At 32.2% G+C, this 69,602-nt stretch overlaps 2 long non-coding RNA genes and 1 pseudogene across 4 annotated transcripts; 1 reads left to right on the top strand and 2 right to left on the bottom strand.

Annotated features, from left to right (window-relative positions):
* Positions 1 to 16,083: 16,083 nt before the first annotated feature.
* On the bottom strand, positions 16,084 to 17,002 carry LOC107955988 (6-phosphogluconate dehydrogenase, decarboxylating 2-like; annotated as a pseudogene).
* Positions 17,003 to 20,816: 3,814 nt separating this feature from the next.
* On the bottom strand, positions 20,817 to 33,022 carry LOC107953909 (uncharacterized). Of its 3 annotated transcripts, none has more exons than XR_001699375.2 (5): positions 32,336 to 33,022; positions 32,173 to 32,227; positions 31,716 to 32,078; positions 31,509 to 31,620; positions 20,817 to 21,000 (listed from the first exon to the last, which is right to left on the bottom strand). It is a non-coding gene; the product is annotated as an uncharacterized lncRNA (long non-coding RNA). The 3 variants fall into 3 exon arrangements; XR_001699376.2 differs by having other exon boundaries at positions 31,520 to 31,620; XR_001699377.2 differs by lacking the exon at positions 31,509 to 31,620.
* Positions 33,023 to 66,755: 33,733 nt separating this feature from the next.
* Positions 66,756 to 67,452, top strand: LOC121219359 (uncharacterized). Its single transcript, XR_005916093.1, has 2 exons — positions 66,756 to 66,889; positions 67,173 to 67,452. It is a non-coding gene; the product is annotated as an uncharacterized lncRNA (long non-coding RNA).
* The last annotated feature ends 2,150 nt before the right edge of the window (positions 67,453 to 69,602 follow it).

The raw sequence follows: 69,602 nt of genomic DNA, 5'->3' as shown, positions 1-69,602 counted from the left end.
TTTTATTAATGTGTTTAAGTGTATTTAATCTCACGTTTTCTAGAATATTGTTAACAATAAGAATGGCAAATGATTAAGATTCCGATAACACCAAGTTACCTTCGACGCAATACAAATAGGGCTAACATATATATATATAACAGGACCCAGTTGTAAATTTACTTATTTTTTGTCCTTTGAGTGAATATCATACCTGTTGACACCATTTTTTGGATGAAAAACGGGGTCGACTTGGGTTTTGAAAAAGAAACGGGAGTCGCCACCAGTCCTTTTTTTGAGGTGTAATTGGGTCACCTTGAAAAATATTGTTTTTAATAAATAATTTAATTTTATTAAAACAACGGTTTTGGTCCACGAAATTTAGAAAACGGGTTCAGGAGTCGGTTACGCTCGAAGAAGGATTAGCACCCTCGATACGCCCAAAATTAGTACCTAATTGATTACTTAATGTCTTAATGTCGAAAATTGAGAACTTTGAAAAACTTTAAAAATACGATCCTTATATTAAAATGAAAATTTTTGGGAAAAGTAGCATATTTCACGTTAATCGAGAAAGAGAATCATATTCAGTAAGTTAAGACATAATGTCTCAAATTTCCGATACGTAAATAAAAAATACTTATTTAAAAGATATTTTAGCCATCTCGGACTTAAAAATGGGATCACGACCAGTAAGTTAGGACGCAATTTTTTAATCCCGAGATCATTTAAAATTTGAGTTTAAAAAGATTCATGCATTTAGATTGATCGTGAAAATCGAAACCCATTAAGTTAGGATACGATCCTTTCGAATCTAAAGACGAAATATTATTTATTCAAAACAAATTATGTTATGTCGAGTAAAATAAAACACTAAAATCGTAGTAAAATGTGAAACCAAATTGCATTGTTGTTATTCATGGCAAAATCATAATGAATACAAAAGTATAAAAATGATATGAGCAATAGCAACAATAATAAATAAAAGTTAATCCTACAATCATATAAAATAACAATGTATATAAACAAATAAATTAAAACTTTCATTCAAAATAATAATGAAGATGAAATAAATAGTGAACACAAATAAAAATGTAAAGGGATATATATATGTATAGAAATGTAAATTAAAATATGTGTGTATACGTAAATTACAAAATATATGAAATATATATCAAGTATATTTTAAAATATAAAGAAAAAATAAATATGTATGAAGTGTATGTAAGTATATAAATGTGTATATATAATAAAGGTGTATGAAAATATATTTTATATACATGTATTTATAAAAAATGCATATAGATATATATAGATGGTTTTAAGCTATAAAGTATGAAAAATATGTACATGTATGAATTATAAAATATATAAAATATGTACATATATATATGTAAAAATATGTATATATATATTTATAAAGGTTAGAAATATGTACGTGTATTATAAATATATATGCATGTATAAATAAATTATAAAATAGGTATGTTTATATGTATATATATTACAAAAAAATGTGTATAAGTATATATCTATAAAAACAATAATAATAATAATAATAATAATAATAATAATGCAATAACAATAATAATATAAAATTTGTAAAGAAAATAAACAAAATAACAAAAGGATTAGATTAAACATCAAACAAGATTCAGGGGTTCAAAACGCAAATAAACGAAAGGGGAGGGACTGTTCTGAACACGCATGTAGCATAGAGGGACCATCAAAGGAAATTACCCTTCCTTTAAAACGGCGTAGTTGGAGTAAGGACTAAGTTGAAAATACGAAAAATTTCTGGGTAAATTTAAAAGATCAAAAGAACCCAATTTAAAAAGCATTAAAAGAGCGGAAGGGCTAAATATGGAATTAGCCCTTCCGTCAAAAACACGCGGATCCCTAGATCGAACGGGTCGGTCGCGGGTCGGATCTCGGTTTAGACGCAAAACGGCGTCGTTTGAGGCCGAATGAAACAGGCCAAAACGGCGCCGTTTCATTTAGGTATTTAAACCAATTTTTGTTAAAAAAATCATTCAGCCCCACTCCTTTTTTTTAAAAAAAAACTGAAAACTTCTCAGTTCTCTCTCCCTCTTCCCCTTTCTTGATCTCGGGTCCGGCCGAGGGCCACCGTGTCAGCCGTCGGATCGCCGGCGCCAGCGACGCCGTACACGGTGGCCGGCGAGTGGAGAAAGGCGTGCCCTTAGAGATCCCGACCTCCTAAACCTGAATCCGGCCTCAAAATGACCAAAAACGAAGGGGAAAAGGCTGTTAGGCTTCTCTACAGTCGGTTTCCTCACCGGAGAAGGAGTCTCTGACGAGGAGGAAACCAGCGACCCGCGGTGAGTCTCTCCTTTTTCTTTATTTTTTTATTTCGTTTAAGAAATCAAAATAAAAGAAAATAAATAAATACAACGAAAAAAGAAAAAGTAAAGATTGCAATCGTAAATCCAGGAAATCAACTTGAAGCTTGGTATTTTTTATTATTCTGTTGAAATTTGTTTTCTTAGTTACAAATCGAAAAAAAGAAAAAGAAGCCCCCTTTTAGAAATCTGTTTCGGCTCTTTATAGCCATATTACAACAAAATTTTTTAGTATTTCTACTGCCATTGTACTTGTTGTTGCGTGCTCTTTTCGTTTTGCAGGTGTAGCAGGTTAAATTTATGTCCTTCAAAAATCAGACAAAATAAATATACATAATTAATTATTTTTTTAAGAATATACACAATTGTTCATATATATATATAAAGTATACACCATTAATTAGCTTGCAAACTTCACTTTCTTGAAGTTACAATAGTTTTAATAAGATAACTAATTAATTAAAATATATTTTAGGAGAATTCATAAATTTTAAAGTTTCTTGAGCATCAACATTAAGACCCAAGTTTAAATCTTATCTTAGGTAAATGTGTGAATTATCTTTCATATTTATTATAATTAGTTAACTAATTTTAAAAATTTATGATGTCATTTTTAACTTAAATCAAATGAAATACAATAACATATTATATATATATATATTCTTTTTATCATTACAAATTAAAAAAAAAAGAATGAGATTACGAGGATATGGACTTTAGTTTTGGTGCCAACCTACAATATGTTTCATAGTGTTATTCAACCAAACTATTTTTTTTCCTTTTTTATTAGAAAATGTTGCAATTAGACAATAAAAGTAGGGTTAATCTAAATTTTAATTTTTTTCTCCTTCCAAAATGAAGGCAAACTTTTAAGTTAAAGACAAGCTTACATTTAAAATTTAATCTTTTATTAAATTTACTGGTGTCACATTTTGAAATTAAAAAAAAAAACTCACTTGATAGTCATGTAACAAAAAAAAAATCTTAGTAGTTTCACATTTGAACCTAAATTTTAAAATTTTAAAAATAAAAAATTAAATTCTTTAAAATAAAAATAAAAATACTAAATTCCAAATTTTAACTCAAATTCTAATTGTATTTAGACCTGCAAAAATGTGAAACAAAACATCAAAGGTGAAGTCTAGTGAAGGTCTTATTCATGTTGGGATGAGGACATTCGAATTTGATATTTTAATATTTAAAGTGATGAAAAGATTAAAAATAAATAGAAATAAATCTTCAACATTTATATTTAGTTACTGTTTATACAGATATAAATTAAATATTCGTGGTAATTAAAATTAATTGACATCTATATTCATTAATCCTTTGTTTTAGAAATGTAGAAACAAAATCTGCCATTCAATAAATTTACTTATAAATCTATATTTACTTTATATATTATTTTGGAAATATTTTTCCTTTTTATCACAATATTGTTTTGAATAATCATAAATTCCAACTTGATTTTTTGCATTGTAACTAAACAACATATTAATCACTAGTCACTAAACTCGCTTTGGTATAAATATTGGAAAATGAAAAACAATCTCCTCCAATTTTATTTTAATTCTTTTAAAACATTTATAGTTTTAAAAAATTAAAATAACTCACTACCCTCGATGACTCGAACATAAAATTTTCAATATTATTATTAAATCAAAACCTCGTTACAACTAAAATAAACATTGTAATATATGCTAAAAACAAAAATCTTAATAGTGAAATCCAAATGTCACCTCTATAAAAGACCTTTCCTAGATGCTTCCCCTACAAAAATTTCATGTTTCTAACGAAGTAAGAGTTTTTAATTGAGATGTGTTAAGAAATGGCTTAAAATTGGTAGTGGATTGTTGTTGTTGGTAGTGGGTTGTTGGTGGTAGTGGATTAGTGGATGGTTGTTGGTGTCCATTTTCAACCACAAATCTTTGCCAAAGTTTTGGACAATTATGTCCTTGAACTCTCTTATAAATAGAGAGGTTCATTAGCCATATTCATTATCCCAAACCTAGAGAGAGCAAAGCTTGTTCTTTGAAAGCTAGGATTTTAGCTTTCGGGTTTTCTATAGGGGTTGAGAGTTGTGAGGTTCTCGGGTTGTGTCTTGAGTGTAAAACACTTGTAATCTTCATCTTGTTATAGTGAAATTTCTTTTCGCCTCTGCCCGTGGACGTAGGCATTAAAGCCGAACCACGTAAATCCTTGTGTTCACTTTATTTTTCGTTCCGGTCAATTTACTTGTAGTCATATCGGAGTTCTCGAATCGATCCTTTCCGCAACAAATTGGTATCAGAGCGTAGTTGAAGGAGTGATAATATTTTCTGAATTGCCCTGTGACTGCAGCTTTGTCTGATCTTTCACATCAGGAAGAAAATATTATCATTCATTCAAAGGTTCCAAATTATGGCTACAAGTGTTTCATCGACTAAGTATGATGTCGAGAAATTTACCGGGAAAAATAGTTTCAGTTTATGGCGCATCAAGATGCGGGCAGTGCTGGTTCAACAAGGATTGCTAAAAGCATTGTCTGGTAAAGATAAATTACCAAGCACGCTTTCGGAAGAGCAAAAGGATGACATGCTAGAAAGAGCACATAGTGCTATTCTGCTATGTCTAGGAGATGAAGTGCTACGAGAAGTAGCGGATGAGAAAACCGCGTCCGGTTTGTGGCTCCGGTTAGAGAGCAAGTACATGACGAAGTCATTGACGAACCGGCTCTACCTCAAGCAAAGACTCTATGCCCTGAAGATGGAGGAAGGTACACCTGTTTCCCAGCACCTGGATAAATTCAATTCCATTATCATGGATTTGAATAATATCGATAACAAAATCGATGATGAGGACCAAGCAATAATTGTTTTGTGTTCTTTGCCTCCCTCGTATGAGAATTTTGTTGATACAATGATGTACGGTCGTGATGACCTGACTCTAGAGGAGGTGAAAAATGCCTTAAGTTCCAGTGAGTTGAGGAAGAAAATCACTGGTAAGGTGGTCGAAAACAATGAAGGCGAAGGCTTGGTTGCTCGAGGAAGATCCAAGGCAAAGGGTGGAAGTTCAAGTAAAAGCCATCCTAGATCGCAGTCCAAGAAGAGAATACAGTGCTACTACTGTAAGAAGTACGGGCACATGAAGGTAGATTGTCCGAAAAGGAAGGAGAAATCAGAATCACAGGAGCAACAAAATGATCGTGCGAATGTAGCTGATGCAGATTCTTCAAGTGATGCCGAGATCGTTCTTGCAGTATCCGACTCTTACGCTGGTGGGAGATGGATTCTTGATACGGGAGCTACATTTCATATAAGTACTTCGAAAGATGCATTCTCAACATACGAGAAGCATTCTGGATCAGTACTAATGGGAAATGACCACGCATGTCAAGTCATGGGGATTGGCACAGTTCGTATAAAGATGTTTGACGGTATTGTTAGAACTCTAACTGATGTTCGGCACATTCCAGAAATGAAGAAAAATTTGATCTCTTTGAGTACGTTGGACAAGAAAGGCTTTCGGTACTCTGCTGAAGGTGGAGTTCTCAAGGTATTCTCGGGTGCTTTGACTGTGATACGTGGTAATTTGGAGCGGGGCCTTTACTTCCTCGATGGTTCCTCGGTTACAGGTGTTGCGGGAGTGTCATCATCAGATGATCTAGATTCTGACACCACGAAGTTATGGCATATGCGGCTCGGGCATATGAGCGAGAGAGGCTTATCGGTGCTAAGCAAACGAGGATTATTGTCTGGGCAGTGTACAGGAAAGTTGAATTTCTGTGAGCACTGCGTATTCGGTAAGCAGACTCGGGTAAAGTTCAGCACTGGGATTCACAAGACAAAAGGCACAGTGGATTACTTCCATTCTGACCTTTGGGGGCCTTCTCCGACAATTTCTAAAGGTGGTTACAGATATCTGCTTACCTTTATCGATGATTACTCGAGAAAGGTTTGGGTGTATTTTCTGAAGAGCAAGTATGAGGTTCTCATCAACTTCAAGAAATTTAAAGCTTTGATCGAAAATCAAACAGGAAAGAAGATCAAGCGATTCCGGACGGATAATGGCTTGGAGTTTTGCTCAGGTGAATTCAATGAGTTCTGCAAAAATGAAGGAATAGTGAGACACCGCACTGTTCGTCGAACACCACAACAAAATGGAGTTGCAGAACGCATGAATAGAACTCTCTTGGAGCGAGCTCGTTGCATGCGATCAAATGCTGGGCTCGGTGAAGAATTTTGGGCTGAAGCTGTTAATACTGCTTGTTATTTGGTTAACAGATCTCCGTCAACAGCTATTGAGCTGAAGACTCCTGAGGAAGTATGGTCTGGTTCTCCTGCTGATTACTCTGGTTTAAGAGTGTTTGGCTGCCCTGCGTATGCTCATGTAAATGAGGGAAAACTCAAACCGAGGGCGAAGAAATGCATATTTCTTGGATACGGCCAAGGGGTGAAAGGATACAGGTTGTGGTGTCCTGATCCGGTTTCGTCCAAGTTCATCATCAGCAGAGATGTGACTTTTGATGAGTCATCCATGCTTCGATCCACCACAAATTCCCGGGAAAAGGAGGAGTCAGATAGAATGGGAGATCACGGTGTTGAGAAGCAGGTGGAGTGTCAGGTGGACGCTCCAATTCCTACGGAAGGTACTTCAGTCCAGGATGATCAAGTTGAGGTGCAAGATTCCGATGAAGATGAGTCACCTCAAGAAAAACCATATAGCATTGCCACTGGAAGAACGAAGAGACAAATCAAACCAAATCCGCGTTACGCTAATCTGGTGTCTTTCGCGCTCAGTGTGGCGGAGTCCATTGGTATAGAACCTTCCAGTTATAATGAGGCTGTCACGTGTGATGAGTCGGCACAGTGGGCAATTGCTATGAGTGAGGAGATAGAATCTCTTCACAAGAACCATACTTGGGAGTTGGTTAAGCCGCCAAGTAACCAGAAGATAGTTGGTTGCAAATGGGTCTTCAAGAAAAAGGAAGGCATCCTAGGGGTTGAAGCAACTAGATTCAAGGCACGATTGGTTGCTAAAGGCTTCACTCAGAAAGAGGGGATTGACTACAATGAAGTTTTCTCCCCAGTCGTAAAGCATTCTTCCATTCGTGTATTACTTGCCATGGTGGCCAAGTCTGATCTAGAACTTGAGCAGCTTGACGTAAAAACGGCGTTCTTGCATGGTGAGCTCGAGGAAACAATCTACATGCGTCAACCAGAGGGTTTTACAGTTCCTGGTAAAGAAGACCATGTCTGTCTATTAAAGAAGTCTTTATATGGATTGAAACAATCCCCAAGGCAGTGGTACAAGCGGTTTGATAGCTTCATGATTCAGCATGGTTACACAAGATGTGACTATGATGCTTGTGTCTATCATCGGAAGCTCTCAGATGGTTCGCACATTTATTTGTTGCTGTATGTTGATGACATGTTAATTGCTTCCAAAAACATGTCGGAAATCAACAAGTTAAAGTCGCAGTTGAGTGGTGAGTTCGAGATGAAGGATCTGGGTGCTGCCAAGAAAATTTTGGGCATGGATATTCACAGAGATCGCAAGGCGGGCAAGCTTCGTGTGTCGCAGAAGAACTACATTGAAAAGGTTCTTCAACGCTTCGGCATGGATAAAGCGAAAACTGTGAGTACTCCGTTGGCACCACATTTCAAACTCTCTGCAGAGTTGTCACCACAATCTGATGAAGAAAAGCAGCAAATGTCTCACATTCCATACTCGAGTGCAGTTGGAAGCGTGATGTATGCAATGGTTTGCACTCGTCCAGACATTTCACATGCAGTTAGTGTGGTCAGCAGATACATGAGTTGTCCTGGCAAGGAACACTGGCAGGCCGTGAAATGGATTCTCAGGTACTTGAGAGGTTCTGCAGATTTATGCTTGGTATATGATCAGAGTGACTGCACTAGCAGTGTCACGGGCTATGTGGACTCTGATTATGCTGGAGATCTGGACAAAAGAAGATCTCTGACGGGTTATGTTTTCACTTATTCTGGAGGAGCCATTAGTTGGAAAGCTGTGTTACAATCTACCGTAGCCTTATCTACGACTGAGGCGGAATATATGGCGTTAGCAGAAGCAGTGAAAGAAGCATTGTGGATGAAAGGTCTAGTAAGCAGTTTGGGTTTACAACAGGATTTCACTGTTGTATTTTGCGATAGCCAGAGTGCCATACATCTGACTAAAAATCAGATGTTTCATGAACGGACCAAACACATTGATGTCAGATATCATTTTGTTCGGGAACATGTTACGCAAGGTGACATTGTTATCAGCAAGGTTGCTACCGAGAAGAATCCTGCAGATATGTTAACTAAGGTGATCCCTGCATATAAGTTCAAGCATTGCTTGAACTTGATAGGTATTCGGGATTGATTAGCGCCAGAGAGGCGTTTGGAAGAGGTGATCCAGTTCGAGGAATTCACTATGATGTTCAGCTTGGTAAATTTCAAGCCAAGGTGGAGATTTGTTAAGAAATGGCTTAAAATTGGTAGTGGATTGTTGTTGTTGGTAGTGGGTTGTTGGTGGTAGTGGATTAGTGGATGGTTGTTGGTGTCCATTTTCAACCACAAATCTTTGCCAAAGTTTTGGACAATTATGTCCTTGAACTCTCTTATAAATAGAGAGGTTCATTAGCCATATTCATTATCCCAAACCTAGAGAGAGCAAAGCTTGTTCTTTGAAAGCTAGGATTTTAGCTTTCGGGTTTTCTATAGGGGTTGAGAGTTGTGAGGTTCTCGGGTTGTGTCTTGAGTGTAAAACACTTGTAATCTTCATCTTGTTATAGTGAAATTTCTTTTCGCCTCTGCCCGTGGACGTAGGCATTAAAGCCGAACCACGTAAATCCTTGTGTTCACTTTATTTTTCGTTCCGGTCAATTTACTTGTAGTCATATCGGAGTTCTCGAATCGATCCTTTCCGCAACAAGATGTTTATAAACAATTGAGCTATCCTGATAAAAAAATTTTTTGTTATGTTTTGTAAAAAAATAATCATAGATTTTATTTAATCATTTTTTATACTTAATAAAAAGAAAAAGGAAAAGAAAGCACTTAGAAATACCCTTGAAACAAAAGGGTACACTTAGGCATCACCTAATGACAATCATCAATAACAAAAGTTATTTGCATAAAACATGCTCCTATATATTTGTAATTTTAGGAATTTAGTATTTATATTTTTTATATTTCAAAATTTAGGTCTAATTGTTAATATCCCCTTAAAATTTTTCTATCAAACTTGTTCGTGTGACATTTTAGAATAAAAAACAATATTCACTTGATAACCATGTAGCAAAAAAACAAAATTGTAATGAACTTGAATTTAACAAACAAACTTTAATGATTTTTAAATTTGAAAAAAAAAAAAAACTAAATTCGAAATGCATAAAGAGTACATTTTAACCTATTTATTAATTATCTATATAATGCCTAAATTGCAATTCCATAGAACAAATAAGAATCATAAAAAAATGCTTTAGCAATGGGCATCTCAAGAAAACTCCAAGAATCTTCCTTTAGCTAAAAGCATCACTAGTGATATATATATATATATTTGCTTTTTGCCCCGCTTCAACTATAAATTCATCATCTTCCACCAACCTTTCATTTCATTACATCCTTCTAAACAAAATTAAGGGCGAAAAAGAGAGTAGAGAAATGGGTGCAACAAATACAACACCAAGCATCAAATTAACCACTAGCTCTCCATTACCATACCTCTTTGGTAGCTTAGCGTTGGTGTTAATTTTGATAGCAATGGCATTGGTTCTTTTGGCGTGCTCCTATAGGAAACAATCATCGAGTTCACCCACCGATGAAGCTCGGGTTAACAAGGAAAGGGAGATGGATCGGGTTCTCGATTCGGAACCGAAAATCGTAGTGATCATGGCCGGAGATGATAAGCCTACTTTCTTGGCTAAACCGGTCTCTTCTTCAACTTGTTGCTGTGATCAAGTTTGAGAAAAAGGCAAAAAAGACCTCTCTTTTTTTCTTTTTTAAAACTCAATTTTGTTTTTTTTAGGGTCCTTAAATGGACTTGCGGGAACACGTTAAATTCATGAGTAATTAACATTTTAATCAATAATTTATATGTGCATGCCAAGCATCTTTTTGTGCTTATCATGAAATGGAAAACTGAAGAATAATCACTTTTAATCAATGGCTTATGTGCTTGGAATCTATGTACGTTTTCTTTTTTTTCTTGTTGGTGATGTTTTTGGGTGATAAAATTGGGGTTAAAATTACTCGTGGACACGTTGAATTTTGTAAAATTTTGTTTTTCTATGCGTAAATGAGAGGAAGTTTGAATGGATTTTCCAAATAAGTAATAAACTCCCAATTGGTAAGTTTTCAATGTAAAGTTTTGCTTTAATTACAAAATTTTAACCCACGAAATGCTCCTTTTTTAGGTTAGTGGATGCGGCGTCAAGAAAATGCACTACTGAAAAATTGATGTTTCATTTGAAAGTAGTTTTTTTTTTAAATAAACGCATTTAGATGGATCCCGTAATAACTATTTTAAATTTACGGTTACAGTTAAAAATTAAAAAAGGGAGCTTGAAGTTATTGGATGAAATTATGTAAAAAACTCGAAATTTGTATTGGTAGCCTTGAACCTATTTAACTAGTTACTGAAAGAGAGACATAATGTGTCTTTTCTTCCACGATCATAACTGGTTTCTCTCTCTTTTTAGTGTTGAAATCTATTGACTTGGTTGAAAGGTAAACACACCTTTCTCATATATGTCATGATCAATACGAGTTTGGTGTTACTTTTTTGCCCTTGTAATTTTAACCATAGATTTAGAATGAACCTCATGATCATTCAACTATAATGACTCTTTCTATAGATGCAACTAACATCTACTGATTGAAATGAGTGATTTTTTTTATTTTGGTCATTGATTTTTTTTTTGTCCACATTAATTCTAGAATTTAGTAGATTTTATCAATTTGGTCACCAAATTTAGATTATATCAAAATATGATGGCGTAACACTATGTGATAATGTCAAGTCATCACTTGAATTAAAAAAAAAGTTTAATAATTGTTTTTGTATATTTTAGATTTTATATAAACTTTAAAATGTTTACACAATCTTAGAACTTGATGTCATTATATTTTCGGTGATGAAATTAAGAAAGGTGATCAAAATTTAAGATTAATATAAACCAAATAAAAAATTTAGGGAGGAAATTAAACAAGAAAGGATTAAAAGTTATGTTTTTATTAAAGAGTAATGATTTTAGCACTGTTAATAATGGGGGACAATTGTTGATATGATTGGATTGATTATTGAATGGTTGGTAGTTGGGTGTGGATATTCTTTGTTATCTCATCAAATTTTCAAAATTTTAATTCCAGCACGATCCAGGTTCAATAGGGCTTCCATATTTGTTTCACTTAAATTATTCAATTTAAAACTAATTAACTACGACCAAAAAGACTCCCAATCAAACCCATCTAGAAATGGGCTCATTTTACATTCTATGTTTGAATTTTAAATATTTTCACTTTCAGTTTTAAAATGATTATTACTATATAAAATGTAATAAAAATAATAATATTAATAATAATTTATGATAATTGATATTAAAAAATATTAAAATAATTAAACTTGTTAAAAAAAAAGAGAAATTTTGATAATTTAATAAATTTTATATTCTGTCAACCAAAAATTAAAATCATACATTCTAACCAAATGAGTCAAATAGAGTCGATAATTTGTTAGGAATTTTTTTTAAATATGCATGTGATAAAAAAATAAATATAATAAATAAAGCTATCAAAAATTTTGAGCCCTTTGTCAGATTTGGCTTGGGCCAATCCACGTGGCTCAAATGGTTAGAATTGAGCAGGTCAATAATAATAAGCCGGGTTAGGTGCGCGAGCTCCGAATCTACATTCGGATCTTACCAAAATCAGAAAAAGAATAGGATAAATTACGCCCAAAGTTACTAAACTATTAGTAAGTTTACATTTTGGTCACTGAATTTCAAAAAGTTACAAAATGGTTACTAAATTGTTTGAAAGTTTTTATTTAAGTCACTAAGTTGTCAAGGGGGTTTTTTTTTTAAGTTCGGTTAGCGAGTTTTAAGTTAAGATTCAACAATCAGTACGATGGATTAATAACTATTGATGAGTAGAAGAATATACTTTAGATCTAATTCGATCTAACGACCAGTGTAGGAGATCAGAGAAAAACTTTGTTTCGATTTTGGTTCATAAATTCATGATGTTTAAAATAATTTCATGAAAAAAATATTGAATTGTAGAAGAAAAGAGGAAAGAAAGCTTTTGATTGGTACAAATAGCGCGAACAGATAAGAGTAAAAGACCATAAAACAATAATTTTTAAATTCAGATTCAAATTCACCTAAATTTTTGTCTTTAATTTTTTGTACCCAAAACACTAGCCTAAGTGGGGGAGAACTAGAGAAGGGAACTTCAACAGCAGGGATGGTAATGAATAAAGATAAATAGTTGGAAGAAGTGGAAGTAGATTTTTTGAATCGAATTTCACTAATAAGGGATTTTACATAAATTTACATCTTATCCGAATAAAATTACTCACATAAAACAGATAAAAACATTCATGATTATATATAAAAAAAAAATTAAAGGGAGCGTCAGATGGGCAAACAATTTCACTATCAAACCTAATTTAACATCAAACCTTCAAGAGCGAAACATTCACTGGCGTAGGTAAAATAAAATAAAATAAAATAAAATTTAGAGTAAAAATTAAGTTATCAAAAAGTGTTTTTATGATTACATTAAGTTAAAATTTTCCAACAAATCTTGAACAATCAAAACCATTATCTGTTCCTTTATATTGGCCGGTTGATTAATTCAACATGTAAAACGTGAAGATGCTTAAAAGTCACTAAATTAGTAATTATTATATTGTACTACAAGAAATCTGCAAAGCATAATCCATAGAGTGCCTTTGTTGTCGGGAAACATATTATACATAGCCAAATTCATGGCATTGAGACAGTGCGATTTTATTGTTATCTTTTTTGAACATTTTGCTCTTACTTTTGCCTTAAAACTTACAATAAAGTGGAAGATGCTGGAAATTATGTTACATTCCCTCCTGTCTATATCTAAATTATTTAAGATATAACCTTGATTCATTGAATAGATACATTTAAATTAGTATAAAATTCAAGTTATGTATATAAAATTTACATGTATCAAACATGATTGTGTCATTTAATTTGTGTAAGTGGATTTGACCTGTGAAAGAGACAAAAAAGATATACATGACAAAAATTAATTCAATGTGAACCATTTGAATATTAATCACTTTTCCTGTGCTAGCCATGGAAATAAATTTCACATGATTCACAAGTGCCAGTTCAATTTACTTAAAATACAAATTGGTGGAACCTTGACAAATCATTGGCATTAGACATTAAAAATGCTTTGAATTTGAAAGAAAATTAAACATTGGCAACAAATGTTATAAATATTACTTCAACTCTCAAAGTGAAGATCATTTTTCTTAAATTTTCTACTTTTTACCATATAGAAATAAGCTTTGTTTTGTAATGGACCCTTTCAAACAGTTTCTTAGTACTGAAGAATGTAGCAGCGCAGAATCTGGGTGGACCCAATACTTGGTTTCTCACAAGGAAGACCGTTATAAAGAGTATCGGAATATCGAAGATAATGGCGAAGGAGCCAGTGATGATTCAATGGTATCTGATGCCTCGTCCGGTCCTAGCAAGCATCGGTATAAACACGAGGATGGTAAATGTAAAGGGAGTCATGGCAATGCTCATCACAAGTATGGTTCATGCAAGGAAGTGAAGAACGAGGCGAAAACAAGCGGTAAATCGAAGCGGAGACAACGTGGTTGTCAATTGAAACATCTCAAGTGAGGTTTAGACAGCCTGCAAACATCTTTCAGACAAGAAAACGAGTATGATCATAGTATGCTTCTCTCTTTTTTCAGTAACAATAATCTGATTGTTTTTGCAATGTTTCTTACGATTCCAATCATAAATGATCAGGATATAACGAGTTTCACTGACTAGTCGAATCATTGCATTTTGCTTTTCAAATATTCATGTGTTTGTACTATAGGTGATCATGGGATGGGCGGCCCGGCCTGACGGCCCGCCTGAAATATGAGAGGGTTCGTGTAAAAATATAGGCCCGAAATATAAGTTTGGGCAAAAAATGAGACCCGTTTAGAAAACGGGCTGGGCCTCAGGCAAAACTTTTTTGGCCCGGGCCCGGGCCTTGCCCGACCCGAATGTATAATAAATATATATTTTTAAAATACATTTCCCATTAGACATTTAGTATTTATCTAATAAATATATATAATAAATATATTTTTTTATTTTAAAGTATTTTTAAAATACTTTTTTATTTTTTATTTTTAAAATACATTTTCGAATATAATAAATTGGTTGCAAAAAGGATGATGAGGATGATGTTTCTTCGGTTTCTTTTTAGGATACTTCCTTTATAATTGTTGAAAATTTAATTTAGCTTACAATTTATATTTTGTTGCAAAATTAAATATGTTGATTGGTTAATGTATAGATATTCTGGTTGGTTGATTATATTTTGCAGGTTTTTTATACAATTTTGGTGTTTACTAAAAAAAAACGGACTGGGTCGAGCTTGGGCTTAGGAATTTTTTCCCGGGCCGGGCTTAGATAAAATTTTAGGCCCATATTTTGGGCCGGGCCCAGGCCTTGGACGTGGGCCGAGATTTTTTTTGGGCCCGGCCCAAACCTATCTCGGGCCGACCCATGATCACCTCTAGTTTGTACGAACAAAAAAGAGTAATATTTCTCAAAGCATCTGCAACCCGATTGCCTTACTGGAATACGTTGATAAGGGAGGGCTTTAATAGGTTAATTAAGTACATCCAAATAGAACTCTCAAGTATATGTATTCTTCTAGTGATTGTCTTACCGAAATACATTGATAAGGGAAGGGGACGGAAAAATCCTTTATATAGGTTAACTAAATATATCCAAATAAAACTCTCAAGTATATGTATCCTTCTAATGATTGTCGTGGTCATTTTGTTCCACTGTTGTCAAGCTGTCGATTTTTGAAATAACCCTGCGTGCTCCTCTGTTCTAGGCTCGTGTTAGTCCTTTTAGAGCTCCCCAAAACTTAGCTTCAAGTACAGGATAGGACCTAATGTTTCTAGCAAATACCCATTTTGACCTATCATTGCGATCCCTCGCAACACCGCTTGTTGCAGCCATATCGACTTAGGGTGGGTTTGGATGGGAGATTGGGTGCGGTGTGGTGCGTTTAGCTTACTTTTTGTCTCACGCTACAATATCGCTACAGTATCTAATCTCAACGCCACCGCTGTTTTTACACTAACCGTAGGTAAACGTACCGCCCATCCAAACTCACCCTTAGTTCTTTAACTGTCTTGAACCATTCGGTGTGGAAAGATCCCTCTATATCGACCCTTTTGTAAGTACGGGCACCCAAATAATCTTGTTGGGGCTTGAACTAAATTAGCCGAGACTCGCTTCCTCCTATCAAAGATGAAATTAAATTGTAATTTTTACGATAGTAAAAATGTAATTTCACAATTTTAATAACCTATATATTTATAATGTTGAAAGGATTAAATCAAAATTTTATCTTTTTTAAGAGAGGTCAAAGTGTAATTTTATTTTTATTAATTTAAAATTGTAAAAATTTTAAAGAGCCTACATGGAAAACTTTCCATTTTAGGAAGGGCCGACCCCTTGCCACCCCTAGCTATGCACCTGCCTCCTATAAGTGTCAAAATAAGCAAGACTAGCTAACATAGTGGGGGTGCTAATACCCGAGATGATAGCAAGACGAACTCTTATCCAAGTGGATTGCCTGTCGATGATTTCCTTTGCAAACTCTGGATCGACGAGAAGGTATGCAAGATTAGCAGCTTGTTGTACGGTCCGTTAACTGGTGCCCTTCATGCCGGTTTTGTCCAAGACCTTATCAAGTAAATAACCATCTCCCCTATTGTCCAAAAGCTCCCCCTTGTTCCATTCTGAGAAAACGCTTTGTAGTTCTTCATTCAATAATTTTCCAACAGATTTTAGCAAATCATAAGCTTCCGCAATCAACTGCATATCACCGTATTCGATGCCATTATGAACCATCTTAACGAAATTACCGGTTCTGCCTTTGCCAATGTAAGTCACACAGAGGCCACTATCCCGAACCTTAGCTGCAACCTCAAGGAGAATGTTACGTATTTGTAAGCTTCAAAGGACCTTCCACTCATCAACGAGGGACGGTACTGTGCAACTTCTTCCCCACCCGAAACTCCCATTGAGACATCTCTTTCGCCTGTCTCTCGGTATTTTCGTACCACTCATTGCCCCCAGTCGATAATACAATCACCTTTCTCCATGTACGCTAAGAGAATCTTAATGCCTTAACAAGCATGATAATAACTTGAGGTTTCTGAATCGACTCAACAAAAGATTCAGGATCGTGGAAACCGAAATATAGGCAAATCTCCTTCCCTGTTTACTCGTCGACTTTGGAGGTAGTTCGGTTAGAAACCGAAATAGGTAAGCCTTTCTCAGCAACGTTAAGTGCTAGATTTTGGCCCATATCGGCCAAACCAGCAAGTCCGATGCAGGTGGAGCCATATTTCTCCCTCTGCTCGATTTCCGATACCATTTTGTGAGATCCCAAAACAATAATTTAACAAGAAATAAAGAACAATCTAAAATGAGAACATAATATACTTTACACACACACATGCGCATGCGCACGCGCACGCGCACACACACATACATGCATACATACACATATAATATCCTTGAAAACTAGAAAATGATCAAATATGAACAAAATCTTTGGAACCTGCAAGATAACATTAATCAGTAAAAGGTGAGCCTTACATTGTAAGAGTTCATTTTAGGCCAGTGGATGGGATAACATATATACATATATCATAGGAACCTTCCATGGGTTTTACATGCAAAATTTTACAATTTGGTCCACACTTTTAATATCTCTTACATGAGAAGTTGAGTGTTTGATAAAGAAAATCAATCAAAAGGTACCGGCATTATTAACTGGGAACCAAAGTATCAACCTAAAAGAATTTATAGCAGATTCAATAAATCAATGAATAAGATATCCATGTTACTTAAATTCATCAAATAACATAACCCAATTCTAAATTTAAGTTCATGCAAAGCCCAGAATCAGAAATTCTCAAGTAAAAAGGCAGAAAAAGCAATTACTTTGCTTGATTTAAAAAGAAAAAGAAAAAGAAACTAATAACTTACAATGGAAAGCTTCAAACTTTATTGAAATTCAACTAATGAAAAAGAACACAAACCTTAAAAGTCACTTCTTTTTCTCAGTTTTTGATAGGGAAAAAAACCCAGTAAATGAAATCAAAGATGATGAACTTTAGAAGAAAATAAATAAATGGGTATTTAGAATTGGAGCAAATACATATGCATATATACAATACAATGGTGGAAGCAGAAAATATTTTTGAGGGACGAAATTAAATTGTGTAATGTAATTTCATTAATTAATAATCTATATCTTTATAACTATTAAAATATTAAATCAAAATTTATCATTTATAGGATCAAAGTGTAATTTTATTATTATTAATTTAAAATTTTATCATTTTTTGTTTTTCCACGTTTCTTATATTTTCCTTTATTTTTTCTTTATCAATGTTGAATGTTAACTTCTCTCTCTCATGGAGGCTCATTCTCTTATTTATAATTTCTCTATATCTCTCTCATGGAGGCTCATCCTCTTATTTATAAGGCACGGTCCATTGACGTAACATACTAGAGGTAATTAGGCGCCATGCGTGGTGACACGTTACCCCTCTAAGGATGATATGCGTCCTTAGGTTCCCTCGGGAGGATATTGGTGAGCAGGACATTGTTTATCCATACTATACGTTGTGGACTAAGATGAATAGCGAGCACGCGTATCTTAGATAACGTATAAAAAAGTTGAATGATGGTGAGAAATTGAATCTCGAGTCAAACATTGAGTCAATATATGACGTGCTCTATATTTTATACATAACAATCACAGCCTTCATCTCACCAAAAACATTCACCGTCATCATCTTCAACCCACTAAACCTACTAACAATTAGTAGACAAAGCCATTTCTTTGTAATAAAACGGAACCTTTCTAAGATCATGCCAAAAATTAATGGGCCGAAAGGGCGAGAAGATTCCTTTTTTTTTTTGGATAAAAAACAATTAGTAGAAAAAGCCCAGACCTTCAAAGAAATTTCCTCTGTTTGCAAGGATCTTATTTACCACCATTAGCATGTAATAATAGGGTTTTTCTTTTAATTAGCATGCAATTCCAAAGTGACTCTGTTTATACAAATGGGTTATTCTATTGAATAAAATAAGTGCTAACTCTCCTATATAATATTCTATCTAATATACAGGAGTTTTAGGGTTATTAACTCAGTAGTAGCCTCACAAAAATGTATGTAATTATGTTAATAAGTATTGAGATTTTCAAGTCAACATAATCTGATTCCCATAAGAACATCGTAATATAAAACGGTTTAATTTAGCTATGCCTCATGATTGCAACTGTAATTGCATTTTTAATTCAATTAAAGAAAGTGATGATCTCTTATTAGCTACAAGTTTAGTTCATTTTTAAAAAAATTAAAGCAATATTAGCCTCAAAATACGAGTAAGTCCAACATCAAACACTAAGTTTAGAGGCCTCGATATTCGAAAATAAAATTAGGCCACAAATGAATCAATAGTAAAAGCATTTATTCATTCGCATCAAATTTGGTGTATATAACTATAAATGAAATATCAACAGGATTTGAATAAAAATATTATATTTGAAATTGAGTTTTGATAAAATAATTAGGCTCATTTAAAATATGGCTCATACTTAGACTCTAATATTCAAAGTCAGGGGCGGATTCGAAAATTGTTTTAGTTGGGGCCAGAATTGTATTGTAAATTTTTGAGAGGTCAAAATATAATTTTGTCATTTATCAAATTATGATTTCATCATTCTTAAAGGGACTAAATAGAATTTGTTTCTAATTTTTGGGCCAAAGTATAATTTTACCACATATTAACTTATAATTCCATCCTTTATCACAAAGCCAAATTGTAAAATTTTCATTTTTAGGGGATAAGGCTCTCGTTTGCCTCCTCAAATTCGCCTCCGTTCAAAGTTCAAGCTTGACATGGTCCAACCCATTTTTTAAGTTTAGAATATGTTATTTTTCTTTTCTTTTATGTATCATATAATTTATTTCATATAGAAAGTAAATATACTATATTATAATGTAAGTACTAAAAAATATGTTACGTTGTTTATATCTAAAAAAAATATATAATGATGGTAGAAAAGTATCTATATATAAAATTACTAAATATTAAAAAATAAATTTTTAAAAAGTTTCAAAATATAATATCGATAGATTTAAACAGACTTCACCGAAATTTAAAACCTATATTAAGGTTGGGCCAAACTTGAGTAACCATTTATATTATTAATATCATACAAACAAGACTCAAGCAAACTCATAATCACTATTACTAAAAAAAGTAAGCTTAAAGTGAATTGAGCTTTAATTTAGTTGATGCTGTTACTTAAAGAGAACATAAATTCAATCAAATTTAAATACACCTTCCCTTCAATTTAAAAGTTGAAAAGAAATTATGCTTAAAAATAAACATGATATATATTAAAAAAATCTAAAATAAAACAAACACTCAAGAAGAAGTACAAGATAAAAAAAAATTTTGATCCAAAAAATTATTTATAACGATGTTGTATCCATGTGGTTGCAAAGTGCTTTGCTTACTTTCAAATATGTGTCATTTTATCTCATTCACGAAAATATATAAAAAAGCATAATCTTAAGTTACAAAATTAAGGTTTAAAGATTAAACTCACATAAGAATAATAATTATAATGATGAAATTATAAAATATAATATTCTAATTGATATTATTATTGCAACAACTAAAAGGGTACAGTTTCAATTGCGCTTAAATTTGTATTTTCTTCTATATATATATAAGGTCTTCAATTCTCTACTGATGTGGATGACCTATTTTAATGATATTTGACACTTCTTTTTTAATGACACATGACACTTTCTTTATATTTTAATTAAGACATTTTCCTATTTTAATATAAAATAAGATAAAGCATAAATTTTAAAAAAATATATAAATAAAAACTAAAAAAAGGATAAACCAAAAAATTCAAAAAATATATAAAAATATGTGATAAATGTTTATATAATTTATCTTCTCAATTTCTCATATTTAATTACATAATGCTAACTATTTAATTACATAATATTCAATATAAATATAACAAATTTATCAGCATATACTACCTTTTTTGATTTCAGGAGTTTAAAAAACCGAAGATCGTTTGATTCAATTTTTTTAATGTTAATCAATTATTACTGGCTTTGTTTTGCTTATTATTACTTTGAGTATAATTCAAACTAAATATCATACATGCTAAATAAACCCTAAACTTAAGTCTCATGTCACAATTTAAATAAAACAATACAATTCCAAAATAATAGGAATTAGAAGAACATGTCTAGAATACTTGTATATAGAAAATGATTCTGAGCCTTCTGAATGCTGTGCCCTCATCATAACTTGGTGGGTTATCTGTAAAGACAAAAGATAAGAGGGATGAGCTTAAGAAGCTCAGTGTGTGTCCAATTTCAAGATAATCAACGTGGAACAGTAAACATAGCATACAAGATATAAATTCTTAGAACAAACACGTTTGTATAGCAATTCACAATTTCACAGTATCAGTTGATTAGAATAACACATCTCTATAATACTTTAGAATTCATATTTTTATATACATATACTTATGAATGACAATGCAATTTCAGTTTATCAAAAAAGGTCCTACCCCTCTCTACACACCACAGTATGAGTTCCCTAGAACTCATCCAGCCTTTTAACTCCGGGTTGTGAATAAACAATCATTAACTTGTAAAAAAATTGCCACTTCTGGGTAAAAATTGTGGATAAAAGCTGCCACTGGGTTTGTCAAAATTGTGGGTAAATCACCAGTATTTTTAGATAAAAACATTTGCAAATAAGCTTCCACTTGGTTTGTGATCGAACTACATATTTGCAGTTACTGCCATTTGTTGTGGGTGCACAACCTATTTACAGATAAAGGAACTGCCACTCTTCCTCTGTACATATCATCCCACCAACAGTAAATAAATCAACACCAACAGTAATCATACTTAACATGTATTCGATTCATCACTAGCAATTAACATGCTTAATGTGTATTTGGTTCAACACAAATAGTAAACATGCTTTAATAGGTATTCAATAGGGTGGCGGCAATAACTAACAGTTGATCTGTTTCGCAATAACAATAACATGTAATATACACTTCACATACAGTATAGCCATAACACTTCAATCATTAAATCACAAATTTTAGAATAGCATAATATCAGAGACTTAATTGACCAAATATAAAACTCTAAAAATAATTCGGGGCATATACAAAAATTAAACTAAACGTATCATAAATTTCTGGCAAAACTGTAAAACAGGAGACATAGGACCGTGTGGGAGGCTATAGGCCTGTAGAAGAGTTTACACGGTCGTGTGGCAATTGCAATATAGGGGAGACATGACCATGTGGTTCACAAACTAGCCTAGGGTTTATAGGGCACATGGTCGTGTGGTCCACACACTCGTGTGAGAGACTGTGTGACAATAATCCTATACATGATCACCACTGGTTCGCTTGTAAAAGAACACACACCTTTCACCACAGATTTGATTTACACTCGTCACGGTCTATTTTGATCCGATTCACCTAAATCCGATCTTTCAATGACCAATATACGCAATTAATGATTGATATCAAGATTTTGGCAAGATTATCAAATATTTGGCAAGATTTTGTAAAATTGTTGTTACTAAGTTAAATAAATGTATACATGTTAATAAATGTGAAATTGAGACATTGTTGATATTGAATTAGGAAATAAAAACCCTATTAACTATTCGGGTTAAGTCAGTTATAGATGGCATGTCATATGATAAGAAGAGTTTAAGGTTACTTTGACTACAAGTCGATGAGGCACGGGGTGTCAATTTGCCTCAGTTTAATCGATGAGACACTAGGTGTCAAATTTATTATAGTGTTGGGTGCAACTACTTGCTTCAAATTATTCCGATGAGGTACTGGGTGTCAAAATGGTGTGTTGATTAGATTCGTGTATCCGTTAGAGTCCAAGTCATGTTAATAGAGAAGTAAATTGTAAACTTGACTTTGAAATGGTAATGTTATTGAAATAGCAAATATTATGAAATGGAAGGAAATTTATATTGGAAATTAAATTAGTTAATAATGTTGATTATGTACTAAATGGATGAAACTATGGTTGATATGATCATTGTTTATATGTAGAGGTGCTCATGGGTTGGGCCAGGCTTAAGAAAAATTTAGGCCCATTTGTTAGGCTCGAGCCTGGCACGAAAAATGGGGCTAAAATTTTGCCCATCCTCGATCCAGATAAAAATGCTAAAACCTGGGCCTAGCCAAGCTCGCCTGTATTAATTTTTTCATATTATTTTTATATAAATTTTAAATATATATAATACATCAAAAATACTAAAAAATTAAAATAAATATTTCCCAACAAATTGAAAATAAATTTTAAAAAATATATATACTTAAATAATACTAAGATAGATGCAACTTAACAACCAAATGCCTCTAAAAGAATAACAAAATAGTAGTGACATAATAGTGAAATGGTAGCAAAATAGGGAGAAAACAAGAAAATAGCATTAGAAAAAACAAAAAAAATAGTAACTTTTTTTTTTGTGAATTCGAGCCGAGCTCGGGCAAAAGATGCCTTACCTGAGGCCCAACCCATGAGTAGGTCTATTTACATGAAATGATATATGCATTGATTTTGCTACGTAGTAACCTTAGAAAAATGTCTTGGTAAAATAATGTCTATGTGAATTTGCACAATTGATTTGTTTTAGCGTAACATTAAATAGTTTTTATTTGAGTATCTATATGTTTTATAATTTATTTTAATGTTTGGATTATAGAAATACCACTAAGATACGTATGATTTTATTTTCCGTGCGCAAGTTAGGTACTTATCGGTTCGCACGTCAACTCAGTATCCAACGACAATCCTGAACTGAAGTGTTGGTGATGCTCTTATTTTAGTTTTGGCATGTACCTAGGAAGTTTTTGAGTTTTAAAGTTCATTTATATTTTAATGGTTATTTTATGTTTTGGTTGGCAAGTTATAAAAGTTGTGTTTATATATGTTAGTGACCTTGTTGATGATGACTTGTTTGGTTGGCTAATTTCTATGCCTAAGGTTTAGATAGATGAGATAACACCATGGTATGGTTATATGATGCTTGAGTAGTTGAAGGTGAATATGTCAAATAGTGAGAATTGAATTAGCATTTTGTATGTTCTTCTAGTTTTGTTTGGTATATTGAAAATGGTTGAGATGCATCAATGACTTACTGTTTTAGTTGTATATACATATGTATTTAGTTAGTTCTGAATTGTGACATTGTTTAGTGATCTAGGTTGGTTGATTTAAATGGTGTTTTTGACATGAAATTGGTGATTTTGAATTGAGTTATGCATTAACAAATATATCTAGGATTACCATTTGAGTTTATGTGAATTTGGGCATGAAATGAACCTTTTGAATATAGTTTTTACCATTTCTGAACCCAGGTATCAATATTTTTGGCATTGGTATTGATACTTGTTTTTATGAACAATTTTAAAACAAACAGAATGCATAAATGGTATCAATTTTTATTTAAGTATCGATATTTTTTCATAAAAATATGATAATTTTTTCAACAAAAATCCAAGATAATGTAAGTCCGCAGCCCTAGACCAAACCACAGTAAAATTCCTTCAAGCAAAGTCGACAGCTAGTGCGATGTTAGCTCAAGCCAAGACCAAGAAGGAATACAAAAAACTCATGGCTGAAATGCTCAACTCATTGGATTCTGAATCCGAAGATGAGAAATCTTCAATCAAAACGGTGGATCTTACAGATGATACCACTTTAGTAACCATCACCAAGACCAAGAAAGAATGATGCAAGAAAAGATAAGTGAACAGGAAATATTTTCTGGCGAAAACAGTAAATATTCCCTGCAAGAAAAGACAAGTGAACAAGAAATATTCTCTGACGAAAACAGTAAATATTCCCTATAAGAAAAGACGTATGAATAATAAATATTTTCTATAGTTTGTAATCAGATAATATATTCTCTGAAAAGTTTTAATCAAAGTCTCAAATATGTAATGATGAAAGGGAAAAAATTTCCCAGTTCAAATGATGTAAAGAAATAATATCCCTTTATAAAAGGCTATAAGATTTAGAATGAAGGATACAACTCGAAATACCCATTTCAGAAATCCAAACTCGTTTCTTTAGAATTCAAAAGTTTCTCCAAATTTTTAAGTTTTAAATTATTTTTCATTTCAAAATTTAATCAATAATTAAAATTTTATTACAAATTTTAAATTACGATTATCTTATTCCAAACCCGATCCTCAGGATAGTCTAGTATCAGAGCCAAGGAGGAGCAAATATTTCTAAGTTTTGAAAATATTCAATTTATTTTTAATATTTTCGAGTTTTGGTTTAACTGTCTTCATTAATGTATTATTTTGTTGAGTATTGATACACTGTCCGGTTAGCCATGTCAAGAACAAAGTATCCCTATAGGTAACTTTAATAATTCGAAAATCCAGATAGTAGAACTCCCTTGTAGGAAATAAGAAAACAAAGAATGTTTCCTTTCCTTAGAAGAACCAATTCCTCTACAAGCTTTGTTTCCAATCAATTCCAGTAGTCCAAACCAAACCTCTAACAACACTGTTAATGAACAAGAAGAACATTATGAAAATATCCCTTAAAGATTTGATAATTGGACTCTTCCAAAAGTTCCAACAAACCAAGTCTACAAGAAAACAACTTTTGAAAATTTAAATGCTTTTTGCAGTTATGTCATAAAAACAAAAGAAAGGAGTTTACTTATTCAAAAAGAATATGAAATAATCCAATTATTAGATAGAGTTGTCATTAATAAACTCAAAGAAAAAATATAAATATATCCATTTTGGACTAATCCAAGTTGGTGTCAAACCTCTTAGTGTTGAAGCCACTAAAAATGCCTCAATTTTAATTATCTTAAGAGACCAAAGACACATCATGTTTAATGACTCATTATTAAGAACTATAGAAACAAGCCTATGTATAGGCCCAATACATTTTAATTGTTATGGGAGTTGGTGCCACAGGGTCTATAGCACCCTCAAGTTTCCACTTATAAGTAAAGTTTATTTCATGTCATTGTATTGTTCTTGGATTGTGGTATGAGACCTTGAAGTATCTGTTTCTATTAAAAGAGTTTCTCTTTTTGGGCTTTGGAGTAAAGCCTTGGTATTAACAACAGAATACATAGCTTTGAAATGGAGTCTATAGACTAATGTTAATACTTCCGTACTAGGAAGCATTTTGTAGTTATGGGTATGTATTTGTAGGGTCAAAAATTATAAAATATTTTTGTCAGTAAAAAAAATCATAAAATTTGGATAACAATTAAAATGTATTGGGCCTGTACATAGGCTTGTTTTTATAGTTCCTAATAATGAGTCATTAAACATGATGTGTCTTTAGTCTCTTAAGAAAATTAAAATTTAGGTATTTTTAGTGGCTTCAACACTAAGAGGTTTGACACCAACCTGGACTAGTCCAAAATGGATATATTTATATTTTTATTCTTTGAGTTTATTAATGATAACTCTATCTAATAATTGGATTGTTTCATATTCTTTTTGAATAGGTAAACTCATTTATTTTGTTTTATGACATAACTGCAAAAAGCATTTAAATTTTCAAAAGTTGTTTTCTTGTAGACTTGGTTTGTTGGAACTCTTGAAAGAGTCCAATTATCAAATCTTTGGGGGATATTTTAATAATGTTCTTCTTACTCATTAACAGTGTTGTTAGAGGTTTGGTCGGACTCTTGAAATTGATTGGAAACAAAGCTTGTAGAGGAATTGGTTCTTCTAAGGAAAGAAAACATTCTTTGTTTTCTTATTTCTTCCAAGGGGGTTCTACTATCTAGATTTTCGAATTATTAAAGTTGCCTACAGGGATACTTTATCCTTGACATGTCTAACTTATGGCTAACCAGATAGTGTATCAATACTCAGCAAAATAATAATACATTAATGAAGACAGTTAAACCAGAACTCAGAAATATTGAAAATAAATTGAATATTTTCAAAACTTAGAAATACCTACTCCTCCTTGGCTCTGATACCAAACTGTTGCGAGAATCAGGTTTGAAATTAGATAATCGTAATTTGAAATTTGTAATAAAATTTTGATTATTGATTAAATTTTGAAAAGAAAAATAATTTAAAACTTAAATTTTTTAAAACTTAAAAATTTGGAGAAACTTTTGAATTCTAGAGAAACGAGTTTTGATTTCTGAAATGGGTATTTCGAGTTGTATCATTCATTCTGCATTTGATAGCCTTTTATATAGAGATATTATCTCTTTACATCATTTGAATCGAGAAATTTTTTCCCTTTCATCATTACATAATTGAGACTTTGATTAAAACTTTTCAGAGAATATATTCTTTGATTACAAACTACAGAGAATATTTACTATTCATGCGTCTTTTCTTGTAGGGAATATTTACTGTTTTCACCATAGAATATTTCCCGTCCACTTGTCTTGTCTTGCGGGGAATATTTATTGTTTTCGCTAGATAATATTTCCTGTTCATTCGTCTTTTCTTGCAAGAAATATTTACTGTTTTCGCTAGAGAATATTTCTTGTTCACTTGTCTTTTCTTGCATTATTTTTTCTTGGTCTTGGTGATGATTACTAAAGTGGTATCATCTGCAGGATCCACCGTTTTGATTGAAGACTCGAAAGATTTCTCATCTTCGAATTCAGAATCCAATGAGCTGAGCATTTCAGCCATGAGTTTTTTGTATTCCTTCTTGGTCTTGGCTTGAGCTAACATTGCACTAGCTGTTGACTTTGCTTGAAAGAATTTTGTTGTGGTTTGATCTGGGGCTACAGACTTACATAATCTTGGATTTTTGTTGAAAAAATTATCCAAATATTTTAAATCATATTTTTCATCATTAAACTTGTCCCACCATTTAGTTCTGTAGTTTCAAACTAGTAATGGAATTCCAGTTTATTGATCTTGCTCATAAGAATAATTTCATGAAACAATCCAAGAAATGCACAGTTTTGAGAAAAAAATAGATTGTCCTGTAAAAGTGTTTTTGATCTGGTTCAGGCTGAAATTTGTCAAAGAATTTGGGCCATAAGTTTTGAATTTTTTTTGGTAGTATCTCAAAGGATGATGGTCCATACCAAACCCACCATTCTTAGAACCAATTTGAGAATTTGAATTAGGTACCATATTTGAAATATATGAGGCAAGAATGCCTCATGTGTTGGTTGTTCATTAAAAAGGCATTGTACCATGCCATTTGGTAATCCCAATATGTAAAATATGGGCGATGGTCAATTTTGGTAGTAAATTTAGCTGAGAATTTCTTGATAGAATTTGAATTTTCACTCCAGTCCATTGGTTGAAGAATCTTTAGTATTTGGGCTGTTGAATGGGTAATAAAATTTGGATATTTTGGGTCTGTGTAGTGTTTGAACAGTACTAATCCAGTTTGAACTAGTATGTTTTCATAATACTGTTGGGTTTTTGTGATTTCAATGGTTTGAAATGCCATCCATTGAAAAGTTCTTTTGCAAGTATATGTGGAGGTTTTTCTGAAAATTCTTCCTCCATAACAAGAATTTTTTCAAAAGAATTGTTTGGAAAAAATATTGTGAAAATTTTTGTGCAGCAGTCTGTGAAGACACTGTTATTTTTTTTGGAAAAAACATCTTGGAGATATGTCTCTTTTAAAATATTTTTGAGAGATTTTGGTTTATGTAAAACAATCTTTATTTTTTGAAATCTTTGTCGCTTCAACAACAATTTGTTTAAAAGGAGTTTCCTCTTTCATTTGTGAAAATGTATCGATACCCTTATTTTGCAAAGAAACATTATTGAATTTTGATATCGATTTTCAATAAGGCATTGATTTGGTATCGATACCAACTGTAAATTTTTAATATGGAATTTTAAACCTTAAAATTTTACAATTCAATCCTACTCTATGCCCGAATTTCACAACTAGGTTCGTGTAAAATTCAAAATTTTTAATATGTTCAATTATATATGATTTTATGATAAATAATCGAGTTATTATTTAGTAAGGTATTTTTGATTATTCAATTTTGTCGTAGCATCTTATTACTTGGGTCCGACGATTAGGCCTGGTAAGGGGTGTTACACAACGAAAAAGATTAGCAACCGCCATGAGATAGGCTGACCACCAACGATGAAAACTTTTAGCTGGAATGTCCAAGGATTATGAAGTCCTCGGACTAAAAGAAGGTTTCAGCATGTACTGAAAACCAATTGTCCCATATGGTCTTCTTGATGGAGATTAAGCTAAATTTTAAGAGGATGGAATGTGGTCAACATAAATTTGGTTTTCATAATGGTATTGATGTATCAGTTGATGGATTGAGTTTAGGATGGAATGATGGAGTTAAAATAAGCCTGAGGAGTTTCTTGATCAACCATATTGATATGGGAATTAAAGAGGATCTTGACAAAAAATGGAGATTTACAGGGTTCTATGGGTCCCTTGATGTTTGACTAGAAAGGATGACTTGGGAGTTAAAAACTTTAAGGCGTGATTGCAGTTTATCATGGTTGGAGGGACTTTAATGAGATACTATATTTTTTTAAAAAGAGAGGAGGGGTGGTTAGGAAGGAAAGGAGAATGAAAAAAATTAGAAAAATTTTGGAACAATGTTAGTTGGAAGTTTTGAGGTTTACTAGAGTGTGATTTACATGGGAAAAGGGAAATTTTGAAAATAAAAATATTAGGGAACAACTAGATCGTTTTGTAAAAAATATGGATTGGTGGATGTCTTTCCTTAATTATAAAATCAAGCATCTAGGGCATTCATTTTCAGATCATTGCCCAATGTTGATGGAAACAAATGTTAATATCCAAAACCCTAAAGTACAAAGGTTTCGATTTGAACAATGGTGGCTACTAGAAGACTCGTGTGAAAAGGAAATTCAGAGGCTTTGGAATGGTAGTGGTAAAGAGGTTCCAGATCGTCTTAGGGATTTTGGCAATGGTTTGCTACAATGGACGCAGAGGATGAAAAAGTAAAAAGGTGGCAGAATAAGGACTCTAAAGGAAAGGGTGAGGGATCTTAACGAGATGGAATGGACGAATGAGATGATTGGTGACTTAGTTGAAGCAAAGTTGGAACTCAATATGGAGATAGACAAAGAAGAATTATATTGGGAGCAAAGGGCGAAAGCAAATGGGTTAAAGAACAACGATCAGAATATAACTTTATTCCATAGATTTACTTCATAAAGGCGAAGAATTAATTAATTATGGAGTTTAAAAGAGAGGATGGATCAGTAACGACATATATAGATGAGATGGCTAAAATTACGAAAGAGTATTTCTCAAATTTATTTACGACAAAAGGGGAGGGGATCTTGGAGGATTATTTGAAATGAGTAAACAGATGTATAACTGAAGATATGAATCACTATTTGCTGGGAGCTTACAAAATTGAAGAAATCCAAGTTGTCTTAAAAGATATGGCCCCTTTAAAGGCAACTGGGGAGGATGGTTTTCCGGCACTCTTCTTTAAAAAATTCTGACATTATTAGCAAGGAAGTAGGAGAATTTTTCCTCAATGCTCTAAACAAAAAGAGCTCCTTGGAAGGTATAAATTCAACTATTATTGTTTTAATTCCAAAGATTTCTTATCCAAATAATTTGAAAGATTTCAGACCCATTAGTTTATGTTCGGTTCTTTATAAGATTATCTCAAAAGCAATAGCGAATCGTTCCTGAAAGGTACTTGACAATTGTATTGATGAAGCATAAAGTGTTTTTATTCCTGGGAGAATGACAACTAATAAAATGTTATTGGCCTATGAGATTTTGAATATGTTGAAACATAAGAAAATGGGTAGGAAAGGAACCTTTACACTTAAACTTGATATGAGCAAGGCATATGATAAGGTGGAATCGGGTTTTTTGAGTGAGGTCATGCTGAATATGGGCTTTGACAGAAGATAGTCGGATTTTATATCAAAGTGCATTAACTTTGTTTCATATTCAATATGCATAAATGGGGGATGGGGGAAGTTTTAAGCCTACGGGAGGATTTAGACAAGGAGACTCGGTTAGTCCCTACTTGTTTATGATATGTGGGGGGGACTTTCGACGCTAATGAGAGTAACGAAGAGGGAGAAAAGAATAAAAAGGGTGGAGGTGAGTATAAGGGATCTGATGGTTACTCATCTCTTTGCAAATGATTGTATTTTATTTGGGGAAGCAACGGAAAGAGGGGCAAATGAACGAAAGGGAATCCTAGCGCAACATGAAAACTTGTCGGGAAAAAAGTATTAATTACGATAAATTTGCTCTATTTTTCAGTTCAAATAGTTCGACACAAGTAAAGGAACAAGTCACATAAATACTAAGGGTAAGATGCTTATCAAATCCGGAGAAATATTGGGATTGCCAAACATAGTTGGAAAGCAAAACCGTAAGAGTTTCTAAGGCCTGAAAGAAAAGGTGGCTGAGCGAGTTAATAACTGGTGTGTTAAAACATTGTCACAGAAAGGAAAACAAGTTTTTATTAAGAGTGTTTTACAATCAATTCCCACCTATGTTATGTCATTTTTTTTGCTGCCAGTTTCATTATGTAATGAGATGAAACAGACTGTTAGTAGATTTTGGTGGCAGAAGCAGAAATGAGAAAGAGGAATTCATTGGTGCAGTTGAAAAATGCTATGCATTGTAAAAGAGGATGGGGTTATGGGGTTTCAAAATTTTTCCAAATTCAGTTTAGCCCTTCTAGCAAAAGAGGGCTGGAGATTAATAGAATATCCCAATTCTTTGTTAGCAAGAACATTGAAAGCCAAATATTTCCTAAACACAGACTTTAAGCAATCAGAGTTAAGCAATTACCCTTTCAATACCTAGAGGAGTGTGCGGGCAGCAAAGAAATTGTTGATGGAAGAGATGGTCTAGAGGGTTGGTAGAGGGGACAGTATTTTGATATGGCATAATGCTTGGGTTCCTGGTAATTCAAGAGCCAGTCCAAAATCATAGTATTGACAAAGTGGCATAACTAATAGTCCCAAATCTAAGGCAGTGGAAGGAAGGGATTATTACCATTTTGTTTGCTGAAGGAGAGGCTGAAACAATTCTGAATATCCCTTTGGTGAGGTAGGCGTAAGACGATTGTAGAGCATTGTGCAGTGAACCAACGGGGGATTACACGTGAGAAGTAGTTACAGGAGGTTAGTAAAGAAAGATCTAAGTCTAATTACAGATGCTTCAGAGATTACAGGAATTTTTTTTACAAAAGCCTATGGCAAACAAATTTGCTTGGGAAAGTGAAAATTACAAACTGGAAAGTCTACAACAACTACATCCCTACGTTTGAATCTACATTTCAAACGGTAAGTAATTTTTCTCTTTACCTGTAGTGCAAGAATGGCTCAGAATCTTTAGTGCACGTCTTTAGGGACTGTCCTGCAATTCCAGGAATTTGAGGAATGTTAGGATTTCAGAGAACCGATGAAGAAGAAAAAAGGAATTTCCAACAGTGGTTGGAGGAAATGCTTACCAGGCTAACAAATTCATAAAAAAGACCCTTTTCTGTAGCATATGGGCTATCTGGTCTGACCAAAATAAGGCGTTGCATGAAGGACTCCATCAGATAGTATTGAAAACTGTGCAGTTTATCCAAAAATACTTAGGGGAATTGGAAAGGGATAATAGTATCTTACTCGGCCAACGAATCGAGGAGGAGCGATGGCGACCATCGAAAGGGAACACAGTTAAAATAAACTTTGATGGAGCTTTCGATAACTAGAGGCAAAATCAGGTTTGAGTACAGTAGGTAAGGACTCAATGGGGGATTTTTCTGGGATCTCAATTGCTGATGAATAATTGAGTGGCCACGCCTTTCACGGAAGAAGCGCTGGCCTATTACAGGCCATCCAGTGGGGAATAGAAAGAGGATTCCGACAAGTGGAGATCGAAGGTGACGCTCTCAGTATCATCAAAAAATTTCAAAATAACGAGGAGGACAAATCAGTGTTTAGGGCATACATTTTAGACATAAAAGAATTAAGCCAGAGTTTCGAAGAATGTCGTTTCAAAAAAGTCCCTAAATCAGGAAAGCAAAGGAAGGATTGAAGAGACAAGGAATGACTTACCTGGATAATTGGTTGTCCAGAGCAGTGTCGAGGGCGATAGAATCCGATGGAAGAGGTCTGGGAGCGTTCAGTGGAGAGGGAAGCTTCGAGAACCAAAACTGGTAGAAAAGTTATGGCCATCATAAAAGAGAGTCTCGGGGAGTGGTTTTGTGCCTTTTGTTTTCAATGCAAAAGAAGAGATTCGGTCTTTTGACAAAGTTGGGCATCGGGGACATCGAAAAGGGGACTGGGTCTTTTAGGAAGGCTTTTATTTTATTTTTGGGTCTTATTTTGGGTAAAAATAGATTTATTTTATGTTTGTTCATTAGGCTGTATGATGTTTAAAACACTGTTTGAATTCTAGCTCGGGCCCAATTCTTATAAAAGTCTCAGAGTTAATGTTGAAAATATATATACACATAAAACTTTAATTATGGTTTAAATGTATATGTAAAACTTTAATTTTGATTTAATTGTATATACTTAAATAAATAAATAAATCGATTTATTTTTATATTAAATAAATATAATTATTTGTGTATGCAATATAAATTAAAATGATATATAAATAATTATGTTACTAGCTTATGAAAATTAAATCAAATTAAAATTTCATATATAAAATTATTCATTAAAACAAAATATAGGTGAAAATTTATTTATAAATATCAAATATTTCTTAAATATCGATAAATCTAAAATTATGGATTAAAATAAATTGATATCAATAGATGCCAATTCTAATAAAATACGTTACACCACCAATCCGATGGTTCTACTCACCTACCTCCTAACATGAGCCTAAAGGTAATATTATATCTCATCATTTATGCCTTTACCTATTCTAAAAATATACGTTTCTTTCATTCATTAAGTTTCTCTCTTCTTTCTTTTGGATACATAAATGTATTGGCACATTTTAAGGTTACCAAGTATTAAAATGGTTTGCATTTCAATGTATATATTTTTTATTATTTTATTAAATTTTGATTAATTTTAAAATTGAGTTAAATTGGATTTTAAATAAGAGAAAACATTTTTTCACTGTTTTTTTATTCACAAAATTTAAACTTAAAACCATATTTATTAAACATCGAATTTTTTATTATTAGATTCAATATAATATTTGATACAATCAATGATAGTTATTTTTTTCCGGTTGGGCAAGAAGACAATATTTATTGCATTACACATCAACAAGACATCAGTACACACTAAAGTTTCAAACAACATATAGATAATAAAATAAGACTCTTTATCTATGGGCAAAGATCATTGACAAATAAAACTCATAATCTAAAAAAATCCTAAAACCTATACATGTGGTGCAAACTCATTCTTATTAAGAATATTTATTAGAGAGGACCCGGGTGGACTAATGCAATTAAAAATAGGGACGAAGTCAGAAGTTTATTTTTAAGAGGGTCAAAATTAAATTATAAAATTTTAAAAGATTTAAAGTACAATTTTATCTTTGTATATGCTTATTATGTTGGAATTTTAAAGGGATTAAATTAAAAAAAATTATCTTTAAATGGGCAAAGTATATTTTTACAATTAAACTTAACTTATAATTTTAAAAACTTTAAAAAACTAAAATAATAATGTACTATTTTGGGGCAAGCCCTTACCTACCCTCTTGATGCCTTCCTGAGTTAAAAAGCACATCCTGTGTTGAATTACCTAATAACTTAATCTGCAACTGCTTTTGCCTTCCTATTAAAACTTTGAAATAAAATCTCCCCAAGTAAAACTAAACTCATCGAATGCAGCATCACACTCCAAGTTTGATCCAACCTATTTGTGGAGCTATCATTTACCATTATTAATCTCCCTAGTCACATTCCCTTTGGTCTATTCTAAGTAAAGTTATACCGACATTTTTTGCACCATATTTTTGGTATTATTAAAAATCTTTTATGTTCGTTTTACAATTTATAAAGATTATTATTATTTTTTTAAATTCATAATTGTTCCTTCCAACCGTATCATTTCTAAATTTTGAATATGAATTTTTTTATTGAAAGTATAATATTTTTTATCACTACGCCTAATACTTGTTGATAAATTCTGACTAAAAATCTTTCTAATTAACACCTATGCTTGAATTGCCCAACAAGCATGTGCAATAGTAATCAACACTTTTACATGCCCTAATGCCTTTACCTCTATAATCAATTATAGTACTTAGGTAGCCTAAAATGTATCCTAACATTTAAGGTAAGCTAATAAAATACCTTTTGAGTTCATTAGAATTTCATGCAATAGCTTAAATATTTTAGGTTGGAATATTTATTATACATATTCTGGATTATAGCAAATAATATGTTAAACATATAATATCTTAATTACATTTAAAATATTTAACTATTTATTTGATTTTTTAGATTTTCCTCTATTAAATATATTGACTTTTGAGTGATAGATTCTGACTCCGTGTTACAAATTGTGACGCAGAAGTGTTATCTTTCAAAAATAAAATTGATTGAACTATAAGATGTGATTTTTGGTTATTTATCTCATCTCTTAATTATGTAGTCATGGTTCAATTCCACTCATAGTCAACCGTTTACCTTTCGGAGAATACCTACAACAATAGAATTAGTCACTATTGCCGGTGGTGGATATATTAATTACGATAAAAAAAATTGACTTGTTTGTTATTAGAAATCAAAATCATGAGTTGAATCCCTAGACAATTCTTTATGTAATTATCTTTTTCAATAGTTTTTCATTGAAAAATTCTATCAAATGATTTTTTATATTTTTTTATCAAACATGTTAAAAAATTTAAGTTGCTAAAAATATTAATTTTTAATTAATTATGAGAAACACCTATATGTTGGTTTGTTAAAATATAATTATAAAAAGTTATAAAAACATATAAAAATAATTTAATTTGAGAATAATGTTATACATCCCTTTATTGAAATATACAATTAGTAATATAAAATAAGTTTATTTAATTTTTTTGAGAGAAGGTTATTTAATATTTTTAAATTTTAATAATTTATATAAATTATATATAAAAAGAAGGCTCTACGGGCATTCCTTTCTTGACAATTGGGTACATAATAGGTTTTTTTTTCTGTTAAATTTTAATTTTAGTTTTTCTATTATGCTTAAATTTGAGATTTAAACTTTATTCTCTAATTACTAACCTAATACGTTTACTATACTTTTACAATGTTATTAATTAGTCCAAAGAGCTAACATCATTATTAAAATATTACGAGGTATATATAACTTAAATATCCTCAAAGTCTTAAAAATTGACACATGGCTTTTCATTTCTTTTGAATTCATGTTACATTTTTCTTTTTACATTAAGAAAATAATCTACATCAAAATTTAAGAATATTATTCAATAAAAAATTATTATGATGCGTTTGAATAGGTGTTTTTAAGAAAAATATGTCTTAGTATTTTCAACATTATTATTATTATATATCTACCATGTAATTTTTTTAAATAAAAATTCAAAATGTCACCCCAATAAATTTAATAGAAAAATTTTAATGGCAGTAACAATTGAACCTAAATTTTTAAACTTGAAAAGTAAAAGGATTAAATTATTTAAAATATAAATAGAGTGGCTGAATTCCAAATGTACAAAGTGTCTAGAGACTTAGAGCATATTTTAATCTTCAAAATTTTACTCTGTATATAATTTGAAAGAAACAAATAATCAACCTAATGCAAAGTGTGTATTGAAACCGTACTAATAATTATAATTTTTAAAACTTATCTAATAGAATTAAGACCAATAAATTTTGAGTGTATCGATAAAACATATTGCACTCTATGTTTAAACACAACATTACTAAAAGGGATGGATAAAAAATTTAAATATAAACCATAAAAAATATAAAAAAAATCTAAACGATTAAATAAAATCTTACATAAAAAAAGAAAATCAAATGTGATCTTATTTAAACGAAGAGAGCTAAGTGAGACAAGTACACTTCCAACCGGCACATGCTCGACATATTTTAATGCTTTTTAGGTTTAAAGATTAAATGTATTTAAATTCAATGCTTTAGACATTGGGAGTATTGATGATCAATAAACTATATTGAATTATTTAATCAATGAGCAAAATAATAAAATATTTTAATATTCATAAGTTCATTAATTATAATTAACATCGATTATTTTTTATTTTCTCTTCTCCATCCCTCCGTTACAATTATGGATTTTGTATGATTATTAATTCATAATACTTTACTATTTTGCTAATTAATGAGGTGACTTAAAGTGGTTGATGATGTATGAGATTTATGTACTGATTATGCATTAAATATTATCCTAATATATTATTACTAATTTATATATTCATATGGTATATGAGTTTTTTATATTTAATAATGAAAATGTATTAATCAATTTCATATTAAGTTTGGGGATAATGTCACTTTTGATACCTATACTTTCATAAAATGTCTAATATAGTATCTGAACTATTAATATGTGTTTTTATAATGGTACTTGGTGTTAACACTATTAGTGAATTGCTAACCAACCAATGAAAATTTAACACACATAATTTATTTTCCAAATCATCAACTTCACATGGAAGATATAACATTATATGAAAAACTAAATAAAAATTAAATTAAATTAAAAACATAAACATATAATTAATAAAAATAAATAAATACTAAACTTGCATGAAAGTATACTTTCATTGATAATGAAAAAATATTACTTAAAAATCAATTAAAATATTATTTCATATGTAAAATTCTTTGGAGAAGATGACCATTTACTTAAATGGAGAAAATGACGTTTTTGTTTATGTAAGTTTAATATTACTTCTTTTTACTAACCATACGTTTAGTGATTTATTTTTTTAATTTAATTTTCTTGTTTTATTTATTTTTTCATATAATGTTATATTATTCATATGGACTTATTTGTTTAGAAAAAAACCTACGTGTTGAATTTTCATTTGATAGTTTGGACATTTTATGAAAATACAAATATTATAATAAAGCACATATTGATAACTCATATTTTATATTAGATATTTTCAAAATATAACTATTACGTTAAACATTTTATAAAAGTATAGTTTTTGATAAATATAATAAGAAGTTTTATATTACCAAAGTTTACCAATAAAGACAATTTTATGCTTTAATATTTTTGGTATTAAAGGGACATTAAATTATGTATCATTTGACTTTCTTGAAATAGAAAAAGGAATAGAGTCATTTAGCATTAAATATGCTTCATAAATAAAATTAACTTAATTAAGGAAATTAATTCAATATCCTTGGATTTGGTTGATTTGCGGAAAATAGTTAACACTAAGAATTCTTAAAATAAAAATGATGCGAATCAAAATATTTTTAATTTTTAGATTAAATTGAATTTTTTAAAGTCATGAATTTATGATTTGATCTATCTAATTAAAAAAAAAACAACACTCAATTTTTTTTTCTTTTATGGTGCTATTACAAGTAAAAGGAAAAAAATACTACAACCAATTCCAATTAGTTCTCAAAATTGTTAATGTTTGGACAACACAGGATAATTGAATGAAAATATAATTACTAGGTATTAATTACATTCTCTTCTAATTATAAAAAATTGTAATTCTCTAGACGCGTTTTCCTGACCGAGTGTAATTACATCGTAATTCCTTATGTCATGTTTGGTATTACAAATCCTAATTACACAGTTACATAATTTATATTCTAACAAATATTAATTACTATAAAAATATCACATCCCAAAAATCGAGTTAGTAGAATCGAGTTTGTAGATCGAGAGTGGTCATGCCCCGATTTTTAAGGTTAGATTTGTGCGTTTGTTAAAAAATGAGTTATTGGTCTAATGGTTAAGTGTTAGTAAATTTGTCCTTGAAACCCAAGTTTGAATCCATTCCCTTACATCATTTTTATTTTTGTGCAATTTTGTCTTAAACCCTAGTAAGTGTCACGTCTTGTTTTAAAAATAAATGTTGTAAGAGCTTAAATAAGAATGTGTTCTAGCCTAGTGGTTAAGAAGTAGTGTAGCTACCCTTGTGACTCAAGTTCAAATACCTTCATCTTATCCTCCACTTTCTTCTCCCATTTCTCCCCTCTTTCCTTTTCTTTTGTTTATTTCCTTTTGTCACCTTTTCTTTACATCTTTGTAACACATAAAACTCGGCCCAATAATTGGATTTGAATATGATGTGTCACACTTAAAATCAGACTAACTTTAAAACCTTTGGCGGAAAATTTATAAAATTTTACAAAGTTGGAAATATAAAATATGTCAATGTTAATACATTACAAATGTTTAAATGACATCATTGATAGTTCAAAATAATGTTTAAATCATCTAGTGTATAAGCTTTAAATAAGTAAACTTTATTAAACAGAATATGATAACTCAAATCTAGATATTGAAATTTGATAATGTTCTTATAAAAATAGTGTCTTATCAAAATGGTAGTCTTTTATACAAATCATTTTCAAAATACAATTATATGTCACCCTCAAGAGTCATGTATTATATAGAACAAATTAGTTAGCTCACAAAAGCAATAACACTCTGGCGTAGTCTTTCTAACAAACAGTCCTGCTTTAATTAGTAAGCATGGGAAGGTAAAGATAACAGAGTAAGTTCATACGAACTCAGTGTGTTCCAAAGAGACATTATATATAGTCTTACTTCCACTACAACTGAACCTTTCAGAGGGACTAACACACAATAGTCATAGTACTCCCAATGGCGTATATAGAACACAGATAGACTTAGTACGCCAACTTACTTAACATATGGGGTATATTGTTTACCAACTTAACACAATTCAGACAACCCATCTTCATGTTAGCCACGCACCCGGAATTCAGAATCAGAAGCATATCATACAGTCTCATTCACATACATACTCCCTATTAACTCCTCATACCATTTCATTCAAATTAGCATGTTTTATCGTGATCTGTCGATCTAGTTTGCAAAATAGTTGCCCTATTGGAGGCTGCACAAACATATATCCTATTCTCCATCACCATAGATAAGATCATATTTCTCATATTAGAAGCAGATGGTAGTGGCTTAGGCATGAAGGATGACGCTCACTTCATATCACAGATAGGCTTAACTCAGATTAATGACACTGAATGACCATTAACCACACATACACCATTCATAAATTACAAAGGTGGGTTACTTACCATACACGAATTATATAACAAATAATTTTACAATACATGGAAGTAAAAAGGAACTCACTAGAAATTCTAGCACAAGTCTACAAAGCAGGTCCTTTGCCTTTATCGCTTGAACCCTCGTTAGCTTCTTGAGCTAAAAAACAAATAATTGTACACATCAAATCATCAATCTATCAAATCTTAACATGCATGCAAGAATCGATAGCACAAAATCTAGAAACAAGAAGTTTCCTTCCTCTTGCACCATTCTATTATCTATGCATGCAATACTAAAAACACGTAAATGACTTCAATGATAACCTAAGGGTTCATCAGTAATTCGCTGGTACTAACGTAAATATTAGCTAAATACTATGAACCTTAACTTCAAAGAAGTTCTTCTAGACTTAGGTTTTCAAAAACTTTCAGAGGAAATCAAAAAAGAAGAAGAAGACGTAAAGGTGTTTAGAAATACCACTGCTATCATTATATATTTAAGCAACAAAGACACTGAATAGTGGAAAAATTAGATAATTCCCTTAACACTCTTGATTCCTATGATTAAGTGCACTTAACAAAATTTAGGTCTTATCATCTACAATAGTCTAGTTCAATTTTAACTCAATCTCAACTAAATCTTAACATGACTAACCAAGTCATCATGCATTAAAATAAAAAAATAAATCCAAACAATTGCGAACTTAACGAGTTCACCCAAAGCATCTGGGATGGGTGGATACTTAATAGAAGAGTCCGCCAAACCATAGAGCTAGCCAAAACTAGGAGTTCGCCAAATGGCGAATTACACAAAATTCTATACTTAGCCAAGACAAATATTTTACTTACTTAAAACTATCATTAGTTTATCATCTATATGCCAAACAGTAACCAAATATGGAGACTCCGCCGGACGGACTATTACAATCTCTCCCATTTTCCCCTTTAACTTTTCTTCCCCTCATCTTTTCCTCCTTTTGGCCGCCCCCTTTTCTTTTTCTTGCCCCTTCACTTTTTCTTCTTTTCCTTGTAACGCCCCAAATTTCTTAAATTTAAATTGCTAAAACATGTTAAGTAATATGATTTATTTTAATGGTTAAGTGCTTTGTATATGTGTGCCTGAAGTCTTGTATTCAAATCCCTACATTTGAATATTTGTTATTTTTGTTCCAACCCCTATATTTGAACATCTAGCTTATCTATTATTTTTTTCTCAATTGTTGATAAGAATGAGTCTGTTGGTTCAGTGGTAAGCCTTCAACTTACTTAGAGGTCTCATGTTTGAATCTCTTGCGTGTAAAACAAAAATATTTTCGGCTATTCTATGTTTGTGCCACCCATATGGTCAGAATTTGAGTTCAATTCACATTATTCTGCTGAATAATTTGATAAGTTAGTATTTAGTGGGATTTTTTTGTTTTTTTTAATTTTTAAAGATAATCCCTCCCTAAAAATCTCTCCCACTTTTCCACTCTCTTACACTTTGCCATCCCAAGTTTGTTCCCCACTCACTCTCATGTTTGTTTCTCATTTTCTTGTTCTTTTCTTTTTGTTCTTCTAGTATATCCTTTTCTGGTATTATTTTTTTACCTTTTTGTGCTACCGTGTTTTGTGCGATCATTTGCATGGTGTTTCAGTTGAGTTGATTGTAATCTAATATTAGTGCAAGTATCATTGTACCTTTTATTTTTGATAATAAGGTTTTTAGTTTTTCCTTGTGCACAGTTGATGTTTAGCATAAGTCTTTCTCTAAATTAAGTTTATACAAATTTTAATATTTAAAGCTACAAACTATTTGGACTGTGAGCCCAAATTTATAAGGTTGACGCCAATTATGCAAATACAAAAGTTTTTCTTGCACTATATTGTAGGGTATGGTACCGTTGAGAGAATGGTGTGTGACACAAACACTACAAACAGCTCACAAAATCTTTAATTTGAGACATTAAAGGCTTTCAAATGTGGTTGAGACATTTGTTGTTCTAAAAAAAAACTTCACATATTAACATCACTTTAGTATAGCATAAAAATATAAGTTGGATCATACTAGCAAGTTGCATATTTCATAACTTCAATCATAGGTGGAATCGAGATGATTCATACTTCAAAGAGTACATGGAAGATAGTAGATCTGACCTGAAAAGATTTGCTATTGAGAAATACCGTCAAATAGTTGAAGGGTACCGAGGAAGAATGTGGGGAAAATTTTGACTTCAGTAAAGGAGATTTCACTAAGTCCACAGTAAACAAAATACTCGCGATTATTTTTTTGAATGAGTTTAGAATTATCTATTGAAAGACATGAAAACCACGGTAGTGGTTAAACTTCTAGGGCGGGGCATTGGATATGCTACTCTTCATAATAGGGTAGTGAGTTTGTGGCGACCATCTAAACCCTTTCAACTTACTATTCAATAGCTTTTGAATAATATTAACCAATGGATATGAACATTTATGGGCATATTTATACTCGTAAAAAAAATCTTGATGCAGAAAATAACTGGTGTCCAAAAGGTAATGGACAGTTCAGAATCTGAATTGTTGCTCCACGCTAAAATGAAGGTCAAAGAGGATTTAGAAAACGTCATTCATCATGAGGAACTTCTATGGAAACAGAAGGCTAGGTGCAATTGACTTTATATGGGAGATCGGAATACAAAGTTTTTCTATAGATGCATTCTTTAGCGAAGGAAACAAAATAAGATAACTGCTCTGAAGAATGGCAAAGGAGATTGGATATATGATGATGATATCCTTCAAATGGAGGTGATCAATTTTTTCCCAACGGCTATATATCCTGCAACTTATGAGGGGGTTACCTCCTAGCTCTTTTCCTCAACTTTCTCATGAGGATGTTTAATTTTTGGGTAAGGCAGTAACAGTTAAAGAGATCAGGACTTCTCTTTTTAATATGGCACATTTGAAGGCACCAGGAAGTGATTGTTTCCATGCACTTTTCTTCCAGAGCAATGTGATCAAGTCTGTAGCTCTGTTTGTGGTTGGGTTAAAAGATTTTTTACAGGAAAATTATTGGTCCAAGTTTGAATAAAACTTTGTTTGTTCTTCTACCTAAGGTCCAATCTCCTGAAAATTTTTCTTACTTTAGGCCTATCAGTTTATGCTTTGTCCTATATAAGCTGATTATAAAGGTCATTGCCAACCGCTTTAAAGTTTGTTTTTCCAAATATCATTGCGAAGGAATAGACAAGGTTCATAATGGGGTGTAACATTACTGATAATATTATTGTTGCACAAGAATTTATCCACTTTATGGGAAGTAAGCAGAAGAATAGGCAATTGATAGCTGTAAAGATTGATTTGGAGAAAGCTTATGATCGTGTACGCTGGGAATTTATTGATGCTTCTCTCAAAGTTGTGGGGCATCCATGTACACTAATAATATCATTATGTTTTCTATCTCTAACTCTACTATGTAGATATTATGAAATGGTGTCGAATCTCAGAAGTTTTGACCGACTATGGGTATCCATCAGAGGTGTCTGTTATCCTTGTATCTATTTGTTCTATGTATAGAGTGGCTTGGTCACAACATTAATTCGACTATTTAGTTTTGATGGTGGAATCCTATTTGCCTAAGTCATTTAGGTCCAACTATCTCTCATCTTTCTTTTTTTTTTCAGATGACCTTATCATTTTTGGGAAAGCAGACGAGTATCAAGCTAGGATTCTTAATGGAATTTTTAGAGATTTTTGTAATTTTTCTGGTCATCAGGTGAATGCAAAGAAATCTAATATTTTTTTCTCTAAAGGAGTTAGTAAAGAATTAGGGAAACAACTTAGTGATATTTGGGCTTCTGCAGGGTGCAAAACATTGGTTCTTATCTAAGAATTTCGCTCTTTCATGATAAAGTGATTAACAACACTCTAAGATTCGTAGTTGATCGGGTTCACAATAAATTGCAAAGTTGGGAGGCAATGAAATTGACTTTAGTTGGTAGAGCCACCTTCTTTTAGTTAGTCCTGTTAATGATACCCAGCTATTTCATGCAATCGATGATGATTCCTAAAGGACTTTGTGAGGCAATTGAGCAATTAGTTCGCCAATTCATTTAGGGTTTGTTGAGAGGGGAAAAGAAGATGTCGTTTGTTAGTTGAGAAATTGTTTGTCAACCATGATCTGATGGAGGTCTTGGTATTAGGCGTTTGGAAGATTAGAACATGCCTATTTTTATAAAGCTTGATTTTAGTATTGCGTCCAACTCAAATGTTTTATGGGTTTTGGTTCTAAAGTCAAATTATAGTGTACTAGTGTTCTACCAGAGTCCTTAACATGGGAGCGGTGCTCTTTTCTTTGGAAAAGTATTTCTAAAGTCTAGCCACTAGTAAGAGAAAATATTTCACAATTAGTTGGGAATGAAATTTTAATCAATTGTTGGCATGATCCTTAGATTTTGAAATATGGTCCTTTAGTTAATCATATCCCTTCCCATCCAAATATGGAAAGGGAGTGAGTGCTTAGTGAAATGGTTATGCAGGAAGGTTGTTGGAATCTTGATCTATTTCGATTATGGGTGTTGGAGGATGTGGTTAGGCGTATAATAGGTATTCCTCCACCTTATCTGAAAGTCAGATTGGATAAAATCATTTGGGCAGGGTCCTCAAACGAATCATTTTCAATCAAGAGCACTTATTGGAGAATTTGAGAGGGTTCATGTAATTTGAAGGATGACATTTGAAATTTCCCTTAAAAGTTACAAAGTCCTCAAATGGTTAGATATTTTATTTGGCTCGTACTCAAACGACGTCTTTTTACTAATTCGGAGCATGTGAAGAGAGGGATTGGACATGATGGTTTATGTGGTCTCTATAGATATGCCTCTGAAGGTATTCTACATGTCATTCGTGATTGTACTACAGCTAAGGATATATGGTCTCAGATTATACCAATAGTTAAGCTTAATGCATTTTTCTCTAGAGATTTGCATGAATGGGTAGTAGCTAACTTACAGAATAAACTTAGGATGCAACTGGAAGGGGTTGTGTAACACCCCTAACCAGTATCAATCGTCGAAACAGGGTTACGGAGCATTACCGGAGTTTACAGATCAAATAAACAAACATTTCATATCATATACATTCATGTCAGAAACTAATCGAAATTAAACATATTGTCCCTTATACGAGCCCTCGGGGCCCAAAATACACGTTAGAAACAAGTCGAGACTAGATCGGGTACTCAAAGAATTTTTCAGAAAGCATTGAAATTTTTTAAAGTTGCAAGGGTCACACGGCCAAGAGAAATACCCGTGTCTTAAGCCGTGTGGACATTCGAAATAGGGACACACGACCGTGTCCCAGCCCGTGTATGTGTCTGTGTAACTCTGTGACTTGGGTCACACGGCTGAGCCACACACTCGTGTGCTAGGCCATGTGAGCATACTGACTTGCATTCTTAAGAAGATACAGGGGACACATGGCCGTGTCACTTGGTCGTGTGTTACAAACGGCTGAGACACACGCCCGTGTCTCTACTCATGTGGATGAAAATATGTCATTTTCCAAGCCATATTTCTCACCCAATTTAGCATTCACCTATACTCAATAATTTGTATATATACAAGTCACAATTAGACATCCAAAATAAGTCAAAATTAAGCCTTAAACATGTAAAATTATCACATACAACCAATACACCTTTAGGCACTTCAAATAATAATATGCAAATATGTCAACCATGTACCCTAATTTTACCTAAGTGACTTAATACATATATACATAATTGTACCAAAACCTATCATGTAGATCATTTATCAAGTTCACCCATTTGGTACCAAAATACCATTGTAAACCAATCATCAATATACCTATAAGTTTTCCATCATTCAACCATATCAAACATACATTAAATATGATAAAACCACATATATATACATTAAATATGATAAGGCCACATATATATATACACCAAAATATACCAAACACAAGCCAAATAAGTGATTAATTTCAACAAACACTTATATGCCAACAGTGGCTAAATTAACCTATACATGTCATTATAACCAAACTTAAATATCTGAAAGTACCAAAAGAGTCGATGGATAGTGTGATATAGCTCCAACAAGCTTCCAAACCGAATGAGCTTCCGAATTACTAAAAAACATGGAAAATAACTAAGTAAGTTTATATAACAAAGAAATTAACTTACCATTTAATAACATTTAAGGTAAGCATACAAAACATATCCAAACCAATTTGGCCAAAAGCCTAAACACATATCCTCAACATGTTAGCTATGTAAAACACATATAATAGCCAATAAACATGGATGAACATAACCACTAAGCAAATTTCATATACATGTATCATCCATTTCATGTTTCAATATATCATGTAATATCATTTCCATGTATTTCATGTATTTACTTGTAATAGTTCGTATCAAACTCATATTGTCTCATAACAGAACATTTCCTGTTGAACCATTTAAAATATCATTGGATATACCGGTAGTACACACGAGGTGTACTTAACTGTAATCCGTCAATTCATGTACATGTATGCTCATAAGAGCTATGAATTGGTATGTTCTCATGAGTTGTGAATTGGTAAGCTCATACGAGCTAAGAATCGGTAAGCTCTCATGAGCTACAAATTGGTAAGCTCATATGAGCTGTGGTGTGTCCGTAACACATGCAAGACCTCAACCAAATTGATAACCCTAATGACATGGCATTTGTATCCTTTGAATTCCTAAGGTTCAAACGGGACTCAGTAATCATCGAATATGCGATTGGTATTTATACATGACAATTATACAAATCACATACATATAATTCAATTTAAAATATATAAATATATAATTTAATTACACGAACATACCTCGATGAGTGTACGTAGATACGGAGACGACTAATTTGATATTTTCTCTTTACCTCGACCTAACTCTGTACAAGGTCTGACAGGATCTGTATGAATGAATTTAACTCATTTCAATATAATTTTCACTGAATTTAATCCAACATGGAAATTTTGGCAAAATTACCATTTTCCCTATACTTTTAATTCCTTTGTAATTTAATCCTTAGGCTCAAAAATGCATTTCATGCAATTTAATCCTTACTCAAGCCTAGCCAATTTTTATACATATTAATAACAGCCTATATATTTCACAAAATTCACAAATTTTACCATAAATTTATCACCTTTTTCTATTTAGCCACTAATTGATGATTTCATCAAAATTCTCTTTACAAAAGTTGTTTAGCTAACAACAACCATTCATTTTCTATCATCAAACTTCAAAACTCAAGTATGTTCATCAATAGCAAAACCCTAATACTTTAACAATTTTGCAAATTAATCCTCGGACTAGCTAGATTAAGCTACAACGATCCCGGAAACATAGAAATCATAAAAAATGGAACAAAAATACATACCTAATTGAGCAAAATAAGCTTGATTAAATTTCAAGCTTCCATGGCTAAGTTTTTTTTTTAATTTTGATGGAAGATGATGATAATGGTTTATTTTATTTTATTTATCATAACTTTAATCACTAATTTCCAAAATTAACCTTAATAATTCATTCAATTTCCAATGATGACTACTCATGCTTATCCACTAACAACCTTAATGGCTAATTACTATATAAGGACCTCCAATTTAAAATTTTATAGCTATTTAATACCTTTAGCTATTAGAACTCAACTTTTGCACTTTACGTAATTTAGTCCATTTTATCAAATTAAGTATGTAAACGGTAAAATTTCTTAACGAATTTTTTTATACGGTAAATAATAATAGAAATGTAATATCCTCAAAACCCCCTTGGTTTGAAATAACATGAGATAAAATCTTAGTAAAATAAGGTATAAGATCAAAGAAAATGAAAGTTGCAAGATATCGAAAGAGAGTTAAATCAAGAAGCATGACACGATGTATAATTGATTTCTCGATAAAATGAAAAAAAGATATAAAGATGATAAAAGAAAATAATGAGGAGTATTAAAATAATAATTAAGAAGTAGGTTTTAGTATATTGATTTAAAGTAAGGACTAAATTGTAAAGATGTGAAATTTTTTTGTAACGGCCCAAAATTGTATATTTCTTTCCATGTATTTATGACACAACTATGTATCTGCTTCAGTGGTTAAGTGCTCTGGGTGTGTGTGAGAGGTCTTAAGTTCAAGCCTTGTCTTGGGAAAATTTTTGTATTTTCTGAACAAAGCCCTATCGATAGTCAGTAGGCTTATAAATAAATGTTGGTAAAGTATGTTAGAATGGGCCTGCTGGTCTGGTGGTTAGGTGAAGTGTTAAGTGACTGGAGGTCTGAGGTTCGAATTTTTGCGCGATTAAGGGGATTTATTTTTACTACTTGAGCCGTATGAGTGTTGTAGTTTGACCAAAATTCTAAGTATTTGAGGAGTGTGGGGGTGTTGTGGCTGATTTTTTTAGGAGGATAATGGGGGGTTTTCGGTAGTTGTGGGATTGGTGGAGGAAAATAAGGAATTTGAGGTGTAGTGGAAAGTGGATAGTTTGTGGAGGGATAGTAGGAGAGTTTTTAGGAATGAATTAGGGGAGGTTGGGGATTATCCGAATCTAATTTCATTTCTTTTTACTATTTCAAAAATCCCCAAAGTGTTCCTCTTTCTTCTGATGGCTATTCTACCTTCTTCTTGCTGAAAATATTGTGATTTTTTTTCCTTTTTGATCTGTATTTGCTTTCTTCCCCACCTTGCTGCTGAAATTTGGTTTTTCTTGTACCACTCTCCCTTTCGTTCTCTCTATTCATATAGTTCTTCGGCGCAACATTGAGTCTTGCGCACGCGGTAAGTCCAATTTTGGTTCTGGCTTTTGTTTCTCTCAACTTTCGGTCGACTATTCTTAGTTCTTTGGTGTCGATTTTTACTATTTGACTTTCTATTGATTGTTTTTCCCTCTCTATCTTTTCTTTTTCTTTTTGTTGTTTGCAGCTGAAATTCTCCACTTGCTGCCATTTCTCCTCCTTTACTTCTGAGTGCGTTTTTTTCTTTTCTTTTGTGCAAACGTTAGCCACCCGTGCAGTAAGTGGTAAATTGTTAACATTGTTTTGATTGAGTAATTTTTGGTAAAATAACTATGGGGTTTTGGCGGCAGCATACCGTGTGGATTGAGTCTCCCTCGTACTATTTCTTAGCAAGTCGATTGGAAACCTAGAAGTAAGTGTTCATTGCTTTTTAGATGAGTCCGTTGGTTTGGGGATTTGTTGTTTAATCGTAAAGAATGATTGATTATGGCGTTGGATTGGTCAATTGCAGGTATTGAAGTTCTCATGAGGGCTTAGATATCGAAAATACTACAGGTGTGTAACCATAACACTGTAAACGAAAAACGGTGAAAAGCTAAAAAATAAGGCTGTCAACACCGCACGAGCGCATGGCGGTCCGTGTGGTATGCCATGTGATCGAATACGGGCTTGTGATCGACGAGGCTGACCGCGTGTGATACTCGAGCCGGATCGAATTAGGCCGTGTGGGCCACACAAGCTTGTGGGCCCACACGACCGTGTAGGAGTTTTGGGCCAGGCCATGTGATCTACACGGCTAAGGCTAATTTTGGTCATGTGGGCCACACGGGTGTGTGGGCCCATACGGGTGAACATCATATGCTTGTAGGCCCATTTTCATTGTTTTATTGCTAAGGTTGCACGGGTCGCCCAAGTCGATTGTGGACCTACTATAGGGTCGGTAAGCTTACCTAGACCCTTAGTTGACTGAAATGACTGTATGATTGATATGATTAAGCATGATGATGTCCCACTGATTTGATATTGTATGCCCGGTTTACATGCATGATATTATGTATTGCATGTCATATTTGTATATTGCATTGTATTGGGTTGGGGATTATAATGTTCGGAGGAAGTGTACTGAAATGCCTCGAGCCTAATTTACTGGCAGCTCAATTGCAAACTACTGTCTAGTGCCGTATCCGATACTTTTTGGAGTGTGGGGATGGGTGGGTTGATTATTTCCAGACATGGAGTCTAGGGTTGGACAGAGTTGGAGTGTAGAGGTTGGCTGGGTAGAAATTGATACTGCATAACTGTTACTGTACTGAATATTGATACTGTAATGGGCTAAGGCCCTAACTGAAATTGAAGCTATTACTGAAATGAGATTAGGCCCAGACTGTGATTGCATTCTAACTGCTTGTTTATATGGGGATTACACACTGAGTTTTCGTAAACTCACCTTTCTGTTTTATCTGTACAAGTGATCCCCAGACTTAGGCGAATCAAAGCGGCGGAGGGCTCAGCTGTGGCCACACGACCCCTATTTACTGTTTAGTATTTTATTAGGTTTTTAAACTTTTATTTGGGGTGTTTTACTGTATTAAGGGCCTCTATGAATTTTCACTTAAAATTTGGATTTTGTATTTTGAAGAAAAACTTTCGCAATGTATAATGTCCTGAAAACTAACGATTAACTAAAAATCACGATTTTAGAATTAATAAAAGATAAACTCTAAACGAAAAATGAATTAAGTGAAGTTATGGTTTATCCAACACAAGCTACAATTTTCAAACACACTACCATGTGACATTACCAAATACGACCATAACGTCTAGGCCGGGTTTGGGGTGTTCAGTTTTTGGCTCAAGTGTAAATATTCAAAATTTAGGGGATCAAAGTGGATAATAAGAAAGTTGAAGGACCAAAAGTGAAAATAATCTAATTTACTATGATATGGAATTGGCATGCAGCAACCAAATTGAATAGGTAAAGAATTGTGAAGGACTAAATCGTAATTTTACCAAATTAAGTAATGATTCAAAGATGAAATTTTAAAAGATCATAAAGGGAAAAATGGTCAATTAGAAAGAGAGAGAACTCTAGAAGGCAATGATGATGTTGAAAATATTTTGAAGATATTTTATAATATTTAATTAGATAAATATTACTTTATTAATATTTTAGTGAGATATTTTATTAATATTTTATTATAAATAGCTAGTATAAAAGGAGAGAAAGAGGAAGAAAAAAAATAGGACCTTCCATCTTTCCAATGAGGTGAGTGAGGGGGAGAGAAGAAGAAGACTTTGTTGTCTTTACAATTTGGTCATTCTACTAAAAATCCACCATTTTCACCTATAATTTCAAGAAATTTTCATAACCACCAAGAAAGAAAAGTGATAAGGAGACTATGGAGAATAATAAAATCACCTTGGATTTAAGAAAATAGAAGTTGGAGGAGAGAGAAAATTAAGTTAAAGTTTGAAATCAATAAGACAAGGTAAGAACATCAAGATTTCAATATATTTTTAAGTTTGATATTATTGAAAAAGCATGAAAATGATGTAGAGTTTTCTTATATAATGTTTTATTTTCGTAATATGTTAGTGATGGGAAATATTGTAGAGAAAGGAAAGGAAAGGAGGGTGTTATAAACTTGGTTATCAACATTTTGCACTAAAATAGTTTTGGACAACAGCAGTAGTTTGGCTTTGAAAATTCACTAAAAATTATATAAATTGAACTAGAGGTTAATTAAAGTATGAAATTAAATCCTATTGAGTCTAATTTTACATAAAAGAAACTGTGTAAGCAAAAGAATTTCATATTATGAGATATATGAATTTTTGTGAGACAAGTTCAGATTGATTTCGGGTTCTCCTGTTCTGAATTTGGAAAATCATCAAAAAATTTTAAAAAAATGATTAGGGGTTTAAATTTATATGCTTAAATTATTAATGAGTCTATTTTCAAGAGAAACAAATAGAAACATCATCCAAATCCCGTACTAAGAGATAATTAATTTTTAGTAAAAGTTGTCAAACAGTAGAATATAGCCAAATTTGAAGAATTTACTGTACTTATTGGCTAAGTCATAAATTCTGAAATTTTTATAGTAAAAATATATTTGATTGTACTTTCAAAAACATAATGCGGATCTTAATTTCTAATTCTTTAGCTTAAGATATAAATAATTTAGTAACTATGACTCAAGTGGATAGCTTTGATATGAACACATAAGTAAATAGTGGAATTATAGATAATGTTACATATAAGCAGGTTATATACTAAAAGTTAAAGATTCTAACAAATATATACATAAAGGATGTGGAATGGAGAGGAGGAGGAGGAAAAATATATGAATATATATATAGTAGATGAGTTTGAAATGTTTCGAAATGGTTGTAAGTGATGGAATGATTGATACATGTGAGTATGTTTAAACGAATTGATAAAATAATAAGTGAACAATTGTTAATTGATGTGATATTGAATTCTTTGTTAAAATTTTAAGAAGAATTAAATTGATTGGCACAATTTAGAAATATATATGAAATATATATAAAGTGGGTAAACTAATTTTGCAAGTGCAAGTCCTCCAATGGTCTTATTTGTAAAACTTTAATATTTGTGTTAATTTTATAAACTTTGTTATCTTTGATTGAATATCATATTTTTATGAGGACTTGAGATTAGAAATAGATTTAAGTGGATGATCTGTAAAATGAAGTGGCGGTTATGACATCTGAATACGGTCCAGGTAATGATATAAAATAAATAAAAATAAAGCGTGGAACTTGTAGGAAAATGGAGATGACGTCACGATGATAAGTTCGCCATGTCACAACATGAAAAACCCAATGTCGCAACGACGGTTCAAAAATCTTTATGAAGTTTACAATTTGACATTTGATCGATTGTGGAAATTTTAATGAGCTCCTTTAACTCATAATTAGTTCTATTGTAAATTCAATTATTACTAAAATTAGTTAATGATCTACATTAATTAAATAATATGATAAATTGATCTGAAATTTTTAGTAGTTGCTTCGGCAATGAAATGTGACATCCTATTGCCTTTACTTAGCGATCGGGTTGGGTATGGGGTTGTTACACGATTATAAACTCTGGTTGTGTAACCTCCTCAACCCAGCCCAGACGTTATGGCCGAATTATGAAGATTACACTAGCCACCGAGATGACCTAGTAAAACATTCAGTTTTCAGAAAAAGTCAGAAAGCCCATTTCATAAAAGTATTCAAGTTTTTACAGAGGGTATCGATACCAATTTGAAAAGTATTGATACTTGTTTCAGTATCGATACGGTTTAGGCATTCTGCCAATTTTGAATTTTATAAAACGAGATCAATTGGTATCGGTACTTTTATAATTATCGATACCAATTTGGCATTTTGTTTGTTTTGAAAATCGTTTATTTGGTCTAGTATTGATACCACATGCCAGGGTATCGATATTTTTTTACTAGATTTGGTGAAAATCATTTTTTTGGAAAGCAATTTTGATTCAGTTTCAAAAACACTATGAATTTAATCCATTGTAGAAAAACATTAGTTTATTTAGTTATCTCATTCATTTAATTTTAGTTCCAAAGTTAATAGAGAAAAATCATATTTGCACAATTTTAAAAAGATTTAAGAATCTTGGAATCTTTAACCGTGTTTGAGTTTATTGTCAAAAACATATAATGCCAAATCCCAAATTAATACCCATAATAAAGTTCATGCCACGGTCCATTTGAAACCATGCAAAAATCAACAGAATTTGTAAAATAAAGTTTAAAAATACTTTTGTTCAAATTCGATGACAGTGCTTCGAGTGTCGAGCCCTCACCTTACGAGTAATCTGGAAGATAGAAAACTAAAGAGTGAGCTATGAAGCTCAGTGTGATCTTAACACAAATACAGATAAATACATAAATAGTAAATATAGCATACAATCTTGTAGAAAACAGAGCATATAGGATTATCAATCTCATAGTAATGTATAGTAAGCATACAATAAACATGAATGATAGTACAATTTTCCTACCCATTCAACCACTACACTCCACAGTAAGAGTTCTCAGAACTCATCCAACCCTATACACCATATCAAATAAGAGTATAAGTTATTGCAGAAAAACTGCCAATATAACAGTAACTTATGGATAAACCATCAGTAAAATAGTAACTTGATTGATAAACTAATCCAACATTAATGCTTGCATTTCATCCTTTAACAACCGAAATCCCATGCAACAGTGTGGCATGTTATCGATATCAGAAAATGTACCACGTCTGTATTGTAAATATGCGGTTACAAATACTCCAGCCAAAGTAATAAGAATTAGACCTAAGACGATTCCAAATAGAAAAACTTTAATCATTTCAATTTATTTGAAAGGAGAAAAAGAAATGTAATATCTATCCCTAAATATTAATTACTATTGCCCATGAATATCAATACCTAATAATTGATAATTAACACGGTAAGGAGCTATAGAATATATGGAATGGGACAGAAAGCTTTGTTTTTATGAATTGTTCGTTTATTTAATTAATTTTCAAATAAGTTGTATCTTACTCAGACCAATAAATAAAGCTAACGTTAATTAATCCAAAAAAAGTATGTTAATTACTTAAAGGTCCAACTGATCACCCCATCTATAGTATAAATATGCGGTTACGAATAATTCAGCCAAAGTAATAGAAATTAGACCTAAGACGATTCCAAATAAAAAAACTTCAATCATTTCTTATAGTAATATTCCAGCTAAAATAACAGTACGAAAAGTACTAACAGTAGGCTATCATCGATAGTAATTGCAGAAATAATAGGGAGATTACATCACAGACATATTTGTTGGATCTGGTTCCCTTTAAACCTAACTCTTTTCGTGTTACGACTATCAGCCAGATAAACACCGTCATCTTCATTACTACCGAAAGTTGACATATCAATTCTCTACCTTAATTATTAATGTATTAAACCCATGCATCTCACATTGTGCTGCCAGAAGATTAACTAAAAATACATAATTCATTGCATGGTACAAACAAACATATTTATATTTTTTTGTACATATCAGGTGACAGTTAATGAAATTTACTGATGGTGTAATGATTATTGGGTAATTGATTACATACATGCTATTAGAGTATACCAAAATACATTAATAAAAGCACCATAAATGTTATTATAATAAGAAAATACCTCTGCAAATTATTTAAATTGAAAAAAGTAATAATGAAAAAGACAGCAAGAGGAAGAAAAAGTCACAAATGAACGGAGGGCAGAATAGAAAGAGAAGAAAAAGTTAAAAACCCTAGTTGCTAGAATTTTAATTATTCAATTGGTTTGTAAAAAACATAATAAATGAGTCTAAAGTTTCCTTATTTAAAACCCTGAGTCTAAAGTTTTATCAGAGTTATCATAGTGTCTTTTCCAAAGAAGAAGAGTTATACTCTACAGCCTCTACTAAAGTAACTAAAAGTACTTACTTGGATTAGCGACAGAGACTCAGATTCACTTTTTATAAACCCATTTATCAGAATTAATCAAAAATAAAAATTATTTAAAATAAATTTCATAAAAATTTTGAACCTAAAAATTACAGTCCGAGTTTTGAACCTAGACTCTGATACCACCAAATGTAACACCCCACACTTAGCTTGGACATTATGGCCGAATCTTGAGGAGTTACTTTAACTCGCTTGAAAACCAATAAATTGAATTTGAAATCATGTAGTAAATCAATGTTAACTTTGATAAATCATTTTTTAGTTTTAGGGAAAATCTTCGTTAAAATCATTACTTTATTACAAAATAACCATTTAAGTGATCATCTCATTTTGCAATGAAATTTACTGTAACGCCCTGAAATTTGGGGTTAGAATAATTAAGGTTTGTAGGTGAGTCAGTGGTTTTGGATAGACTTTTACGTTTGAGGGACAACGATGAGCCTAGTGGTTCAATGGTTAAGCTTCTGTATACCCTTTGGTTGTGTGTTTGAATTCCTGTATATACAAAGTGAAAACTATTTTCTGGTTTCAACTCTGAAAATTTTGATAGGTTTAAGTTTTGTAAATTTTTGACTTAATTATTTTTTTATTTTAATTTTGAAATAGGAAAGCTTCAAAAAGAAAAAACACATTTTCTCATGTTCTGTTTCATTCTCATTTTCCTTTCACGTTAGCTTCCTTCATTTTTTTCCTAAAATGGAGATTGAACTTTCTTTTGGCAATTGTATTCTTTGATAGTATTTTTCCTTTACTACAATTCTGGTAATTCTGTGTCATTCTTCAAAGGCTTCGTTGGTACTCTGATCCTTCGTTTAATCAAGTTTCAAATTGGGTAAGTATAAATATCGTTTTTTTTAAAGATTTACATTGTTTCCTTGATTCTTATACATATAGTTGAGATCGAATTTCTTGAGGATTTAGAACGGTTGTGTAATTAAGTTTCAAGATGGTAAAGTATAAGAGAATCGGTTGATTGTTAGTGCGTGGCATCATCTTTTAGGTGCATATTCTTGAACTATCTGAATTAGGGGTGAAATTATGGTTGAATGTTGCGATTTATAGCAAGATTTGGGGTGATTTTTGGACCACACGGGTTGGCACACGAGTGGTCCACACAACCGTGTGCTATTTAGTAAATTAGGGTAACTTTCGAGTCACACGGCCTGGAGTGGGTCACACGGGCAGGCCACATGGCCATGTGACCTCTGTTTGGGAATTTTTTGATAGCACACGGATGTGTCCCTCAGCCATATGGTCGTGTGCTTTAGTTACACGGGTGTGTCTTTCAGCCACACGATCGTGTCTCTTCCGCTTATAAAATGTGTAATTTTGTCATACGAGGTCAGAGAGTTACACAATTTTCCCACACGACTGTGTATCTTAGTCACACGGGCATGTCCCTCAGTCACACAGCCGTGTGCCCTGTCACATGGTCTGGATTCCTCCACACAGCCTAGCTACACTGCCATGTGGCCCTGTTTTTGTAATTTTCTCACCTTTTTGAAAATTGATTTGTTTTAGTCCTCAAGTGATCCAGAATTCGTTTAAGCCTCTATAAAAGTGATTAAAACACTATTTTTGTGTGAGGAAGGTTATTTAATGGCGTTTTACTTCTCGATTGTGTATAAGAGTATGTATTCATAATATTTAATTCGTTATTTGAATGGGTACCTAGTGATTTGGTAAACTAAGTTTGAAATGTGAGAATGTTTGGATGTGATAATTGAAAGTGTATGCATTGTTGTTCCGTCAATTTGTATCCAAATACGAATATGTTTAATTCTGATTCTGATTCTACTAAAATGAACTGATTACAAAATGTTCAGTGATTATGTGAGATTGGAAAATGATTATGTTAAATTCTGTATATCCGTATTGATTCTGTTATCTACATTTGCATCTGTGTTTGAGATTTGAATATGAAGTGAAGGAAGTCTGGTTTGGTAGTTTAACTGTATTATTTGATTTGGCAGTAAAACCGTAATAATTCAAGCTACAAATGACCACATAACGATGTGATTTGGATGGATGGGTCCACCATAACACAAAACTGCTGTGTAGAGGTTGGAAGGGTCTAATAAACCCTATTTAGTGTGATTAGATGAATGAAGATGGTGTGTAGCAGTTGGATAGGTGGGATCACATTGTATTTGTTTTGGCATTCAAGTGTGTATTGCATATACGTTTGATTGTGTTATTTGTGTACTAATTCACTTATTCAACGTGTATGGAAACTGTGTATTATTCAAGATTTTTGTATTGTTTGGACGATTGTTGACACCGCTTATTTACGTATGTTTGGAATCACAATGAGCTTTCGTAGCTCACTCCCTTAGTTTTCCCTCTTTCAAGTAAACCGAGTGGATAAGTCTCGGACTCAACGGATCGGAGGATCTTAGAGTATTTCGTTTTGGTTGATTCAAAAAAGTTTTCTATAGTATTTTGATCTAGTTCATTTGGTTTTGTAAACAAATTCAAGTAAACTGTGGTATGGGATTTTCAATTAGAGTTAACTTAATTGTAACACCCCAAACCCGGCCTAGACATTATGGCTGAATCTAGAGATGTCACAAAAAAATATTTTGAAAACGGAGTCGTTACTATAAATCATTCTAGTTTTATAACTCATTTTCGTTTGTATCTATTGTTGAAAATTTTATTTAACTAATTTATTTGCCAACATGTAATTTACAGCGGAAATCATAGAAAATTTTATTTTTGGAAATCCCATTCGTAAATTTTAGAAAACCTTTGTTTTAGTAAAATTCATGTTTCTTTTTTATATTCGTCGCAAATAAAATGTAAAAACAAAAATCTAAATCCCAAAATAAAATCAAACAGTCCGGAGAGTCCAATTATTACAAAACTCTAGAAAATAATTCCTTAAACTAAATAAAAACCAATACTTAAGTGAGTCTACGAACTCATGGTCACCGTGAGGCTTCGTCACACTGATCTGCCTAAGTCCGTAGCTTACCTGCATAGAACAGACGAACATAAGTGAGTTTTTGTAAACTCAATGTGTAACCCAACAGAATTAGACATACTATTCATGCAGATACCACATACACAGTCAGATTCAGATTCGGACTTAAGTCCTTTACAAATTCAGATAACAGAATTAGATATTCAGAACAGATATACAAAATCCTACCCCCATCCTCTACACACCAACTCCAACTATCCCATCACACCATGTGGGGTTTAAAACACCCACCTATCCCTACACATGATATTGTGCCATTACGGCACATATCAGATAATGTGCAGCCAAGCTACTAGAATATAGGCGATGGTCGCCATACATAACACTTCCTCCACATATACAAATCCCACCCCAGACATATTTATAGATTACAGATACAGATTATCATGCTGAACATGCTTGCATACAGATATCAGGTATATATATAGTAAAATAATCAGACATGCATAACAGTGTTCTACTCAGAGCATACTATCAGAATAACAGATCACATAGTCTAGGGTTTAGTTAGCCCTTACTAACCTCACGGTAGGCCCACAGTCGATCGGAACGACCTGTGCGACCCTAGGGAAAATTTCAGAATCATGGACCCACATGCCTGTGTAGGCCCACACGCCCAGTTTAACCTCACCTTTGTGGCCCATATGGCCTGGCCAAAACCCACAGCCTGTGTGCCATGCTCGTGTGGGCCCACACACCCAATTTGGCCTAGCCCATATAGCCCACACGGCTACACCCACACTACCACACGATCGTGTCTTGCGCATGGCCATGGCCTCATCAAACACACGGCCGTGTCTCGCGCACAGCCAACCACATGGGCCGGCACATGCCCATGTGGCATTGATAGATTGGTTTTTTGGGTTTTCTGGAAGCTTGATTTTTTGCGTTTTTGGAACACACCTGTTTCAGTTTTGATGCAAGAACACACCCTAGATCATCGGAACCTAAAATTGACAAACCAAGCTTTAAAATCAGTCATAATTCATGATTAAACTGAAACCACGAAATCAACAACAGTCTAATTCAAGCATTCAACACTTACCCCAACACCCCAAACGATTTCAACTAAGATTCTTCACGATTCTTCACGATTTCAAATTGACTCATTCTTCACGATTCGTTGCTGCCAAAATAGAAAATAAAGCTCCAACCGACAATTTAGAATTTGAAAACTATAGAAGCACTAGAATCCCACTTACCAAAAAATCAAAAGTAAACGGAATAGCAAGATACAGAGATTCGTTGACAGATTGAAACCAAATAGAAGGAAGTAGCAAAAATAGATGAATAACAAAAGAGCAGAGAAAAGCAAATGAAAATTGACGTTAGTTTTTCCTGGAAAGAGAGGAATTTTTTAAAAAGAAAATAAAAAGATATCATAAATCCTTCAAATTCCTTCCCACTATCCCATTAACAAACAACTTTCTCAGAATCCCAACTCCACCAGAACTTTACCACACAACCGAGCAAAAGTAACATCCACGCTTGCGCCTGGATTCAAATACAAGACCTCTAACACACTAACTCCCTTACCACTCAAACTACCAGGCTCATTCTAATATAGATTAACAGACAATTTTATATAAGCCCACTCAATAAGGAAGACTTAAACCCAAGACCTCATACACACACCCAGAACACTTAACCACTGAAGCAGATACACAGTTATGTCAGGTATTTACTAAAATAGAAATAAACTATTCAGGGCGTTACATTAATTGTTTTCGTGCTTGACGTTTTACTAAAGTATGTTGGTTACTTGGAAAATTAGACATTTTTAAGTGTTTGTTCAAAATTTTCAAATTGACTATAAAAGGGTCATACTTTTACGTCGTATTACTTCAAAAATTAAGATTAATAAGTCCATTTTGGTTTAAAAGCTAGAACATAAGTATTTTTTATCTGGTTTTAAGGTATCTGAATTACATTTTGTTTTGAGCTATCTTGGTGGTCAATGTAACCTTCAGAATATGGTCAAAAATTCTAGGCTGAGTATTGGGGTGTTACATTTACTAAGTTATAAGGTTTTGAAAATCGTGGTTTAGTTTGTAACAAATCATTTTGCAGATGAAAGTATAATACTTTTTAATCCAGAAAAACAAGTCAACAATAAACGAAATGAAAAGTCCAAAACAAATTTGCAGTCCAAAAGTCTGAAAAGTCTAAATTAAAACATAAAGTTAATTTAAACCGTTTATCATATGAATCCAAATCCGAGTTCCTGAGTGTCGATTGTTCCTAAGTTTACTGATTACCTGAGAGGATAAAAATAAAGGGTGAGCTTACGAGCCTAGTGTGAAACTCAACTCAACAAACAAATAAGTAACATATAAATTAACAGATACATATGCAGTTGTAGTTCAGTTACAGAATTTGATGCATATTCAGATACAGGATCAAATGCATAATTATGTGTAGAATTAAATCCTACCGCATCCGCTACACACCATTTCAGTCCATCCCTACACACAAATTAGGGTAATAAATACCCATCCAACCCAATACACCTATAAGTGAGCGTATGTCACTTTTCAGAACAGTGCAGTCAAGTTGCTAGAAATAGTTAAGTGTGGCAATGCCACCAAAACAGATATGTGGTCTTAGCTATTAGATAAGGTAGATTATTAAAATACTAACACTTCCTCCGTCTTATCAATATCCCACCCTAATGCTCATGCAATACTAATCAAATATCAGATGCATACATGTCATACATGCTAACACATCATATTCTAAATTCATGCTTTCAGAAATCGTATAAGTAGAGGAAGAATAACAAATTTCATAACTCTAAATCATACATAACACATTTCGAAGCTTATGAAGTAGCTAACCTTGAATCGCACTTCAAATATGACCCTAACTAAATTTTTACGAAAATTGAGCCCACGCCCGTATGGCCCACACTCCCGTGTGGCTTACATGGTCTATCACACTGTCTGGCACATGGCCATGTAACTTCGACAGTGGGCTTTTTGCAGCGTCGTGCCATTTTCTATTATTTGAGGTTTTCGTTACACACCTGGTCATTTTCCGATGCAAAACCAACAATTGTAATTCTAGTACCCTTGAGAATATAGTAGCCTAAAATGGTTCCTAGGTCGTCGGAGGGACGTCATACGCACCACCTTCTTATCCCGTCAAAAAATGAATAATAGAGAAACGACAATAGAGTAGCAAAGACTGAAATTGCAATTTTGGAAGCCAACAAAAGAGAAAAGGGAGAACAACCAAGCCAGAAAATGGAAAAAGTGGAAAAAAATGGACGGTAGAAAGTGTGAGGGATTTTAGGAGAATTTTTGGGAAAGTTTTCAAAAAAGAATTAAAAAAACTACCTATATCCCTATTAATTCTGATTAGTTATCCTATCAGATTTTTTCCTAGAGTTCAAATTCTACCCAACCTCCACCACATGGGAGGCACAGGCAGGGGAATTAGCAAAAATTATTTTCATTTTCACGCACATGGATTTAAACATAGGACCGAAGTGTAAGTTGAAGCTTTACCATTGAATCAACAGGCTCATTCTATCATTAGTTGAGTGAAAATAATATATAGCCCGAATATCCAAAGTCAGGGGTTGAGCAAAAATTAACATAATTTAAAGGAAAAGGATTCAAACCCAAAACCTCTCACACACTACTTACAACACTCACAACACTTAACCATTGAACTAGAATAAATTGCTTGAGAAGTTTTAACAATTCAAAAACACAAATTTTGGGGCGTTACATTTTGACCCACACTTTGGTACAAGTTAATTATTTTTGGATTAAAACTTTGTTATTGGATTAATTTTTTTTAACATTAATCTCATTATAAGTTCTTATCATATCTATTATTTTTTATAGAATGCCTAGAACTACCCATAGTGTAACATCCTGATTTTGGGCCTAGTCGGAATAGTGGTTTCGGGACCACAAATCTGATGAGGAAAATTTATTTTTCTTATATTTTTATGGTCTATGATTTCACAAAGTGATTTCGTGAAAATTTCGTTCAAAAATTTCGACGTTTGGGCACTCAATTTAGTCAAAAGGACTAAATTGTAAAAAGTGCAAAAGTTGAGTTCTACATGTTAGAGGTCTCCAATTGTTATGAAACTTTAAATTGGAGGTCCTTATATGGTAATTAGACCATTGGTAACTTGGTAGACAAAAATGGACATGAGATAAGTGAAATAGAAAATTTTTAAGTTAGGGGCAATTTGGTAATCTAGTAATAAAAAGAATTAAAAGGGAAAAAGATGGAAAAATCATCATCTTCTTCATTAGGACGAAATCAGCAATGGGGGAAGCCATAGTTAGGGTTTTCAAGCTTCCAAGCTCCATAGTAAGTGATCCCAAGCCCCGTTTTTAATGTTCTTTACGTTTTTGAGATCCCGGTAGCTTAATTTAGCTTATTCTAGAAATAATTTAACCTAGGGTTTATATTTGGAAAAATACCCATAGGTGAAAAGTGTTTATTTTGATGTTTTATGATAGAATATGAAGCTAGAAATTATGTTAAACAACTTTTGCTATGCGATTTTAAGTGAAAACGAGTAAAACGACATAATCGGTAAAAATACCTAATGTTCTTAAGTACATGTTAGAGTGGGAATTTGATGTTACCATAGAAGGGAAAAATGTTCAGCATGTCATAAAACATAAGAATAAGGGATGAAGTTTAATTTCCGAGCTTTGGGGAAAAATGTAATTATGCAAAAGTTTAGGGGCAAAATTGTAATTTTGAAAAAGTTAGAGTCGAGGGCTTTTTCGATAAATGTGAGTATTAAATGAGTTAAATTTGGTATTTTAGATCAAGAAGAACGAAACTCGAGGTTAGACAAAGGAAAGAATAAAGTTGAAGACTAAGTTGGTGAATTGGGCTATATTGGTACCGAGGTAAGTTTACAGTAAATAAATGCAATATTTCAATAATTATTATTAATGCTGCTATTTTCCAGCAACTATGAATTTATTTCATGAATTTTGTTTGATGATTATCCAAGCATGAAATGATAGAAAATTAAAATTAAATAGTCCCGTTGATACATAAGGATGATACTAGATACGAATGTCATGACATTTGGGTAAAGAGGCCCCATGTAAGACCATGTCTGGGACACGGCATTGGCACCAAGATGAGAGGTCCCATGTAAGACCATGTCTGGGACATGGCGTTGGCACCGAGATGAGAGGTCCCATGTAAGACCATGTCTGGGACATGGCGTTGGCATCGAGATGAGAGGCCCCCGTAAGACCATGTCTGGGACATGGCATGGGCACCGATATGAGAACATCCCATGTAAGACCATGTCTGGGACATGGCTTTGGCATGTTATGATCAAAAGATACCCGAGTATCCTTATTATTCCAACGTGGTTCAACGAGCTAGTAAACGAATCAGGTACATGAAAGTTCAGTTAAAAGCATAAATGGCAAGCTCAGGTAAGTTATAAGAGTTAAGAACTTATTATATTATCAAATGATACTCAACGTTTCAGCAATGGAAGAGTAAGATATGATCACGAGTTAACTAAGTAAACAAGCAAGAGAATGAGAATGAGATTAATTAAAGAGTAAACTAGAGACCTTGACATTTGAGTATAATCATTTGTGTTAAATGTTGTTATTTATTTGCTAGTAAACTTACTAAGCTTTTTACTTACTTCTTTTATTTCTCTTTCTCTTTTAGTATTGCCAAGCTACTTCAAGGATCCTAAAGAAGTCGGAGATCGTCCAGACTATCAACCACAACTGCTCAGTATTTTATGATGAAACACGTTTGAGTTATGGCATGTATAGGGATTTAGTTATTTTGTATGTTTTTAATTATGATTTTTCTATAGAATGATGCGTAAGTATTTGATGATGAATGGTTGTTTAAATGGCCAAGGATGAAGATGTTTGTTGTTATAAAGGTCTAGGTGATAAATTATGTATGGAAGTCATGAAAGGGTAAAATTTTGCAAAGAAACAGAATTCAGGCAGCAACAGTGACGTGAATTTGAAAAATCACCTAGGATGGTATAAAATGAATTAGAGGGTGAATGATATATGGAATTAAATCTTGTTGAGTCTATTTTCATATAAAAATAACGTTTTAACAAAATGAATTTTATATTTTGAGATATGTGTATTTTAATGAGAAAGGGTCAGATCTATTTTTCGACTCCCCTGTTCTGAGTTTAGAAAATCATTAAAAATTGTAAAAAATGGTTAAGAGTTCTAGTTTATATGTCTAGATTCCTTATTGAGTCTATTTTCTGTAGAAATAAGTAATAACTTTATATGAAAATCCTACAGTGAGAAAAATTATTTTTAGTTGCAAGAGGTCAGAACAGTCAGGTGGTGAAATAGGGGAGACTTTAACTAATAAACTGTACTAATTGGCTGAACCAAAAATTCTAAAAATTTTATTGTAGGAAGATATATGAGTCTAGTTTCAGGGAAAATTTACGGAATTAAATTTCGAGTCGCTTAGCTCGAGTTATAATTAATTTAGTAACTTCTGCGCGATTGGACAGACTTGCTGTAAATAGCGAAATAAATTTTCAAACCAAGTTTTTATGCTCTGAATTAGTAAGATAAGCTACGTAATGCCTCGTGCTTGACTTCGGAAACGGTCTCGAGTAAGGGGTGTTACACATAGCCCCTCGTTAACCCCTAAATAGGAGGATAACAATCTTTAACACACTCGAACTCATATTCTCCTATACTGACAACAATGCTGATGTCAATCGGGTTAAGACCCAATCGACCCCGTTGAGTTAACTTTTTTTTACTTAATTATAAAGTAAAAATTTTAAGATAAAAATATACTTTAAATCTCTATAATTTTAACAAAAATTGTAACTAATAACATTGTAATATACTCAATTTTAAATCAACATAGGGCAAAATAGAAAGAGAAGAAAAAGATAAAAACCCTAGTTTCTAGAATTTTAATTACTCAATTGGGTTGAAAAAAACATAATAAATGAGTTCAAAAATAAATAAGTCAGGTCAAAGTTCACACTTAAGTCTCATCCAATTATAAATGGGTTAATTTTTTTTAATATTAATTTCATTATAAGTTATTATTGTCGAAACCACCTTGTGAAAACAAAAATTTAGTTGTCGACTTTTAAAAAATAAAAATTGGAGTCGCCACCGATCCTTGATTTAGGTGTGATCGGCTCACCTTAAAAATAGATTTGGTCTATGAAATTTGAGAAATAAGGTTCGGGAGTCAGTTATGCACGAGGAAGGGTTAGCACCCTCATAACGCCCAAAATCGGTACCCAAATTGATTATTTAATGTCTTGTTATCGAAAGTTTGAAAAGATTTTAGAAGAGAACTTTTAACTTGCAAATGAATCAAAATAATAAAATATTCTTATTTTCAAAGAAATAAAACATCACACCCAGTAAGTTAGGGCACAATATTTTTAAATCTTCAAAATACCGAATATTGCCTTTTGTTTTTGAAATTCTTATTTCGGGATAATAAAATGTCATGACCGGTAAGTTAGGACCCAACATCTTTAAATTCCCGAGAATAAGCTTTTATTTGAAATTTGTGGATTTATTGCAAAACAAATACTTGGCTTTCTAAATTCATCGAAAAATAATCGCAATCCAGTAAGTTAGGACACGATCTTTCTCGAGAATCATGAATGCCAAATATTTTAGAAATTTGTAAATACGATGATTTTAATGCTTTGACGCAACCAGAATATATATTTTCTAAAAAAAGCATGTCAAAAAGTTAATGTATAACATGTAACAAATACTTTAATATGAATTACTTGTATATGTACAATATGAATATAAAACAATGGAATATATATGGAACAATAAAAATGTTCATAATAATTTAAAAAAAAATGTATATGTATACTATAAAAGATGAATATATACTTTAAATTATAAAATATGGAAAGCATGTGAATATTTTAAAATGTGCATGTATGTGTTTGTGGGGAAAAAAATGAAGAATAATACATAACAACATACGTATATACATATTTACAAAAAAGAAAATTTGAAACTAAAATATAAGGGTACATATATATATATATAGAAATTAGGGAATAAAATTGAAAATAAAACATATGAATAAAAAATATATATAAACGTATACTAAAACATATGTGCGCTATATAAAAAACCTATGCGCATGTATATACAGTAGTAATGATAGTAACTAATGGTATAATATAATAGAAATAATAAGATTAAAAAATATTAAATAGTAAAACAGTAAAAAAATGGACTAGATTGAATTAAAGATGAAATAATAGGGTAGATTTGAAAATAGACAAAAAAAACCGATTTGAATGCGTTAGCAATGACGGAGGACCAAAAGGGAAATTATTCCCGCCTTCCTAAACGCTGCGCAGCATGGGACCGAATTGAAACAAAATTAAAATATGTGGCCCAAATTTAAAACAAGTAAAAAGGTTTAATTGAAGTGTGCTACAAAAGGGAGGGGCCAAATGCGCAATTTCCCTTTTGAAACCAAACGCGCGGATCCTCCCCTTCGGGTCGGGTCACCGCGCGGGTCAGGGCCTGGACAAAACGGCGCCGTATTGATTTGTTATTTAAAACAGATTTTTTCTCTAAAAAATCATTTACCCAAATGAAAAGGAAGAAAAAAAAACCCTTCTCTTTTGCTCTGCTAGGGTTTCGACCCTAGCTTCCTTGCGCCGCCGATCGTTAGCCCCTTCACCACTGCTCTGAACACGACGGAGATGACGACGGCTCGGTGACTTCATCGAAAGGTAAGTTTTCCTCTTTTTGTTTTTTATTAGTTTAAATGAAATAAAAGGAAAAAAAAGTAAAAGAAAATATATGTATATATATGTGGAAAAACGATGAACGCTACAATGAAAACAAAAAAATCACCTTAAGAAAAACTGATATTGGTTTTGTTCCCTGTTGATTTTTCTCTTCTCCCTCTTTTTACATATTAAAAGTGGCCTTTTATAGGCCAAAAAAAAAAGAAAAGAAAATAAATAGATGATATTGTTTCTTTGCTTGTTTTTCTCTTCCGGATTCTTTGAGTCCGCGATTGCAGGAGTTCGTGGAGCAAACGGTGTGCGTGGGGAGGCCGATCTCCGAGTCCTACGGCGACTGGACGCTTGCTGGAGGCGAGGGCTTGCTGCGGCTAGGGTTTTCTTCTTTTGATTTTTAGTTTTGCTGTGTTGGGCTACTAGTTGCCGGGTTTAGGGTTTGGGTCTTATTTGTTGGTTTGGGCCTGAGTGTTGGCTTGGGCCCGGGCATATTTGGGCTTGTACAATTATCATATCTGCTCTTTTTGATATAATGTCTAGAACTACTCATAGCCTATCCCCAACCCATAAATAGGAAGATAATGCGCTTCAGCACACTTGAACCCACGTCCTCTTGCACTAGCAATAATGCCGATGCCAATTGAGCTAAGACTCAATTGGCCCTATTGGGTTAATTTTTTTTACCAAATTATAAAGTAAAAATTTGAATATCAAAATATACTTTAAATCTCTATAATTTTTGTAAATTTGTAATTTAATGGCCATACTTTTATTTTAAAGAATATAGTTATTTTATTTTTTGGGTTCATTTATTAAGACCGCTAAATTTTTGTCAAAAAATCTAGTATGACATATTGAAATAAAAAAACTCGCTTGTAGCCATGTAACGAAAAAAATATCATTATAATGGACTTGAATTCACTAGAAAATTTTAACGGTATTAACCATTTTTAAAAATTCAATCAACGTTTTAATAAGAATAAAATATTTAAACTAACTAATAATGTTATAACAATTGAAATACATAATTATGTCAAAAATTAAAGTATAGAAATTAAATTTCAAAATTGAACATAGTATAGGACCTGAACTAAAAATTGATAGTTGTTATATAATCTTTGAAAAGAAATGACAAACAGAAAAAGGGTGTCTATTTGGACAGGTGTTAGATAAGAAATGCCATTAAATGTGTATCTTTTTTAAAAAAATGAGTTAATAAAATATTTTTTTATTGGATTAAATATAAATGTTGTTAGAAAGGTGTTTTAAAGAAAAAAATATTATTATTTTAGTCAAAATAGTTGACGATAATAATTATTTGGGTTAGCTAATGTCATTGTAAAAGTAGATGATCAAATTAAAATATAAAAAATAAATTTCAAATATGATCATAGTTGAAGGACCAAAACTAGAAATTTACCATATCTTTTTAATGGCAAAAAAAAAAAAAAAGAAAACAGAGAAAAAAGGGAAAAGAAGCAGCAGTAAAGTGTTCTGAAGTTAACCCTTATCGACTATTTGAATCAAGAATAGGAATTAGATCAGTTAAACCTTCTGTTCGACTTTTGATAATAGTTTACCACTCTTTTGTCTTTATCATTTTGGTTAACTTTTCCCTTAAAACATATAGTAAATAACATGTTTTAATAATAGATTTAAAACAAAACCTAATTATTTATCGTTGTTTCTTAATTTTAATTTATTTATTTGAAAAAGGAGATAATTAATTTAGTAGATAAATGTATGCACTTATTAGTAAAATATAATGTTATAAGCTTCAACAGTTGTGTAGTAAACAATAAAAAAAGTAAATTATACGAAGATAATTTATCAAAATGTACTTTTAGATAATATTATATTCTATCAACCAAACAATAAATTATTACATTTCAATCAAATGAAACAAAATAATGTTATATACCTAGTAATATGTTAACAAATATTAAATTTCGAATATCATATTGCAAAATCCCTTAAAAAGATATTATTTATTTTTATCTAGTGAACATATTATAATGTTTGCAATATTTTCTTTTAGGTTTTAAGCCAACGAAAAAAGAAAAAAATATTTAAAAAGGTGGTTCTCTCTTTCTATATTTCTCTTTTGTATTTTGTAACTTTTTATTTATTTTTAAATTGAAATAAAGTATTTATTTGGTTTATGAATAGTACTTTAGGTAGCTTAAAATGTATTCCAATATATTTATGAAATAAAATTTCATTCAATAGTTTCAAAACTTAGGTAAAAGAAAACCAAAAAAAAAAAAGTAAAAAATTTCGAGCGCATTGATTAGGTGGATTCAATAAAAACTACAAAATTTCGAGTAGTGGGGATTAGACATATTTCGAGAGAAGCTAATTTAGTTGCAGATCAAATTATCAAGATGGTGACTGTGGAGATAGAGAGAGGTAATGTTTTGACATTTGCTCCTACAGATCTCTTAAATATTTCTTAAAAGTGATAAAGTTGATGGTGCTTTTGATTGTATTAGTGTAGTATAATCTCTTATAAAAAAATTATTTTAGTAGGAAAGAGCATTAAACCATTGATATTTACAAATTGATAATATTATGAATTGAATTTTATTAGAATTGGACTTTAATTTTAGTCAATATTGTATTTTTTTATTTCCAAAACAGTACAAAAATTTGAATGCTTTTTTCGTTTATACAAGCATAATTTTAGTCAATATTGTATTTT

Source organism: Gossypium hirsutum, chromosome D07, assembly GCF_007990345.1.
Source record: "Gossypium hirsutum isolate 1008001.06 chromosome D07, Gossypium_hirsutum_v2.1, whole genome shotgun sequence".
Taxonomy (NCBI): Eukaryota; Viridiplantae; Streptophyta; class Magnoliopsida; order Malvales; family Malvaceae; genus Gossypium; species Gossypium hirsutum.
Note: the sequence above shows the minus strand (reverse complement) of the source record. Positions and strands in the feature narration are given on the sequence as shown.